This window comes from Heterocephalus glaber, unplaced genomic scaffold, assembly GCF_053883595.1.
Source record: "Heterocephalus glaber isolate CG9 unplaced genomic scaffold, H.glaber_assembly_v1.0 deba00001461, whole genome shotgun sequence".
Taxonomy (NCBI): Eukaryota; Metazoa; Chordata; class Mammalia; order Rodentia; family Bathyergidae; genus Heterocephalus; species Heterocephalus glaber.
In genome coordinates, this window is record NW_028258308.1 from 23,295,989 (window position 1) to 23,368,077 (window position 72,089).

General features: G+C 36.1%; 1 pseudogene; it reads left to right on the top strand.

Annotated features, from left to right (window-relative positions):
- Positions 1-42,773: 42,773 nt before the first annotated feature.
- Positions 42,774-43,653, top strand: LOC101716739 (40S small subunit processome assembly factor 1 pseudogene; annotated as a pseudogene).
- The last annotated feature ends 28,436 nt before the right edge of the window (positions 43,654-72,089 follow it).

A 72,089-nucleotide genomic window follows, 5' to 3' on the forward strand; every position in this document is an offset into this window, starting at 1 on the left:
CTTTCAGTTTCTCACAGTAGAGAAACTATTCGGTATTTACACATGTGTGTCCTGTTTATTTCACTTAAGAGTATCATCTCAATGTGCATCCATTTAACAATGAATGTCTCTAATTTCTCATTCTTGATGACTGAGTAGTACTCCATCTTATTAAAAAAACCACATTTTCTTGATCCAGTCTCCAGTTGATGGGCATTTTAGCTGTTTCCAAGTTTTAGCTATTACAAAGTGTGCTGCTATGAACATGGGTGTACATATATCACTGTGGTATGATTCTTTTAATTTTGGGGGGAAGATACCCAGCAGTGGAATAGCTGGGTCAAATGGGACTTCCAGTCCTAGTTCTTTGAGGTATTTCCATACTGATTTCCACAGTAGTTGCACCAATCTACACTTCCACCAGCAGTGGAGCAGTGTTCCTCATTCCCGACAGCCCCGCCAGCATTTGTTCTTGGTTGATTTCATGATAGCAGCCATTCTTTCTGGAATGAGGTGGAATCTCAGTGCTGTTTTCAATTGCATCTCTTGAATGACCAGTGATGTTGAACATTTTTTCATATGTTTATTTGCCATGTCTACTTCTTTGTGTGAGAAATGTCTGTTCATTTCAGATGCCCATTTTTGGATTGGGTCTTTAAATTTGGGAGGTCTGATTTTTTTAAATTCTTTATAGATTCGAGATAGTAGACCTTTGTCTGAGGAAGAGCAGGTGAAGATTTTTTCCCACATTGTGGGTTGTCTCTTCACACTGCTGATGGTTTCTCTTGCTTTTGCAGAAGCTTTTTAGGAAAAAGAGATCCCACTTGTTGATTGTTTGTTTTAGTTCATGGGCAACTGAGGTTTTGTTCATAAAGTCTTTCCCTACCCCAATGTCTTGAAGAGGTCTACCTAACCTTTGTTCCAGCCGTTTCAGGGTTTCTGTTTTTATATTTAGATCTTTAATCCATTTTGATTTTAGATTAATGCATGGTGAGAGATATCGGTCTGGTTTTAGTCTTTGGCAAGTTGAAACCCAATTTTTCCAGCACCATTTATTAAAGTAACTATCTTTCCTCCAGCAAGGGTGCTTGGCTCCTTTGTGGCTGAGTGTGTCTAGAGTTATTTCTGCATCTTCTAATCTGTTCCACTGGTCTTCAGGTCTGTTTCTTTGCCAGTACCATGCTGTTTTTATCACAATAGCTTTGTAGTATAATTTCAAGTTGGGGGTTGTACTACCACCTGCCATGTCTCTGTTACCTAGAATTGCTTTTGCTATTCTGGGTCTCTTCTTGTTCCATATGAATTTTTGGATTGTTTTCTCAAGGTCTGTGAAGTATGCTGCTGGGATTTCAATTGGGATTGAATTGAATCTATACAGCAATTTTGGAAGTATAGCCATTTTCACTATGTTGATCCTTCCTACCCAGGAGCAAGGGATGTCTTTCCATTTTCTGATATCCCCTTCAATATCTTTTTTCAAAGTGCTATAATTTTCAGAGAAGAGGCCCTTGATATCTTTTATTAGGTTGATTCCTAGGTATTTCAATTCTTTGGATGCTATTGTGAAAGGAATTGTTTGCCCTATTTCTCTCTCAGTGACTCTGTTGTGCATGTAGAGGAAAACTGTTGATTTTTGTGTGTTGACCTTGTATCAAGCTACTTGACTGAATTTGGTTAGTAAGTCTGGAAGACTTTTGGTAGAGTTCTTGGGTCTTTTATAGCGAGTATCATGTCATCTGCAAATAATGACAATTTGACTTCTTCATTTCCTATCTTTATTCCTTTTATTTCTTTCTCTTATCTAATTGCTGTGGCTAATGTTTCCAAAACTATATTGAACAAGAGTGGTGATAGTGGATATCCTTGTCTTGTTCCTGATTTTAGGGTGAAGGATTTCAGTTTTTGACCATTTGGTATGATATTGGCTGTTGGTTTTTCATAGATGGCTTTTATCAGTTTGAGGTAGAGACTGTATTCCGATTTTTGTAGGGTTTTTATCATAAATGCATGTTGCATTTTGTCAAACACTTTTTCTGCATCTATTGAGATGATCATATGGTTTTTGTCCCTGGCTCTATTGATATAGTGTATTACATTTATTGATTTGCATATGTTGAACCATCCCTGCATCCCTGGGATGAATGCCACTTGGTCACGGTGTATGATCTTCTTGGTGATCTTCTGCATTCTGTTTGCCAGTATCTTATTGAGGATTTTTGCATCTATGTTCATTAGTGAGATTGGCCTATAGTTTTCTTTTCCAGTTGGGTCTTTCTCTGCTTTGGGGATCAAGGTGATGTTTGCTTCCAAGAAAAATTTGGGGAGTATTGCTTCCCTTTCAATTTTGTTGAAGAGTTTAAATAGTAGTGGCAGTAGTTCCTCTATAAATGTCTTATAGAATTCAGCAGTGAAGCCATCAGGACCTGGGCTTTTCTTGCTTGGTAAGTTTTTAATTACATTTTCAATTTCATTGGTTGATATTGGGCTGTTCAGAATTTTTAGGTCTTCTTCATTCAACTTTGGTAATTCATACATGTCTAGGAATCTGTTCATTTCTTCTGTATTTTCCATCTTGTTGGCATATAGGTTCTGGAAGTAGGTATTAATGATCCTCTGGATTTCTGCTAGGTCTGTTGTCATTTCACCCTTTTCATTCCTAATTGCATGTATTTGGACCTTTTCTTTCCTTTACCTGATAAAGTTGGCTAAGGTTTTGTCAATTTTGTTGATTCTTTTGAAGAACCAACTCTTGGCTTCATTGATTTTTTTGTATTGTTTTCTTAGTCTCCATTGCATTGATTTCTGCCCTGATCTTTATAATTCCCTCCCTTGTATGAGCTTTAGGTTTTTCCTGCTCTTCTCTTTCTAGAAGCTTGAGGTTCAGCATCAGGTTGTTTAATTGAGCTTGCTCTGTTTTCCTAATATGCGTATTCACTGCTATGAATTTCCCTTGTAAGACTGCTTTCATTGTGTCCCATAGATTCTGATATGTTGTACTGTCATTGTCATTTATTTGCAGGAACTGTCTGATTTCTTCTTTTCCCCTGTTTGGGAAGTTTTCTGCCATCACTTCTGTAAACAGTTTTTTTATGTCATCTGCACTTTCTCCTGTTTCTTCATTGACTCCAATCAGTCTTATGTTATTTTTCTTTGCATTGTCTAGCAAAAAATCTGGATTGATTTCTCATGGTCCCTTACAATTTTAAAGAATTTTTTTCTTTTCCTGGTCACTAATTACAATCTTATCTTCTATATCTGAAATTCTGTCTTCATTCTGCTGTGTAGACTTTCAACAGAGTTTTTAATCTCCTGGAAATCTGTTTGCATCTGTTTTATGGATTCAATTTGTTTCCTATGTTGAGATTCCATCATGTTCCTCAGCTCCTCTATTTTTTTATCTGTATCCTGTCTAAATTTATTAATCATGTCTTGCACTATGGACATGATCTTTGCTGTTATGTGAGAAATTATTTCTGATTTTATTTTTTCCAGATCCTCTTTGATTGCTAGTTCGGGGAGTCCAGGTGGTTGAATATCAGAGTGTTGGATCTCGTTTCCCTTTGGCGTTGCTGTAGGTGATCTGGAAGTCTGGTTCTGTGGCTTGCTTACCTGTCTTCTCATTTTGAAGCACGGGGGTGGGGGTAGTGGGTGGTGTGTCTGTGTTCCTGGCGCCTGCGCGGCTCACCTCCTCTGGGCTCAGAGCCGTGTCACCCCTACCCGGAAGCTTCCTCTACACTGGGAGCCACAGAACGCCTACTCGGAGGCCTCCTGCTTCCTGCGAGCTGTGGTATGCCGGTCTGTATACTGAATTCTTATATGTGCCAAGTACTTACAGGCTCTGACAATACAACAATAAATTAAATTTTTAAAAATTCCTGACAACATGAAGGAAACTAAAATAGTGCAGGCAGTGCAGACGAAGAGTGTTAGCTGGCATTTTAAACTTCAGATGTCAGAGATGGGCTCAGGTAGAAGGCACTTCAGCAAAGAGTAAAGAAGTGAGGGAACAATCCACAAGGATACCTGGAAAGAATGCTCCAGATAGAGGCCCAAAGCAAGGAGCAAAAACTCAACAAATCAGAAGAATACCCAAGAGTCTACAGAGGGCGAGCAAGGGAAGAGTACAGGAAGTGACATAGGAAGAAGCAAGTAGATACAACAGATGGTAGAGCCTCATCTGCTATTGCAGGATCTTTGGGTTTTACTGAGTGAGGTGAGAAACTATTGGAGGCTTAGTACCAGAAGACTGACATTACTAGATCTTCCTTTTAACAGGATCCCTGCATAGGGAATAGATTGTCAAGTAGTATACATGGAAGAGGGAGACTGATTAATATTAAAGTAATTCAAGTTCAAGACCCCTTGGGCCAGGGTATAGCAGGGTAGGTAGGGAAGAATGGTCAGAATATGGACATTTTGGAAGGCGGCAGCACAAAATTTATTGACAGATTGAATATATAGCATATGGGAGAATGAAAAGAGTACAGGATTGTCTCCAAGGTACACAGATGTACCAGTTGGGAGCTCAAGATGGGGTCTGGACTAGACATTGTGAGATATAGTGTATAGAGATTTCTTAAAGCCCCAGCACTGTGCCCTAAGGGAGTAGGTGAAAGTAGAGGAGATATTAGAAGACTGAGCTCCAAGGAGTTGCAGGATTTAGAGAATAAGACAAAGAAAAGAAACCAGTAAAACTGACAGAAAAAGATCAGGGAGAAGGAGGGAAACCAAGAAGTGTGTGTTGTCATAAAACCAAAATAGAAAGTAGCTGTAGCAAGAGGCAAAGACTAGGAAGGTAGCTCAGTGGTAGAGCACATGCCTAGAGTGCCTGAAGTTCTGGGTTCAATTCCTAGTACGGGGGGCGGGGGGGAGGAGACAAACGGAAAGGGGGAAATTATTGTAAAAATGCTATTAATGATAGAATAAAATGAGGACAAAGAATTGACTATTAGATTTAACAAATGGACGTAAAGTAACTAGTGCTCTTAAAATGTGTAGTTTCTAGAAAATGGTGGAAGCAAAAATTAAATTGAAGTAGGTGTGAGAGGGAAAGTAGAGAGAGAAATTGGAGGCATAAATATGGAAATTTTCAAAGAATTTCACTTTCAAGATAGCAGAAATGGGATAGTAGCTATAGCAGAATATAACATCAGGAAACATTGGCTTTAGGAGAAATTCCACTGTGTGTTGGTAGGAGCACGCCACTAGAGAGGTGAAAATTGATGTTACAAGAAACAGAGTGGAGAATTATAAAAAGATGTTAGGATTTAGTGCTCAAGTGTAGCACACAAAGTGAAAGGAAGAGGCAATAGTTGGACATAGTCATGGAGAGGGAGGCTGATGAGCTCATCTTTTTCCTTCTGGTTTTGGCTTGGATTTGTTTTTCTTTCAGTAAAATATATCACAAGGTCATCAACTAAGAGTGAAAATGAGGAGAGGAAATGTTGGAGGCTTCAGGGAAGGGAGAATTATAAAGTAGACTTTCAGAAGCATGAAGAAGCTAGGGAAAAGTAGGGCAATATCAGGATGTAGTAAGAGTCCACTAGGGATTAGTGACAGGGCCAGCTTCACTGGCATGTGACCTTCATATTATTTACCTTTTTTGAAATTTGTAAATTTATGTTATAACTTATGTATCTGTTGCCTGTGCCATGGTTTATAAGTCATAAATTTCCTTGAAAACGAAAAAGGGTTGCATTTTATTGCATTTAATGGTTCTGTTAAACAAAGGGCCCCATGGTATCATTTTGTGCTGAGCCCTATAAACTATGTAGCCAACCCTGATTAGTTGTCATGAACATAGAGGGAGAGTAATCGGCATGGTTGTGGGGTTTTCCCAGTCATGTTCAGGAGTGTAAAGAGGTGGATTTATAAGAGCTACAGTTGTACAGAATAGGAATATTAGGTGAGAAAAGAAATTGACTGAGAATATAGAAAATAGATAATTCTAAAAATCAGATATGAATAGATTCCATCTTTCTCCAACTTAGTATATAGCGAAGTCACCAGTATACATTCTATGTGTCATGTAACAGCTCAAAGATGTCCATGCCCCAGGACTTTTGCACAGGATTCAACATTTTCACAACTGACTTTTCAAATCTTAAAATACTCCTTTGAAGAAAGTATTATTATACATACATTAAACATGAGGCCCAGGGAAGTCATATAACTATCAAGTTCAAACAGTAAAAACAGGGAAAAGAATATGAGCTTTGTAACTAAATTCTTTCTTTTCCATTTTTGTAAGTTACGTATACTTGCATAGATTGAAATTTGTAATCTATGAAATTGGGGAAACAGTGTCTACCACAGGTAATCACTGTAATAATTCATGTCATCATGCATATTCAAATGCCCAATGCAATCCTTAATGCTAGATACTAAAAATATTTTTTGTTTCCTTTTTCTTCTCTCCTTTAAGATCTTACTGCCTAGGGGCCGGGATTTAACTCAGTGGTTTCGCCGCCTGCTGCACAAGTGCAAGGACCCAAGTTCTATCCCCAGTACCAAAAAAAAAAAGATCTTACTACCTAATTTGTGAAAGATGGATCTGAAATGAGATCAATATAATTCTTCAAAATCTAATTTATTTTATTCAAATCTGATCATTTTCACCAAGGATCTTGTTTTGTGAGCATGGTACTTGATTTTTTAATCTCAATTTGAAGATATTTAAAAGCATAGCTTTGGTAGTTACCCGCAGATCCTACTCTTCCCCCATTTCCTATATTTAGTCTGATTTTCATACTCATCTTGCCTTTCCAGTTGCTACAGGTATTGAAAGTTGAGCCTTTTCATGCATTCTATGATTCTGATACATCATTGATCTTATAACATCTTTCTTTGGGCACAAATATCTAATTTAAAAAATTATGGTATGACACAAAGAAGAGTTTTTTCCTACTTTTTATTGGTTATACAGATTAATGAGTTTCATTTTGGCAGGTTTTTACCTATTCATAATGTAATCAATTCTCTCGTCCCTCTGGGCTCTTGTGCTGAAGATGATGAAGTATAAAGTCCAGGACATAGTCATGGGGAATGAACCAAGTACAGTTTATTAGAAAGAACAAGAAGAGCTCTACCTAGCTGAGAGGGGTTTCAAGGGAGGATGCCAAGGAAGCATCCAACTTCAGGGTTTAATTGCACTTTGTTAGGCTGTTTTGGTGGGCATGAGAAAATGAGACAATGAAATAATTCAATTGCTGCTTTTAGCTAGTTTCCTAACATCAAGAGGAGCAGATTCCCCAGCACACCAACTTCCCAGGACTTATCTCAGTATACCCAGCCCCTTGTCCTTTGAAACACTGTGGATGCCATTTTTAGCTAGGCACCTTGATGCTAGGAGACCAGACTTCCCCTGCCTCTCAGTTTCCCACAGCACACTGCAGTGACCCCCTTTCCCTTGTGTTCAGTTTTCCCACAGCTTATCTCAGTTTACTCAGGTCCCTATCCTAGCTACATATTTTTTGTCTATCTCTTGGTCTCAATAACTTACTTTGATCATTTTAGTGCCTCCATCATCCTCCTTGACCCACCCTCTCCCACAGTTTCACATAGTGGGGGTCAATGCTTGCATTTTGTTCACATCCTTCCTCTCAAATCTGACAAAAATCCGTATGATTTGAGCAAATCAAAGTTGTTTTCCCTACTTCACCAGCAAATGAGGCCACATTAGCATGTAAAAGCTAGAGCTCAGCAGTAATTCATAACTGTTTATATGTTACCAACTCTGAAAAAAAAAAAAAGACATGGGAAGGTAGGTTTAAAATTTACAGCAAGGTAACTTAATTTTTAAAGTACAGCTAAATCTGTACCACTAAGTTGTACATGGAATCTTTTTTTTAACCTCTGGAGTGTCTTCAAAATAACAATTGTAATTTGAGATGTGGACCATCTAAAATGGACCAAATGATAAGATAATGGCCAAAAGCATTTCCAAAATGAGACCAGCTGTCGACCTTGTCCTTGGAAGAGAGGTTCTGGCAAACTTCCACTGGCCCCCAGGCTAGTCTTGTTTCAAAGTGATTAGCAAACATTCTAGTCAATCAATCCTGTCCCAAATTAAGTTGTTGGTAAGAAGAAAAGAAAAGTACAATTTGCATTACAAAGCTCTTGGGCATCTGATAGATGAGAAGTGACTTCCCTGAGGCTGCTTCATATTGAATAAAAAATAAGGTTTCTCTTCCTTCCAAATCAAAAGGGAGTGATGTATCAGTCCACCACATTTTACCCACTAAAAAATGAACTAAAATTGAGACCCCAGATGTTTCTGTATTTGTAGGCAGATATGTGAATAGTTTTTACATAAATTGCATTTTCTATCTTCACAGTGTCTTCCCCCATATGCAGAAATGCTAGCAAATCTCTACCTGGTTCTAGAAATAGATTTCCGTTGTTCTAAGACAGAACCATGCTTTTGTTACTAGCTAATCATACTTCTTGAAGCTCTCGTATTTTATGTTTGAGGAATTATGAAGTGATCTAGGACATGTCCCAATCTGCAGGACAACAATGCTGAAATAAAATTCTCCTTTTCTGGTTACCTGGAGATTTTATAAAAATTGAACTTTATTCCAAGTTATTAGCTGAAAGTATATTATTACCAGAGTAATAAACTAAATCATGGCTCAAGAGCATGTGAAAAACTTTGTATTCAAGAGAATTTAAGAAATATCTACTCCAATGTGTTTGTTTGGAGTTCAGGACATTGTAGTTCAGAGTCAGTAATTGATTTGCCTAAGGTCACAATATTATAGAGTGCTAAGTTAGATAGGAATATTATAGGCAACCAGACAAGGCTATGCCCATAAGGGAGTCAGTGCAGAAGATGAGAACACATCAAAAACTGGCTGAAGACATATCTGAAGAACATTAAAGTCACAATGGCCAGATTACATGCTTCCCTACCATACATTTGCAATTTCCTATAGAAATAAACCATTATCTCATTAGGAGTGTGCTATCTTTTCCCACCCACTAAGACTAAGACTTAGTCTACTAAGGCTAAAGACAAGATTAAGACTATAGATTACCAACGAAGGTGACATCCATATGCCCTTCCTACTATTGGATCAGTATCAGCTAAGTGACTATTTTTGTAATTGTATTGGTTGATTATAATTTGACTTGCACTGTACCTACCCCTTGTGACTTTGCTGTATAAAACTTCCTCAGAAAAGTGGGCTTGTTGGCAACCTATCCTGGACCCCTCCTGCCTCTCAGGAGATATCTCCATTCCCCATTCTTATTCCCTATTCCTATTCCCCAATAAATTTTTCTACTCTTAACCTCCATTGTTCCTTAGAATTCATTCTTCAACTTCAGGGACATGAACTCAGCATATCTGACATCTAGTAAGTTGAGAGTTACATTTATTTTTCCTATATCAACAACACAAATTTGTACCAGAGTTTGAATGAACAGGTAGGTTTTTCTGATTCCTGGCCAAATGCTTCTGAACTGTAAGAGTGATAATTTTGTGTCCTCAGGAATCCTAAAGTATTATCACAGGGAACCTTAGATTATGCCTCCATCTGAATCATTTGGTAGCAGAAAAATATGCTTGTTTCTAAGGTATCTAGAATTGACTGTGTATATATACTCATGTATATAAAGTAAGATTCCAGAAGATAGCTGTGATAGCAAAAAGCTGTGCCATATCATATACCCATGATAAGAGACAATATAATTTTTACCTTAGCTACTTTATGAATAGAGCAGCATGAGTAGAATCCTACAGTGCTGGCTGCATTCCAGGGGTGGCAGAGTCCACATATAAGTTCAAGAGCTCATAAAGCTACGACATCCTCAAATTGTAGGAGTGGAGGAGAGAGGATAAAAAGAGTCACACGCATCATTGTTGTCAACCAAAGAAAAATATTCTCAGCCTCCAAGTAGCACAAACAACTTCTCCCTGACCATTTTAGATTTTTTCCTGGAGCCCATGAATTAAACTGATAGAAAGCACATTAACAAGAAAAAAGAAGGTATGTAAGTTTAATTTAATGTTTTAAATTTTACATACATGGGGCTACACAGAAAACAAGTGAAAACCCAAAGCAGAAATTGGACGCAGAAACTTAGCATTTTAACAAAAGGCAATAAATTGTGGAGATGTGACTAGACAAAGAAAGGGGAAGTTGATGTTTCTAAAGTAAGGGAAATACATGGGGAAACTATTGAAAGATGAAGACTGTTTTAGTAAGGTTGATTTGTACAGAATCATTTCATTGCTGACTTCCTGTTTTCATGATGATAAAACACTCCTGGATGGGTGATTTATGACAGTCTTGATTGTGCAGGCATTTCTCTTCTTAGAGAAAGGAAGATCTAAGAGAGTTTCTGAATCTGTTGATTCTCAGTAGCCTTCAGCTCAAAATAATCCATATGCCAAGGTGGCATATTTTGAGGTAGCACGTCTGATTCTTTTAAATTCAATAAGAAATGAGAAATAGGAAAAGCTATCTATAACCAATGCATAGAGAAAATTATCTGGCAATGGAAGAAAGCAAGATTTCATGGATTCCTAGAACTCAATGGCTTAATGTCCATCCTAAGAACTAATTCCTTTTACAGGTAAGCAACCTGTTTTAGATTCCTCCAATGACTTTAGCTAATAAGTATCAGAAAAAGAACTTAAGCCACGTTTCCTAAATTTCAGTCCAACTCAGTACTTCAGTAAAGTCACTTAACCAATCAGAGACTTGCTGGCAGATATGCCTTTTAATGTCACATAAGTGGTCTTCACTTTTCACACAGTCTACATCACTACAAAGAGATTAGTTGCAACACTTTCTTAAAGGCATCTTTATCTCTCATGCCAAGTGGAATATAAAAGGTTGTTTTTATAGTAAGTTTAACCTAATATGCACAGCCAATAAATTTCAGATAAAAATACAATAGATTAAAAGGAAAAATAGATCTTAGTGTTCCTTTTCCATCAATCCCGCAAAAGCAAGCTATAACTAAAACTCTTTCAATATAGAAAATATAGTTCATATTTCCTCATCAATATCCATGGATTATTTTCAATAGTGACTTGAAACACACCTAATTCAAAAAGAAACTCATAGACTGAAAGTTAAATGGTGTAAAACAATGCTCCATGTGACAGGAACCACCCCCAAAAAAGCTGGAGTAGCTATCCTCCTTGCAGATCAAGTGTATTTCAACCCAAAATCTGAAACACTTCTGGTCCCAAGAATTTCAGATAAGGGATAGTCAACTTGTACGTAGAAATCTATTGTGATCATGTATTTTCTTTCATTCCTCTTCAGTAAAAACTTAAGAACAGAACTGTTGGTTCTTAACAGTAATACAAGTAATTTCTATATTGTTTTCCAAAATGGTTTTATCATTTTACATTCACAGTAGCAGTATTAAAAAATTCTAACTGGTTCACACCTAAGCTGACATCTGTTCTTTTAAAACTTTTAACTTCATCTCCCTAATGAGTTTATAATACAATCTTGTTATTGTACTGATTAGTATTTTTCTGATTCCTGTGTTGCACACCTTTCCTTTTGCTGTACTGGCTATTTATCATCTTCTTGTGTCTACCTTTTAATTGGGTTGTCTATTAATGAGCAGTAAGAGTTCTTTATATATTCTGGCCATAGGTTATATGTATTATAAATACAGTCTGTTTAAGGACTACTTTTCATTTTCATAATGATGTCATTTAAAGTTCTAAATTTTGATGGAATCTCATTCATCAATTTTTTTCTTTTATACATCATGTTTTTTGTATCCTAGAAAATTCTTCCCTACCCTAAATTCATGAACATTTTCCCTTATAATTTCTTCTTAAAGTTTTATAATTTTAGTCTTTCATATTTAGGTTCATAGATCCCTTCAAGTTATCTTTATGTATGGAAATAAAGGGCTGAGATTAATTTTTTACATACAGATAACAGGTGTTCTAGTACCATTTGCTGAAAACCCTATCTTTTCCTCTGCTCTTGAGTTGAGTCTATGTTCTATAAAATGTTAATGTTAAATAATCTTTTAATACTCAGTGGACCATATATGTGTGTGGTTCTATTTCCAGATTTTCTGTTGTATTCTAATGATCTATATATCTTTCCTTACTCCAATACTGCCTTCATTACTGTAGCTTTAGAAGAAGTCGTAAAATTAGGTAATAAGGGCTGGGGATTTAGCTCAGTGGTTCCACTGCCTGCCTTGCAAGCGCAAGGTCCTGAGTTCGATCCCTGGTACCAAAAAAAAAAAAAAAAATTAGGTTATAAATGTCCTCCAACACTATTTTTTTTTCTTTTTATTTTTCTAGGTCCTTTGTACTCCTACATAAACTTTTAAATTTCAGTATGCAATTCTTCATTTATAGCAAGTATGCACAGACCTGGATTTTTATATATACCTTATGTTTTCTAATCCTGCTAAATTCAAATACAAGTTCTAGGGGCTCCTAGAGCGTTCTTAGTATTTTACTTAAAGTATTTATTTAAAGTACTTCGTAGTATTTTACTAAAGATTTTATTTATACCTTCCCAATCCTATGCTAATTGTTTCTCTTTATTGCCAGACTATTTTGGTTTGGGCCTATGTTTCAAAGTTTAATAGACAGATGAAGAGTACATATATCTGCCCTTGTTCCCCACCTTGGGGAGAAAGCATTGTATCTTTTCCATTCATATAAGGTGTTTTTGCAGAAATATGGAGTACATGTCTTATCCATTGAGAAGGTTCTGTTCTACTTCTAGGCTCCTAATAGCTTCCACTCTGAACAGCTATAGAATTTAGTCCAATACTTTTTCTACAACTACTGACAGGATCATATGACTTTTTCCTTTCCTCTGTTAAAATGATGACTTAGTGGGGTAGATCTTCCAATGCTGAACCAACACTGCCATCCCTATAATAAAACCACTTTCTACATACTTCCAGATCTGACTTCTAATTGTTTTGTTAAACAAATTTTTATCTATGTTCATACTTTTTTCTTCTATTATCTTTATCCAGTTTTAGTATTAGCACAATGTTGATTTCCTAAAATGAGAGAAGTGTTCCTTCTTTTTTCTGCTTTAAATGCTTGATATAATTCATCAGTTAAAATGTATAGGAGCCTGTTGTTGTCATATGGGTAGGTTTTCAAGCTAGGAATATACTTTCATTACTAGGTGCTATTCAAATTTTATATTTCCTCCAGAGCTAGTTTCATTAATTTGTCTTCCAAGATACTTCTTAGAAGTTGTCAAATTTATTTTAAAAAGATTTTTGTAATATGCTCTCTATATGCTTTTAAATTCTGTAAAATCTGTGGTAATGTCCTCTAAATTTTGATATTGTAATTTTAAAAATGTATAATTGATCTTGTGTAATAGGAAGAAAAGGTCTAAAGGAGTAGGGGAATTGGGAGGGGTAGGGGAAAGGAAAGAAGGGAAAAGAAAATATGAGAAAAGGAAAAAAATGGAAGCAAAGTCTTTGCAAATAGAGAAGGGTGGAGGGGGTGAAGGGAGGGCAGGGGAAGGGGAAAAAAATAAGAACCAAGATACATCATGTAAAGGTACAAGATCCCAATGATGCATGTAACTGTATTCTATATCTAAAAATGTATCAATAAACTTAGTGGAAAAAAATTTTTTAAAAATAAAAACAAAAGAAAAAGAGTATTTGTGGGCTGAAGTTTCTTTTCCATGTGGCATCAAAGGTTTGTTTTGGAGATTCTTTCAAAATATATTCCTACAATCCTTTTTATTTTTCAATGTAAAACTTTAAATTTTAACACTACACTAAACATGGAGAAACGAGGACTAGACTTTACCATTAGTTAATACTTCACAGCACATTTCTATTTTCACAGTGATGGAATAGCTCCTTCTCCTCCCAAAGAAGGAGAGGGATACATAGAAGCACTTGAAGACTCAAAGTTGAATGCGTAGTATGAACACTCATTAAGAGAAAACAATATAAGCAAATGTATAGAAATGGAAAACTAGTAGGTGTGCTCCACCAATAACAAGCAAATTTCACTGTTAGATTTGGTTCTGAGTCCAACAGATTAGAGTCTAATTCACTGCTCTGACATTGCTATGTCTGAATGTTTGCGTCTCTTCAAAATACATATATTGAAACCTAATCCCCCATGTAAAAGTACAAGGACGTGGAGCCTTTGGGGGCTAACAAGGTTATGAGAATGGAGTCTTTCTCAGTGGAATTACTGTCCTTTAAAAAGGCTTCAGAGAGCTTGGTTTCTTCTTCCAACAGATGAAAACACATAAAATGTACCAAGAAATGGGCCTTCATCAGATTATAAATCAGCTAATGGCTGGCCAGTGTGGAGGCACACACTTGTAATCCTGGCACTTGGGAGGCTGAGACAGAAAGATCATTGCAAGCTTGAGGCCAGCCTGGGTTACGTAGTGAGTTCAAGCCCAGTCTGAACTGCAGAGCGAGGCCCTCTCTCAAAAAAAATTTGCTAGTGCCTTAATCTTGAACTTTTAGAATGGTGAACAATACATTTCTGGGGTTCATAAACTACTCAGCCTAGGGTATTTCTGTATAACACCTCACACAGACTAAGACTGCCTTCTATTGGGAAATTTACCTCTCTCTGCCTCAATTTCTCTTTTGTAAAATTTAACAAAATAGAACTAGAAGTGTTGCAACAAAGGTGAAATAAAATAAATGAATATAAAGTTGCAGCACGGTGCTTGACAAATAAAAGATCAATAAATATTAGCATTTATTATTATTGTTGTTGTTCTTAGTTGTTATAGTACAGTTTCTGTAGAGATATGAAGTATTTAGGCTTGGAACTATCATTTATAATGTGAGGTATCAGCTCTAGTGAGATCTCAGGATATATTGAAAAACTGCTCAGAGTCAAGAAAAATCAATAGCAGTTATCGTTAGTTCATCAGCATATGCCCTTCAACACACTCTCTCCTCATTGGGAGATAGACTGTCTGTGAGAAAAGAAGGGGCCTTTTGTAACAGGAAAACATGCTTCAGCTTTGTGCACAGGGGAAGACACTGTACACTGATGAATTTGCATTGTGCTCATTAAAGCAAAAGACTAATAGCATTAGATGATTGGAGCCATTTCTGATGTGGCAGATCACTACCCACACCACAGATATTATTCGAGTATTTCAATGAATGTGTACAACACATCCAGTGGATTGTTCTAAATATCTACTAAATAAAAATGACTTGTCTATTTCATGAGCAAAAATTTCACTCTGAAGGCTTCTTTAGTGTAGAAATTTTTGCTAAGGAACAAGAGAAACCTGTGTCTTGTTTTGTAGTTACATACACTTTTGTTGGTTATGTATGATTGTTGATAATTCTTAGCAAATATGTTTAACTTGTTTGATGTAATACTCAACCTTTTTATGAAACTGAGTTCTATTTGTGTTCTATCCTAGAGCCCAGAATACAAACTCTTCATAGGTAGTACAGATATATTTTGTGTTCTCTACACACCAAAAGTAGTCACAGTGGAATTCAAAGCAATGCAAGTTAAATAAATTGTACCTTTATCAAAAAGAATCAAATGCCCTTCCAACTCATACTGCCACCTCCATAGGGTATTTTGCACATTGAATAGATAAGGATTAATATTTGTTGAGAGACCTTGGAATATCAAATACATTAAAATAACTTCCAGTGACTAGAGTCTTAATAAGTCCATGCAACAAAAGAAAGTTCTGATGAATTCTTCCATTGACAGAGGTTACACAAAATGAACACCTAGGTCCCTAACAACTCTAAAATGCTATGATATTCTACTAATTATATATATACCAAATATATATATATATATATATCTTACTAGATTCTGTTTTGACCACTTTTGAAAGGTTATTTAATTTTTTAAGTGAGCTAATTAGTGATGTAAATAGTTTTGAATGATTGCAGGTGGCAATATTATGCTATTGGCCTACTAAAAGCTAAGGTGAAACTAATTAAATTAAGGGTGACAGATAATTCTCCTTTATTACTACACCTGTATTCATATTTACACACATTTCATTAATGCTCTTAGGGTCAGTTAAAAGATAAAGGGGAGCTAAGATAAGCTCATTAATAAAATTTAAAAGTTGAGTTTCCACGTTCTGTCTGCTAATTTTACTCTCTGCCACCAATAAGGTATTTTAAATCAGCACCAATGAGCACATAAACAATGAAAAGAGAATGAACCTAAAAGGGGAGGCTAGAGGACAAATAAGATAAACAAGATCAGTAGGACAGCAGTTCTGCCAATTCTTCCCTCATCTCAGTGGTACTTTTAACTTGTTAATGTTGGCTGGTTTTGTTCTCAAGTGACCTGCTGCTATGAATGCCTCATTGTCTGGTAACCAAAGGGAACAGCACTCTTACTTCTAGTAACCTGAATAAGAATGTTGAAAACAAAAGACATAACAGGTAATGATCTTTCTGCATGAGGCCTCTGCACTTTGTAAACACTCAAGTTCTCAGAAAATAAAGACATGACCTTTTCAGTCCTTGTGCCTTCTCTACTATAAAATGCTGGCTGGTACAAGGAAGATGCCAACAGAAACTTTCTACGTGGCTTCCAGTGCAAATGGAGATGGAGCAATGACCATGAAAATCATTAATTCAAGTCATTTTATTTATTCTACATAAAGGAATACTAACAAGTCTTGCCTATTTACATTCTCCGTGTGTGTGTGTGTGTGTGTGTGTGTGTGTATTTCTGTGTTGTGTGTGTGTCTGATACTTAAAAGTATGATCAAATTTTACCCAGAAGCCATTTTCCAGTAATATAAAATCTTGTTCATTTTCATATTTTCCTGTCATTGGCATTCCAGTTGAATGATGATTATTAAATCAAATTTTAAGGTAGTAAATTAAAGCATTCTATGATTCCAGTTTTTAAAATGTATGGTACACATGACTATTAACCTTACAATGTTGATAACGTTAAATACTATGTGAGGACCTGGGTTCAATTCCCAGCAAGAAAGAGAAAGAGAGAAAGAAAGAAAGAAAGAAAGAAAGAAAGAAAGAAAGAAAGAAAGAAAGAAAGAAAGAAAGGAAGGAAGGAAGGAAGGAAAGAAAGAAGGTTGGTTCCTTGTTAAGCTTGCAAGACAACTTCATCTCCTCCCCTATCCTCCATAGGACCATCTCACAAGGAAGGAAGGAGAGAAAGAAGGAGAAAAAGAGAAATTAAGCTGATAATTCTCTATGAAACAGTGAACACTAAAATGTTACTGAATCTGTCTAAGGCTGTGTAGAAGGGGATTTTCCTCATAAGACAATTGACTTTTCTCCATACTGAGAGGACCTGGTAACTTTGTTCTCTCTTTAAGCAATTTTTTTTTTTTTGCCATTCTGGGGGGCCACGCTTTCTCACTCACTGAACTGCATCTTCAGCCCTTTTTTATTATTTTATTTTTAAACAGGGTCTTGCTAAGTCACTAAGTTGCCTAGGATAGACTCAAACTTGTGAGCCTCCTGCCTCAGCCTTTTAGTCTTTAAGCAATTTTAAAAAGAAAACTTCACTCATTCTCCTTATGTCAATATACATTTTCAAATAATTTCTCCTTTGGGAGACCTTTCCAATAGCCTGTCAAGTGAAATATTTTTTTTTTCCTTTTTATATAACTTAACACTTTCCACTTTTGTGTTCTCTTTTGTGTATTTGTATTTTATTTTATATCAGTCCATAGCTGTGGTACATAATATTAAAGATATTTGTAAATTCTTGTCAAGCTAAATGAATAAATGGTCTGATACCAGATTTGGTTTGTTTGTTTGGGTTTTTTTCAAAATTACAGTTACTATCAATCTGAGATGACCTTAGTATTCGTCAAACCTTGCTGACACAGGGAAATTCCAGGTTATCCATTAAGACCCATGATTCTGATGGTCTTACCTTTATATTCAAAAGTGGGAATAATATCTAACAATTCTGCTCCCAGAACCCATGTAAGTGCCCACATTAACCTATTGTGTGACCTACTAACCAGGAATGACTACAGAATTCTCAAAAAAATTACCTACTAAATGTTAGTACATTTGAGGAGACAAAGAAAAAAAGAAATACTATACATTTGGAGTTTGACTATTATTTTCCCACACATGCTGTCCAGAATCATCACATATAACACATGTGTAAAAGTAGAAAATGTAGTAAATATTAGCAAATATATTAAATCATTTTAATATAAGCCTTGGGAAACTCCAGGGGTTCTCTCAGTGATATGAGACTAGAATACTAAATGACACATCAATACTATGGTATAACCATAGTTGCATAAACAGCATCTCTCAATATTCTTCCTGAAAGTAACACTAAAAACAGAAATGTTTAAACATAAATTCTATTTTAAGCAAAACTATGAGAAAATAGATATAAACCCCGGACTCCAAAATACATGTAGAGACTTAAAACTGTGGAAATCAACTACAGGTAGAAACTTAAAACAGTGGAAATCAACTAAGTTATGTGAGAGGAAAGGAAAAATAAAGAATGGTGGATGGTTTAAGGGCACAGTAGCAGTTGCTTTCCAAGAGTGCTGTTAAAATTATACTTCTTGAAGACCACAAACTCATGTGAGGAACAAGAGTTGTATCCTTTATTTGCAATAATTGCTTCAGAAACACAGATGAACAAGGATATCACCAGAGGCCCTCTTGGGCCTGGCTTGGTTTGGAGACAGTGGTGTTAGAACAACAATCCTACCACTTAGCTATATTTATAGGAGTAGCCTAATTCTGTGAATCTTTGGCTTGTTAAGCTTGCAAGACAACTTCATCTCCTCCCTTATCCTCCACAGGACCATCTAATAAATTGCTGATTCAAAAAAATTAGTTCAGTAATAAGTTTATATAAAAATACTATGATTAAAAAACTATGGAAAAGAAAAAAAACAAATGTGACAAAGAGCACACAACTAAAATGATTGCCAAAGATGAAAATTTTACCCAAATATTTTGTCATTTAAAAAAACTTAATGAAACTATTACATCAAAAATTGAAGAACATGGAGCAGAAATATCAGGGAAACGTGGTAAAAGAATGTGTGAGTCAGCTTTCTGTTACTCTAATAAAATACCTGAGATAATCAACCTGAAAAGAGGAAAAGTTTATTTTGCCTTACAATTTTGGTTTAAGGATTAAGCCCAAGTCTGCTGTTTTGGGGCCTATGGTGAGGCAGCACATCATGGAAGGAGCTTGTAGAGGAAGCTACTCACTTTATGGCAGTGGCAAAGCAAAAGCATAAGAGGTGGGGCCCCAATATCTCCCTCAAGGGCCTTATCCAATGACATAACCTCTTTCCATTAGGCTCCACCTCTCAAAGATTCCACCACCTGCCAGTAACACCTTAGGCTGGTGATCCAGCTCTTCACACAAGGACCTTTGGAGGACACTTAACCAAACCACAGAAAACAACAAGAAATAAAATGTGTGCTGAAAAAAACTAGTAAAGAAGACTAAAAATCCAAATCACAGAAATTAAAATGAATAAATAAGAAGTGCAGAGATGAAAAGAGACTATAGGAAACACAGTAAGGAACATAGATGATAGAAATGAACAAATGCAAATAAAGAGAAGTTGAAAGAAAAAGTCTGAAAAGGATAAAGAAGAAATGATGACCAGAAAAGACAGTATGATAAGTATCCAAAAAAGGCAGTGTGGTAGCATTGAAAAAGGTGAACTAAAGCCTTGAAACAGCACAATAAGTTTGAGAACTGATTCAGGAAGACTTTTACAAAATAAAATTATATTCCATAGAAAACTAAGACATCCCCAAAAATGTGTAAAACATTAAAGAAAAGAAAAAAGTTTGGACTGTCAAGGAAAAGAATAACTTATAAAAGAGTACATAAAATTGGATGAGGTGACACAGAGCTGTAGTCTCAGCACTTGGGAGGCTGAGACAGGAAAGTCACTTGCACTTAAGCCTAGGAGTTTGAGAACAAATTGGGCAACATAGTGAGACCTCCATCAAGAGGGGAAGAAAATGGGAGGGGGGAATAGTAAGAGAGAAAGAAAAGAGAAAGAGAGAGAGAATATAACTGATTGTACTCATATTTTTCCCTAGCAATATTCAGTACCAAAATACAATGGAACAATATTTAAAAGATGTTCAAAATGAGACTGAAATCTGAAGGTTTTATACCCAGAAAAGCTATGCTGCCAATATAGATGTTAGGCAGTTTTAAATACACAAAATTCATGGAATATTATCTTACTTGGGAAAAGTATTATAGCATAAAATAAACTTTGGTCAATCAAGAGGAGACTAGGGAAACCATGGCAAAAGAACTGTGAAATGGGATTGGCTGAAACTAAAATATACATGAGAATAAGGAGAGAATGAATGTAAACACCACATGCCCTGGAAATAAACAAATATTATAGCAAACAAAAACTGAAAGAGGAAGGATGAAAGAAAATGGACCAGATAAAGACTGTTGCACATGGACCAACAATTCTTAAAATTCACAGTTCTAAGAGGTATCATTCATATTGCCTTTATGAGAATGATAATCCCTACAGCTGTTCAAACAGTGTGCACAACCAGATAGTAATCCTGAGAAACCTCACCTCGTTCCTTTTATCTGGAATAGCCAGAAATCAAGGTGTATCATTTAAAACAATAAATTAAATTTGATAAATTATAAGTACTAAAACATTGATAATGTTATTAACTGAATTCTAATGAGAAAAGGGGAGAAACGAATAGAAAGATAAAACTAATATAACACTACACAAAATATGGAAGTAATAAGTACTGGGTAGATGAATAGATTACAGGGCTGGGGATTTAGCCCAGTGGTTTCGCCGCCTGCCTCATAAGCTCAAAGACCCAAGTTCGATCCCCAATTCCAAAAAAAAAAAAGATTACAAAAGTATTATATAAAGTTATTGAAAAAGTAACCGCTGGGCTGGAGATTAATAGAGGGTTTGCATGACACCCTGGGTTCAATTCCTAGCATCCCAAAAATATATACATTAAATAAGATAAAAATGAAAATTAACCATTGAGTATCTAAACCAGGGTATTAGAAAAGTTGTTCACACAGAAATAAATCACATCATGAAAATCTTCTAAATATTTATAAACACATACAATCTAACATAAGACAAATGAAAGTTCTATTATATCAATACATAACTACTATCTCAATAAATATAAATGTAATATAGATTTAAAATGTTACTAAAGGACAATAAAGAAAAAATTTCATCAGATTTTTAGAATAGAGGATCTCACAATGCTTTTCTCTCCTCAGTGAAACAACTTTTTAATTGATAAGAATTATAAAACAAACATTTTAAAGTTTCTGGAATTTAATCTAAGGGCAAACAGCAAATCAGTAAGCATTTATTCAAGAAAATATCCTAAATGTCTGTCAAAACAGAGTCTGTGATAATTAAGCTAGAACCTGCTTTCAGTCTCTCCCTCAGCAAGATGTTACAGAACTCTACTCCACATCATCTAAGCAAGAAGATGACAGTTCCTCTTCATCCCTGATCCCAGTCAAAAGGATATGATCTCACCCCTAGGAGAAGTAGGTTGCCAGCATATATCATCCCCAGGATGCAGCTCTCTATGTAAAGATTAAGATGGCATCACTTTTCAATGTATATTTTTTATTTTACATTTAGCTATGTGAGATAAATCAATTTCAAAATGCAATATAATAAAGATAAATCAAATAATCCATTTTCCCTGGCCCAGTCATTACCTATGAAACCCTGTAGACAACTATACCTTGAGGAAACAATTGTAAAAGAGCAAGACATAAAGCAGTATTTTTCATCCCCAAACCCCAAATGCTGAAGCACCTAGAGAATCCTTTTAGCCTTGTGTAGAGATAACCAATATCTTCTCTCCTCTTGAAAGCAAACTTGAATCTCAGTTATATCAGTACCACAGCAAGCAGAACGAGGAAGAGAAGAGAAATAACATTTTGTCCAAACCACAGAGTCAATCTAGACCTTCTCAAGCCAGAACAGTAGCACCAGGCTACCATGCAGCTGGAGTGGGTGCAGTCAGTGGCCCCTGAAACCCTCATATCTGCTTCTTCCTGGAAACATCTGAAGGTAGCTCAGCAAGATTCCAATTTTCACCCATTCTCTAGTAAATGTGAACCAGTTGACATCATGTAGTAAAATAAGTAGTGAAGACTACTTATTTTAGGGAAATAAATGATGATGGGATTGAGGTTTTAGGGAAAAAAAATGATGATGGGATGATGGGAAATAAATAGATGATGGGATTCTCAATCTCTAGGTCTATTAGGGAAATAGACCAACTCTGAGCTCTTGAAGAGAAGTTTAAAGAAAAGTTAGTTTCACTGGACTATTCTATATAAAACCCTAGAAAGGGGCCGGGGATTTACCTCAGTGATTTCGCCACCTGCTGCACAAGCGCAAGGACCCAAGTTTGATACCCGGTACCAAAAAAAAAACAAAACCCTACAATGTAAATCAACGGCACAACTCAATGAGAAAAGTTCTATGGGGAAAAGAAATGATTACAGCTCATTGAAAACATGAAATGACTTATTCAAAACAGAACAGTTAAGTATCTGTGATTGTCCTTGGTAGCCCACAAGCAATTTCTGTCAGTGCTGGGTGTGCATATTTGTCACCTCTCAGTCATCAGTATGAGTTTACTTAGTACCTTGAGTCACAGTAGGATACTTGATAGGCCTTCCTAGGTCCTACAATCCTATCCTAGACAATTACTAAATTAGAGAAGCCTTGATTTAAGCCAGCAGAAATATAGTAGGGAGCTTCACTGTTATTCCAAGTATCCCACTTAAAATATGGTTGTTCACTATGGGCTTCAATATAGGAGAAAAGAGACAAATTAGTTAAAAGAAACCAAAAAATGCATTAATGACACTACTGTCAGTGGTTAGTGATCAATGCATGAAGTGAACTGGACAAAGTACCAGCTTATAGCTGAAAGCAAGAGTCCAATATACACAGGGAGAAAGTACAAGAAGATTCAGCATATGAATACAGTTCTATTCCTGTTTTTCTTTCTCTGTGAAAGCAAGCCAAAATGTCAGCACTGAATTCTTTTTACTTTTTATATAAACAAGCAGCATTAGCATTTCCCCAGAGAAGAAGGTAGAAACTTGTTCAAAATGAGGTAAGATTTGGAATTAAAAATACAAAGTGGTATGCTTCAACAAAGCCAGATTATCCAGTGCAAACAATGGATCAATTGTCTGTTCAGTGAAAAGATAACCAAATCTCTATTGCCCAGAGGCCTAGAATGATAGCTATTATACTGAAAGTTTTTCTGCATCAATTTTCCAATGTGTGAGAGAAAGGAACAGTTTAACCTTGACACAATAGCTCTATGCACACAAATGCTTGAAAGTAACAATCAGAGTATGTCTGAACTTCTTGGAAAGATGGGTAACTTTCAACTATTAAAATTAATTTTTAACTATACACTCAGAAAGTGAGTATTAAAGATTCATTGAGCTAAGCTGTTATGGTTCTAGTGAACAAGTGCCAGATGTAAACCTAGAATGTAAACCACCAAAATGCAAAGATGTAAATCATTTTGTTCACCACCAATGCCATATCAATTAGTAAAGAAGTTCTTACAAATACTTTTTTCAGTGAGATGATAAGGAATCAGGACTCTTGATTGAAAAGGGTAGCCAACATAAACCAACTATCTTAAAATAGAAATTGGCAGTTCCCCTAGCCAAATCTCAGAAATTGCATGGGCAAAATTGGGCCTCAAGCTAGGGTCAGCACCTGGAAAAGAGCTGCGATTCCCAATCTCTAGGTCTTTTCATTTCAACTTTTCAGTGTTTGCTTCATCCTCTCCAACCTAAGAACCACATCTTCCCTGCAGCAGTAGACATAAATCCAGTAGCTCTCTCAGATGGTAAGATCCTCTTCTTTTACTTAGTTCTTTGACTGGTCTAACTGGATTACCTATTGACTCTCAAAACAGTCCTATAACTAGGAGTGTGGCTTTCTGTGATTGGCCCAGGTTGTATCACATGCTTATCCTTAAAGCTAGTGGCAGAGATTCATGAGTGAGGGAAGTAAGAGAAACAAGAGGTAGTTCTTGCAAGAGCAAGTAGAATACTCTGAAACACAGAATTAGGCAGAAGTAATGAATAAAAATCACTATACTTGTAATTAAATAACGCTGTGGAAATATTTTCTGCTTTTTAAATTTTTATTTTATTAGTGCATGTTTGTACTACTTAATAATTACATTCATCATGGGAGTTGCTACATGTGCTTTCTACTCTTGTTAAGGAAAATATGAGATAAGACTGCCAAACAATGTAACTATTCAAATACACATATCAAATCTTGTTTATCTCAATGAGATTTTTAAGAAAACATTATCTGCAAAAGTCATCTTCTTTCAGTGATGCTAAAAATAATTCTAAACTCCACTTTTGAGATTGTCCTCATGGATGCTTTAAAAGTGCTTTAAGCAAAACTCATAACATATATGGTTATATGTCAGTGAGAAATCAACCTTATAAACTGTAATTGGATAAGTGTTACTTTGGGGTATTCTAAAAAAAATCACAAGTACTTTTAATAATAAAGAATCACTACCATTGAGACATCATTAGAAAATGTGGCACAGAATCTGAAAATAATTCCAAAGGATTTCAGAATGTTTACTAATTGTTATTTTACACCAGAGGCATAGTTGGAATATGAAAATAGTCACTAATAATTGTTATGTTGAAGGAGAAACATGCTTTTTTATTTAAGACCTTGGTTTCTCTTTTAAAAAGTTGTATGGTGCACATTATGGTAGCTTCTGATAAGTCTCTGAAGGGTCTATTATACAAAGCAAAACTTGAGCTTGGTTCTAATAGGCCAGCTCAGATGATTTTAATATCCACAGATATGCTGGAGGACACCAGAGGCTGGATCCATGTAGACCAATGACCATGTTAACATGAAATATAAATACACCTCTCAGGGCCTGATGTGTTGCTGACACCCCTTTTTTATTTTCCTGATGCTCATAAAATGGAAACATTCCTGTATACTCACTGCCCATCATGACTGCTCTCACGATAATGTTAAAATAAACATAACCAGAATGAAGCACTACTGTGGATTTCATAAATGAAGATAAACACAGAAAGACACACAGAAAGAGGAGAAGGTAGAAGAAAGGGAAGAAAAGCAAGAAGGGAGGGAGGGAAAAAGAGAGAAAGGACAAGGCAAAGAGGCAGAGGGAGAGGTATAAATTTGGATATGTTAACATAACACTTTGTTACAAATGACACAGCAGTTACCAGCCTCTTAAATCCATAAGCTCCTGTTGGTTCATTCATCAGCACTGCTGACCAAATCCAAAGAGGCCCTTTATTTTGATGAAAAGGAAAAAAGCTTTATTCAAAGATAGCCCTGAGGAGATGGAGGGGCCTTATTTTCATCAAAGCGCCATTTCATTGTGTACAGGTGCATACGTCTCTTATAGCAAAAAATAAAATAAAATAAAATAAATAGAAGAGAAGACATCCCCAAGCTTGCTTTATTGCTTCCAGCCATCTTTTGCTCTCTTCCATGGCTATAGATAGGAAACTGGCCCCACCCTCCTCCTTGGGCTAACATCTGCACAGTTAGTCATTTCCTCTGGGCTGAGGAGAGGAAGGGGTGGCATTTATGCCCTAGGCTTGAGAAAGTTTGGAGAAGCAACTTGTTTCTAAAGGAAAAATTCTAACTTTTAAAGTTCCATGTTGCTATGTACAGCTAGTACTATGCTCATGGATTTCACTTAGAGAGCCATTACTATAGTTATGCTGAGAACATTTCCAACTCATCATGAACCAGTTCTCCTTGTCCAAGAATTTATTGGACCTATTTTAGAATACAAGAATTCTTGAATTCTACAAGAATCAAAGAAAAGTATGTGATCTAAATCACAAGACAGACCATATGACTTCCCAAAAAGACACCTGACTGTTGCTTCACAGACTGCTGTGCACAGCCCACTCATGAGTCTGCCTCCCAGAGCAAGGGATGGATGATAGACAATGGCCAGGCACTCAGTAGTCTCCAAACCCACTATAGGAAACTGATCACATTTCATTCTACTGAGCATCTTGGCCATTTCAGGGCATACAGAAGTTGTCTTTTGAATGGAGAACAGTTCTATAACACTAGTTATGGAACTCATTAAGGTCTCAAGTAATCTTTTATAACCTGCCTTAGACTAGTAAATGTCTTAAAGACACTTCGAACATCACATGACAGACAGAAAGAATCACATCGATGTGTACTGATGGTAATAGAAGCCAAAATTACACAAGGAACAATCAAAATTATAAAACTTATTTAAGAAAAGTACAATTACATTAAGAGAATATGGCATACCTGGAATTTCATATGGCTCTATATGTTATTAGACAAAAATGGTTTTTATATAAAATGTTATTCATATGAAATTGGATACTTGTAGGGTACACTTAACAAAGCTCCTCTTTTAGCAATGACTTGAAGTGGATATTCTGAAAAGCCCTTGCTGAAAACGTGTAGAAGTGGCAGATAAAATACAATAAACATGCATTTAAATGCATAGCTGTGCTTCTAAGAGAGTAGGAGAAATACCTGGGGGAAAATGACAATAAGACAAAGCAGACACCCTGAATGGTCAATGAATAAAGAAAGCCATGACTGCTCTGGAAGCATGTTTCAGCCCTAAGAAGGTAGAGACAGGAATCTTATAGCTGAGCAGGAACAGAAGACAGGGCTTTAGCCCCCTATAAGATAGCAGAAGGTAGGCTTCTGCATAAATTCAGGACTCATGGTTCAGGAAATAAAACCTTCCAACAGAAGTTAAGACATGAAAAAAGAACTTGTCCATCTCAGCCTGAGTCCTGAGAAGGGAGAAAAAAGAATCTTTTTGAGAATGTAAAAGCATAGTCCTACACTGAACCAGGTTTGCATTTTGAATTTATGCTTCAGCAAAGTCTAAGAAAATCTAAGCCAAGAAAGAAATGTGAAGAAATCCCAGGTAGCAAATGTTTTGGAACACTGGGCTGAAACTAATAAAAAAACTCTTGAGTGGCTTACTCACAATGGAGGACTTACAGATTTCTCACCAATTACAAATAGCTGAACATACACCCATAAACCAAATTTCAAAACACATAAATTATGTGTTGTTTCTGCCGACTCTGGCTCATGTTATCTTATTTCTTTATGTAAAAGGAGAAGAGAGTCGATACTTTTAAAAACTCAATCTAATAGAAGCCAAGAATGGATGGGAAAAAGGAAGCATAAAAATATTGTGGCCAAAGAAGACATTTAAATAATTATAATAAAAAATTTATAAATGTAGTGTATACTATCCATATGTGGCATAATAATTATAAATAATTATAGTATAATAAGTAAAAATGTCAGTATAATCACTATAAATGTAAATATCTTAAGCTAATCATTTAAACACACAATAAAACTAGGTTCAAAAATTTAATCTCTATATGCAAATTAAAAGAGCCATATATAAAACATGATGAAGATTGAAATTAATATATAGAAAAGGAGATGCCCAACAAATGTTAATATTAATATAAACACTGATACAACAATGTTAACATCTGGTTAAACATTATAAGAGATCAAAATGGTTATTAGTTAAATATAGAAGTTCTGCTTCATCAAAAAGAAATGAAAATATAAACATATATCATGAAGAGTAGCTCCCAAATACAATTCTAAAAAAAAAATTTTAAATACAATTCTAAAATTACAGCAAAACAACTTTGTCCTTTTTTTTTAAGCAAAAGAGAGAGGGACTACCTTACATGTCCCAGTATAGAATTTTCTACACCATTGTGTATGAAGCTGATTTTATTTCAAATATACCATATTTAAATGATCACATTTGCAAAGTTGTATTGGATCAGCACATCTCATCCCAGGACCAATTTGCTACTATCCTTTCCTTTGTGTGTCACACTGGATTAGAACTACAATGTTATTCCAGCACACTTGGAAGTCAGTTTATGTGTATAGCCACCTTTAAAGGTTATTAAGCATGACAGAGTGAATCATGATATACATATTCTTGAACACCCAGGAAGCAGAAATCACAATACTGACTGGAGTTGGCTATCCAGTATTTTAAGGAGACTGTTTGGGTAACCAGTTTATTAGCGTTAAGTTCTTGAGTGATCTGTTTCACAGAACATCACTTATATAACTGAATAAAAACTGATTGGGGCCTTTAGCATGATGGTCCTTAGAGCTGACACCAATCCTATAGGAAAAAAAAAATTGAATCAGTCTGTACAGAGTAAAGTAGTGAATGTGTTTTCAATCATACAATTTCTACAACAAGCCAAGTGTAATTTTCATACAGCTAACTCAGCTCTGAAGTAAATATACAATCACAGCAACTATATCTACACTCGGAACCACCTTAATTCACTGATTTATGTGAATATTCTATCTTTCTATCAAATAAACTCTACGCCTTAATTCCTTGATGTAACTTTCATACTTTGTAGATAAAACTATAAATTTGCAAAATTACTTCATTTGAAATTAAGCTACTAAACATGAAAAATTCATTAAATTGATTTTCACTGAACTCTAATCATTAAGTGAAATAATACCTTTCTCCTCAAAAATGTACCAGTTTCCTAGAAATGTATTTCATGGCTTTATTTCCTTTGGTAATTGATCCTGGTCATTTAATTCAATAACTTTTATAAAGTTAAAATTATAAAATTTGACTTTTGCTTAGCTTCCAATTATGTCTAATTTGTTTCTATTCAGTCTCATTAAATCCCATTATAGTTGGACTACCCGTAATTACTCCCAATAGTTCACTTACTTTAAAATAAGTACCCTGTCCTCTGTTACTTTCAAGTAATTTTTTATGAAGGTTAGGTAGGGTCTCTTAATTATATTAATACAAATAGCTTGCTATGTACATCAGTAAATTTGCCTTTAGAACTTAGTCAATCCCATGTAACACATCAAAGTTAGAAAGACCCTAGGTATGACACAACAGCATATAGATAGCTTCCCAGTAGCCATCATTGATATCAATTGTAAGTGGAAGACAATCACTTGGATTCACGTTTCATTACCCTGGACATAGAAGCTTATTTAAAAATACAGAATTTGAATAAAATGGAATTAAGAGGGTAATATGAGTAATAGTCACAGATAACAACTAGAAAAGGTAACATTTTCTTTAAAATGCTACATTCCAGGAGCAAGTTCATTTTGTGTTTTGGTTTGGATTGCACTACTAGAGATTGAACCTAGTATCTAACACACTAGTCAAGCACTATACCAATGAGCTACATCTATATCCTCAGCCTTGTGTTTATTTTTTAGCTATTTCCCTTTTTTCTCCTATCCAGGGGTGTAGCTACAGTCCTCCGCTCAGCAACCTGAGCTATAGAAAGGACTATATTTCCACTTTTATAAATCATTGTAAAGGCTTGAATTAACAAAGGGATTATCCATGTTAGCAACCACACAAAGGAACGCCTATAACAAACACACATACAAAGTCTGGGCTTTCAGTAAAGATACATTACTAAGCTTTCTTAATAGATAAAAGAACATGTAAAATGAAAAACAGAGAAAAAGAAAATGTAACAATAAATATTTGGAAATAACAGTAAAAAGTAGTGGGAAAAATGAATCATTTTTTTGGTTTGGCACTTATTTTCTACCTTGATATCAAGAAGTATAGGAAAGAGAAGTGTATTTTTCAAGACAAAAAGGACTTGAAGCAAGTGATTGTTAAAAATTATTTTGTAGAGCTAAAAATATCTCTGTGCATTTCTTCTCATAAAATAAGATACTTTATTATTTCTTTTTTAAAATTCTGGAAATAAAATTATAAAGAAAAGGACAGATTAGTGGTTGCCAAATAAAAGTCCTGAAGGGGGTGGATATAATCACAGCTACACAAGGATGGCAGAAGGAAACTTGCAGTAATGTTGCACCTTGGTTGAGGGGGCAACAGTTATCCATATCTACACACATGACAAAACTGCATAGAAATATGCCACACACACATACATACACACACACACACACACACACACACACCCAACTTCAGATTTGAATATGCTCTGTGGATTGTACCTAGGCTGATTTCTGTACTTTGATATTGTAGGATAGTAATGCAAGATGTCAACATTGGGACACAATGAGTAGAGCACAAAAGATATCCCTGTAACTTTTGTAACTTCCGTGAATCTATATTTTAAAATAAAGTTAAAAGTGTAAGTATAGAAAGGTCTAACATTCATCACTTTCATAAAGGAAAAAAGTTAGGATTCATGTATTTGTTTGGTGAGGTCAAATACACAATATGCTGTAGGAAAGATATAATTGTTCTATTCACAACATAGCTCTTACTTAGACTCCTGTTGATGTGAGAGCTGAGCTTGCCTTATGTTCCCAAGACCCACAGCATTTGTCTGTTAATAACTTCAAAACTAAACAAAACAAGGCAAAATGAGGTAATAATTTTGTAGTAACAACTAGTATTTTTAAACATAAAGAGACAATAATTCTAACAAATTTATACATTTAAAGTAAAAGGCAAGACCTTGGTAAGATAGCAGTGTCAAAGTGTAAAGGAAAGAAGAGAATATAAAGGAATTAAAGATACAAGTAGCTCAGCATTATGGAAAACATCCTGCATCTGAGAAGAAGAGCTGAAGGTTTTTTTTCTTTTCTTTTCTTAAATTCTTTTATTGGTACATTTTAGGTATACAACACATTTACATTTCTCATTGGGAACTTGTAACTTTACATGATGCATCTTGGTTCTTATTTTTTCCCCATTCCTAGCCCTCCCTTCACACCCTCCACCCTTCCCTATTTGCAAAGACTTTATTTGCATTTTTCCATTTCTCATCATTTTTCCTTTCCCTTCTTTCCTTTCCCCTGCCCCTCCCACTACCCCTACCCCTTTTCACCTTCTCTTCCTATTTCGCATTATCGATTATTCATTCTAATCATTGGTACATTTTAGGTGTACAGTATAATGACATTCATCGTTGGAAATTTGCACCTTTACATAATCTCTCTTGGTTCTGATGTTTCACCCTTTCCCAGCCCTCCCTTCAACCCTCCAGTCCACCCTAATTACAAAGATTTTGTTCCTATTTTTCCATTTTCTCATATTAATTCCATTCCTTTCTTTCCTTTCCCCTACCCCTCCCACTTCCTTCCCCTTTGCCACTTTTTTTCCTATTTCACATTACCTAATTATACATTTTAGTCCTTATTTACACTTTCAGTTTCTCTTACCAGAGAAACTATTCAGTATTTATACATGTGTGTCCTATTTACTTAACTTTAGAGTATCGCCTCAATGTGCATCCACTTAGCTATAAATGTCTCTAATTGCTCATTTTTTATGGCTGAGTAGTACTCCATTTTATAAAAAAGACACATTTTCTTTATCCAGTCTCCAGTTGATGGGCATTTGGGCTGTTTCCAAGTTTTAGCTATTACAAACTGCACTGATATGGACATGGGTGCACATATATCACTGTGGTATGATTCTTTTAATTCTTTGGGAATGATACCCAGCAGGGGAAGAGTGGGGTCAAATGGAACTTCCAGTCCTAGTTCTTTGAGGTACCTCCATACTGATTTCCACAGTGCTTACACCAGTCTACACTCCCACCAGCAGTGGAGCTACTCTTTCCCCACAGCCCCGCCAGCATTTGTTATTGGTTGATTTCATGATAGCAGCCATTCTTTCTGGAGTGAAGTGGAATCTCAGCATTGTTTTCATTTGCATCTCTCGAATGACCAGTGACGTTGAACATTTTTTCATGTATTTATTTGCTATTTCTACTTCTTTGTGTGAGAAATGTCTGTTCATTTCAGATGCCCATTTTTCGATTGGGTCTTTAAATTTGGGAGGTCTGATCTTTTTAAGTTCTTTATAGATTCGAGATAGTAGACCTTTGTCTGAGGAAGATCAGGTGAAGATTTTTTCCCACATCGTGGGTTGTCTCTCCACACTGCTGGTGGTTTCTCTTGTTGTGCAGTAGCTTTTTAATAAGAAGAGATCCCATTTGTTGATTGTTTGTGCTAGTTCATGGGCAACTGAGGTTTTGTTCATAAAATCTTTTCCTACACTGATGTCTTCAAGGGTTCTACCTAACATCTGTTCCAACTGGTTCAGAGTTTCTATTTTAATATTTAGATCTTTAATCCATTTTGATTTTCTTTTAGTGCATGGTGAGAGATACAGATCTAGTTTTAATCTTTGGCAAGTTGAAGCCCAATTTTTCCAGCACCATTTATTAAAGAGGCTATCTTTCCTCCAGGGAGGGTGTTTGGCTCCTTTGTCGAAGATGAGATGGCTGAGTGTGTCTGACATTGATTTTGCATCTTCTAATCGTTCCACTGGTCCTCAAGTCTGTTTCTTTGCCAGTACCATGCTGTTTTTATCACAGTAGCTTTGTAGTAGAGTTGCAGGTTGGGGATTGTGATACCCCCTGCCATGTCTCTGTTACCTAGAATTGCTTTTGCTATTCTGGGTCTCTTCTTGCTCCAAATGAATTTTTGGATTGTTTTCTCGAGGTCTATGAAGTATGCTGCTGGGATCTCAATTGGAATTGCATTAAATCTATATAGCAGTTTTGGAAGTATGGCCATTTTCACTATATTAATCCTTCCTACCCAGGAGCAGGAGATGTCTGTCCATTTTCTGATATCATCTTCAATCTCTCTTTTCAGAGTGCCATAGTTTTCAGAGAAGAGGTCTTTGATTTCTTTCGTTAGGATGATTCCTAGGTATTTCAGTTTTTTGGATGCTACTGTGAATGGAATTTTTTGCCTTATTTCTCTCTCAGTGAGTCTGTCATTGGTGTAGAGGAAAGCTATTGATTTTTATGTGTTGACCTTGTAACCAGCTACTTGACTGAATTTGGTTATTAAGTCTAGAAGACTTTTGGTGGAGTTCTTGGGGTCTTCTATATAGAGTATCATGTCATCTGCAAATAATGACAATTTGACTTCTTCATTACCTATCTTTATTCCTTTTCTTTCTTTCTCTTGTCTAATTGCAATGGCTAATGTTTCCTGAACTATATTGAACAAGAGTGGTGATAGTGGACATCCTTGTCTTGTTCCTGATTTGAGTGTGAAGGATTTCAGTTTTTGACCATTTAGTATGATATTGGCTGTTGGTTTTCCATAGATGGCTTTTATCAGTTTGAGGTAGAGACCATCTATTCCAATTTTTTGTAGGGTTTTTATCATAAATGCATGTTGGATTTTGTCAAATGCTTTTTCTGCATCTATGGAAATAATCATATGGTTTTTGTCCTTGGCTCTATTGATATAGTGTATTACATTGATTGATTTGCATATGTTGAACCAACCCTGCATCCCTGGGATGAATCCCACTTGATCAGGGTATATGATCTTCTTGATGATCAGCATTCTATTTTCCAGTATCTCATTAAGGATTTTTCCATCTATTTTCTTTAGTGAGACTGGCCTATAGTTCTCCTTTACAGTTGGGTCTTTCTCTGCTTTGAGGATCCAGGTGATGCTTGCTTCCAGGAATGAATTTGGGAGATTTGCTTCCCTTGCAATTTCATTGAAGAGTTTAAACAGTAGCGGCAGCAGTTCCTCTCTAAATGTCTTGTAGAATTCAGCAGTGAAGCCATCAGGGCCCGGGCTTTTCTTAGTTGATAAGTTTTTAATTAGGTTTTCAATTTCATTGGTTGATATTGGGTTGTTTAGAATTTTTAGGTCTTCTTCATTCAACTTTGGTAATTCATATGTATCTAGGAATCTGTCCATTTCTTCTGTGTTGTCCATCTTATTGGCGTATAGGTTCTGGAAGTAGGTATTGATGATCCTCTGGATTTGTGCTGGGTCTGTTGTAGTTTCACCCTTTTCATTGTTCCTTTCATGGATTTAGGCCTTTTCTTTCCTTTTTCTGATAAGGTTGGCTAAGGGTTTGTCAATTTTGTTGATTCTTTCGAAGAATCAACTCTTGGCTTCATTGATTTTTTGTATCATTCTCTTAGTCTCCATTGCATTGATTTCTCCTCTGATCTTTATACTTTCCTCCCTTGTATGAGCTTCGGGGTGGTCCTACTCTTCTTTTTCTAGAAGCTTGAGGTTGAGCATCAGGTTGTTTAATTGGGCTCATTCTGTTTTCCAAATATGCATAGTCACTGCTATGAATTTCCCTCGTAAGACTGCTTTCATTGTGTCCCATAGATTCCAATATGTTGTATTGTCATTGTCATTTAATTGAAGGAACTATCTGATTATTTCTTTAATTTCCTCTGTGACCCATTGGTTATTCAGAAGTGTGTTGTGCAATTTCCATGTGTTTATGAAATTTTTTGAGTTGCTTTTGCTATGGATCTCCAATTTGATCGCACTATGGTCTGATAATATACAGGGGATAACTTCAATTCCTTTGCACTTACTTAAACATGTTCTATGCATGAATATGTGGTCTATTTTGGAGAATGACCCATGTGCAGCTGAGAAGAATGTGTATTCTGATTTTGTGGGGTGGAAGACTCTGTATACATCTGTCAAGTTCATTTGTTCAAGAGTTTGATTGAGTTCTAGTATTTCATTACTTATTTTTTGTCTAGTTGATCTATCTATTTGTGACAGTGGGGTGTTGAGGTCCCCACTACTATTGCATTTGTGCATATATGACTTTTCATGTCTGTTAGTATTTGTTTTATATAGTTGGGTGCACTAGTGTTTGGTGCATAGATATTTATGATTGTCATCTCTTCCTCTTGGATTCTTCTCTTTACAAGGATGTAGTGTCCTTTTTCTCTCTTAATCAGTGTTGGTTTGAAATCTACTTGATCTGCCAAGAGGATAGCTACTCCTGCTTTTTTTTGGGTTCCCATTGCATGGAGTATTGTTTTCCACGCTTTAACTTTCAGTCTGTGAGTTTCCTTTTGAATTAAGTGTGTTTCTTGTATGCAACATATTGTTAGATTTTGCTTCTGGACTCATTCTGCCAGTCTATTTCTTTTGATTGGTGAATTGAGACCATTAACGTTAATGGTTATAACTGATACATGTTGACTTATCATTGCCATGACTTTTTTTTTTTGTTGGGTTCTCCCTCTTTCCATTTAATTTCTTGTCATGCCAGATGGGTTCATTCTACTTTGCTTCCTGGGGCTGTGATCCTCAATGTCTGTTCCTAGGATACTGTGTAAAATTTTTTGGAGTGCTGGTTTGGTATTCATGAAATTCCCAAATACACTCTTTGTCATTAAAGTATCTTAGTCCTCCATCAATTTTGAAAGATAGTTTGGCAGAGTACATCAATCTGGGTTGGAGGTTGTTTTCCTTTAGGGCTTGAAACACATCACTCCAAGCTCTTCTTGCCTTGATGGTTTGTGTTGAGAAGCCTGCTGTGATTCTGATGGGCTTTCCTTTGTATGTGATTTGTTTCTTTTCTCTAACTGCTTGTAGAACTTTGTTCTTCTGTTGAGTTTCTGGAATCTGAACAATTAGATGCCTATGTGTAGATTTTTTTTTGATCAAGGCTATTTGGAGTCCTATATGTCTCACTTATCTGTATGTCAAGCTCTTTTTTCCTGCTTGGGAAGTTTTCTGCCATCACTCCTCTGAACCATTTTTTTTAAGTCATTTGCACTCTCTCCTGTTTCTTCTTTGACTCCCGTCAGTCTTGTATTATTCTTCTTTGCATCATCTAGCAGCTGCTGGATTGATTTCTCATGTTCTCTTATAATTTTGAAGTAATTTTTTTTTCCTGATCATTAATTATAATCTTATCTTCTATATCTGAAATTCTGTCCTCACATTGGTTCATTCTACTGTGTAGACTTTTAATGGAGTTTTTCATCTCCTGGAAATCTATTTGAATCTCTTTTATGGATTCCATTTGTTTCCTATGTTGGGATTCCATCATGTTCCTCAGCTTCTCTCTATATTTATTAATCATGTCTTACACTAAGAGCACAATCTCTCCTGTTATCTGAGAAATTATTTCTGGTTTCATTTTTTCCAGATCCCCTTTTATTGCCAGTTCAATGGGTCCAGGTGGTTGAGTATCAGAGCGTTCCATCTCATTCCCCTTTGGGGTTGCTGTATGTGATCTGGAATTCTGGTTTTGAGACTTATTTATGCGTCTTCTCATTTCAACGAGGGTTGGAGGTGCTGTTGGCACTCACCCAGCTCACCTCCTCTAAGCTGGGAGAGGTTGGCCGGGGGCCAGGAGTGGTGGAAGGGATGATGGCCCTGAAGCCCCTTCCTCTGGTCTGGGAGTGGTGGGCTGGATCGAGCTGAAGTTTTATTTGTGCTTCTGCCTCAGACTTGCTGTATAGACTTAGATGCATGCCCTCTCCATACATCTCAGTTTTCTTTCCTATGAAATAAACAGTGAACTAGATCATCTCCAGAATCCTAAAAATATTGACATTCTTTGACTGTAGATGGAGTCTGACTGGATCTAATTTCAATTTTGATAATGTTTGTATACTGCACTGCAAGCAGTATGTCAAAACACTCATTGGTCCTAATAAATAATTAAATACAGCATTTAGCAGCTGGAGGTTATTGCACTCTGTTGAGCATTCCTGAAGTGCATTCTGTCAGTGTTTCAAGATAAAATGCTAACACCTTAATTGATATAAAGTCTATTAGCAACTATCAGTGGTGTGCTATCTCAGAAGACCTAGTAAGGATGGTGGTAAGTGGATCATGTAAAAATTAACCTGATTTTTCTCCCAACCTGCCCTAAAATGATTAGTCACTCCATTCACTGAAATTTTCCAAACGTCCATTCTGAAATAGCCAAACCACCTCATATAACTTGCCATTGCCTGGCTGACCTTGCTCCAACTATATATGCAAGTATTCATTGCTGCTTCATTTGGTGGAACATCATGAATATAGTGGCCTCACATCTCATCTCAACCTCTCTATAATGTGTTTACACTTCGATCATAATAATGTCAACTTTAATATCCCCATTTAAAAACTACAGAGAAAAAAACATATAGCATGGAGCTCAATATCTAGGATATAAATAAATAATTAAAAGCTATAAGGTAATACCAGTAATCTCTGGCAGCACTGTAAAAAGACATCAAGTTTAGCATCATCAAGTTAATAAAAAAATAGTTCTTAACCAGCTGCTGAACTTTATAGTTATTATGTGCTTGAAACCAAGATAAAAGCCTATTCATGAATATAGATGGTATTCATATGAATATCTCTGCTAAACTCTCCCTGACCTCACCATGAGAGAAGACAGGGAGGAGGGGTAGTAGAGATGATAGCTCTCTCCATATAATGCTTGAATCTCCAGAAGGCAAGGTAACAGGATTATTGCCCCATCACAGCTCTTGCCCATCTTTTTTGATCATCTAGGCGACCTTTATCTAAACAAAATGAAAGCATTGATCTACAATTACTTTGACAGTATTTTTCTTAGTTTCACCCAGAGAAACACCTAAGCACACTGCCACAGACTCCACTCCTCACCCCAGGATTTTGCATTCTCATTGTATTGGTCACAAGATTCAAAAGGCAATGAAAATCTATCAGCTTAACTGAAAATACTGTACAAAAGACACACGCTGCAGATGGCTGGTCAGCCCAGTGAAGTGACTCAGGGCCATCAAAAGCCCTACTTGACTCTAGTGTTTTAATTTCCTTCTTGGCTGCTGCTTGACCCCCATCTCCACCCCTACCCCACTTAAGGCACAATGGAATAGAATGCAGTTAGGTCAGTCCTTCTTAGCAACAGCCCAGGAAATAGCCTGACATGGAAAGTCCTGCAGAAACACAAACAAAAGAAGCCAATAGGATCCTTTTCCTTGGCTATTGGGAATGTGTAGCAATCAGGCAGTTGGCAATAGAAGTAAAAACTGAAAGAATTAAGAGACACAGGGAGGCTATAAAGGACCACAAGTGAGCCAAAGTTAGCACAGGAAAGCAGCATAACTTCTGATCCTTCCCTGAGCACCAGTGTGGAGACTGAGCTGGAAACATAGGGATACTGTGGAGACAGGTTGCACCTCGAGTCAAAAAGGAGTCAAGTTCAAAGGAACAGTATTCCCCATGCCACGCTCTCCCAAACAATACCAGAGCCAGCAAGAACTGGTTGAGAAATTTTTACCCACCAAAGCAGTAGAGAGTAAGGAAGAAAGAGAATACAGAGAGAGAGAATATTAAGAAAGCCTGACAATTACCTTCCTACCCTTTGTTCCAATTTGGTTGACTATGTGACAGGTGGAGAGTGTTAGACCAGCACAAGTCTGTGAATTTGGATTTGCCCAGGTTCCCAAAGAGTAATGGTTGGTGTGTCAGAGATTCTCAGCACATTTTTTGAACTATCTATGGTGCAGATGACTGACTAGCTTCCCTCATCAAAAGACTTCATGCAGGAAAAATGGATGCATATGGAGGACATAGATAAACTGCCATCTGTTAGTGAGAGGAATGGAGAAATACCTATTATAAGGCTGGAACATTAGTGCCTGGCTCTCCACCAAGGACTATTTTTTATTTTCCCAAAGAAGACATAGTCTTAACTGCCCACCTTTGTTTTGATAGATCAGACCAGGTATAGGCAACTGCCCGAGCACCAGAACATGACAGTGAAGTAGCTGCCCAACCTCTCTTTTTGTCAAGATCCCCTTGCCCATCTTAGCTGACTACCCTCTTAGCAAAAAAATATATATTATAGTCATTCATTGGAGCAGTGATAATGAGGGAAATCGTCAAATCAAGAGAAAAAAAAAGAGGCTGGGATTTAGCTCAGTGGCAGCACACCTGCCTCGCATGTGCAAGGTCCTGCATTTGATCCCCCGTACCAAAAAGAGAGAGAGAGAGAAGTATAAAAACAAAAATGACTATAAACACATCATCAGAAACGGTGCAAGCCAAAAACAATGGGCAAATAAATTTAAAGTGCTAAAGGAAAATATTATTGGGTTAGAATTCTAACAACAGTGAAAATAACATTTAAAAATGAAGGTGAAATATTTTTTCAGACAACAAAAGGCTGAGAAATGCAGGGCTATATCATAAGAGTTAAGTGTTAAAGAATATTTTTGGGTGAAAGAAAATTGTAACAATGGAAACTTAGATCTACGCTAGTGTAGAGCCTCAAAATGATAAATATTCAAGTACAAATGACACTTTTTCTAATATTTTTTAATTTATTCAAAAGATAATTGACTGCTTTACACACACACAATAATGCTTATAGAAACAAAATGTAGAAGTAGAATGACAGACAACAAATAGCACAAAATTTGGGAGGGAAGCTGGAAATGATCTTTCTAATCAAGAAGAATAATTACAATTGTACAATTACAAGAATAATTACAGTAATTACTATAAAATATAGTAAAAACATTTAATATCTCTGTTGATTATAATGTATAAAAAATGAAAAATAGTAAAACTAATATTTATTTAGTCCACTATAATTTAAAAAAAGAAACAAAATTAAGGGTTTTATTTTGTAAACTTATCAGGAGTATTATGAACAGTGCTTCTGTAGGTGTAACTTTCCTTATGAAGCAAGCATCTTTTCTATGCATTTGAGAAGTGTCAAACTCCTTTATAAGTGTGTATAGACTTCTAATACTTACTTTTTGTGCTTTCATTATTATAAAATTCCTCCAAGATTTCTTTTAATGTGAAGTTTTTTGCTGATACTACTTCTTTAGGCACCTCTTCCTTCTTATTATTTATCATTGTTTCTCATTGGTCAATAATTTTCCTTTACAAAGTTTCTCTCAAATGATGATAGTCACTTCCATGGGCAATTATTATTTCTATAATTCCATTTACTTTTATCTGAATCCTATGGTTATTTTTACAGTACAATAAAAGTTGACATATTGCATACATAATTTCTCATTTTCCTTCCTGTCATGATGCGTGAATATTTCAATTACATTTTAAAGTAATGCTTCTTCCAAAATGCACCTGAAAAAATTGCATGCCCTCCATTTGTGGCATAAATAGTCTGTCAAAAAGTTCATGTAAGATAGGCTTTAAAAGTTGAAATAATTTGTTGGTTCATTAACTGGATTAATGAAGTTGTATTTATCAGTGAAAAGCTGTCATCAGTGTGTGTGTGTGTGTGTGTGTGTGCACGTGCGTTGGGGATTAAACCCAGGGCCCTTCCCCTGAGCTACATCCCCAGCTCTTTTTTAAAAATTTCAAGACAAGGTCTCACTAAGTTGCTAAATCTTCCACACTGAGCTCAATCTTGCAGTTCTCCTGCCTCGGCCTCCCACAGTGCCAGGATTACTGACATTTGCCACCACACTTACTTTTACAACTTTTTACATTTTTCTGTAAGTACCCAAATGAACAAAGGTGACCTGAACTATAAATTAACAATAATATTCTTTGAAAGTTAAATTATGTGAGCTCATTACTGAAAGAGAAGGAGTCAGCACAACTATATTCTTGGCTTTTTGTATAAACTAAATTCATATAGATGCTCAGATGCATAATGACAAATCACCAGCAGATTTTTTTGGTGGAACTAGAGATTGATCCTAAGGCCTTCTCATTGAGCTATACTCTCATACCTTTTTATTTTTGACAAATGTCATACTACATTACTAAGTTGCTTGGGCTAGGCTCAAACTTTAGATCCTCCTGCTTCAGGCTCCCACAGCACTGGGATTACAGGGATACACTACTACCTATTAAGCCTATAATTTCAATAAAAGGTAACAATGAAAAACTCAATTAATTCAAGACTAGGGAAAAATAACAAAGAACAAAGGGGAAAATATAAAACAAATAGCAAAGTAGTATACTTAAAGCCAACTATACTGATAATTATATTAAATATAAATGACTAAACACTCCAATTGAAAAAGATTAGCAGTTGGATATAAATTCAAGAATATACGAAATGCTGTCTATAAGAAACTCACTCGAGGTGTAAAAAAGAGATAGAATAAAAGCAAAAGAATGAAAATAAATGTACAATGTCATCACAATGTATACCTAAAATGTACCAATAAACTTAATAAATAAAAAATAATAATAAAATTTTACAAATAAAAAGAATAAAGGAAAAGATACCACTAGTGCTATTGACTTTAAAGAGTTAATAAGGAAAATTATCAGCAACTTTATGTCAATGAATTCAATGATTTACATGATATAGACAAACTCTTTAAAAGACACAAACCATGAGCAAATGGCTTGGACAGACCCCATACTAACTGGGATATCCTAATACATAAAAAGATGCTCCACATCATTAATTACCAACTAAGTTCATATACAAACCACAAAGGGGTTCTACTTCACATCTGATAAAATACTTTAAAAGTCAGAAAATAGTAAATGTTGGTGAGGTGTGGAGCAACTGGAAAACTCATAGAGTACAAGGGTTAGAAAGGCTACAATGATGATGAGTGAAAGACAAGGTATAAAATGACACATTTATATCACAAAATTGGTGTCCATGTATTTATTCTTCAATTCCCTACAACCCAAAAGCATGTTGACAGCTCCATCAATTGAGGCAGTATCTAAGAGAAAATATTGCAGTTTACCTAAAAGGACCACTATTCCAAAAAGAAAATGAAATTATAAGACACAATGGAGCTAATAACATTATTAATAAATTGTCTCAGAGTACACTCAAACCTGCCTTTGGAAAATCTATCATGATCTGAGGCAAGGAGAATTCTTTTGCATCTTTTTAGCATGTGAAACAAACACCTATTCCCTCCATACTCTCCCAAGAGGGCCAGAAAGCAAATCACTTACAGATATTAGCTTTATGATTTTCTGCCTGGCTTAGCCTGTGTTCATTCTCAAAAGCAAAGGCTGAGGTAAGAGACTGGATACAGGTAGTTTATTTTATAATGAATCCTGAGAAAAAGAGTGGGAGTCTTAGGAAGGTAAAATAGGAAAATAGGGAAAAACAATACAAAGGTGCATTATCTAAGTGATCACTAGTACAGGTATTGTGGTTAATCCCACCAGGACATTCTGAGGAGTCATATAGAATACATTTGAGAATTTTTCAGCCAACATATGTGTTTATCTATTGGTTGATACTTTTTGTTTGTTTGTTTTTTGTTTTTTTGGTACTGGGGATCGAACTAGGGACCTTGTGCTTGTGAGCAGGTGCCAGAACCACTGAGCTAAATCCCCTGCCCCTATTGGTTGATATTTATCTACCATTGGTCAAGCAATGATTCTCAATCTAAACTGCCCATTAAAATCACCTGGAAGCTTTTACAAACGTTAATTTAGACTGCAAGTCAAACAATTTAGTTTGAATTCTGCAAATGGGACTCAGAACCTACATTTTTAATCACTCCAAGATGATGTCAATAAGTAGTCACTATTGAGAACCACTTCCCTGCGAATAATTTCCTTGTACTTCAAGGTGTGTTTGTATGAGTGCCAGAAAGGTTCCCTCTCACCTGGTCCACTCCAGAGGAGGGAAAAAGTGCCAACATGTGGCTGAGTTATAACTCTAAACAATGGACAGAAAAGCTGGGTGGAGAATAAAGGCAGGGAAGTTTGACCTAGTGACCCTATTTATGACTACCTATCCACTTCTACTTCCAAATATAACATAAGATGGATTGAGAAAAGAGGTAAGATACATTCCTTTCTCCTGAGGATGGCAAATGTGAGCTACTGAGAGCCAACTATCCTTAACTGTCCTGGATAATCCTAAGACACCTATTAGCTATACACCTTCCATATCATTGATACCGCATGAATGTTTGTTCAAGAAAGCTAAAGCAGAGTACCGAGACGTGGGCCAGAGCTGGTGTCAGTACTCTCTCTATGGCACCAGAGAGGGTGCCAGGGCCAGGTTGTGAGGTGCCTGAGGGCACTGAGAAGCTCTTGGACGCCCTGTTGCAGACTCTTTACAACATGGGAGAGAAAGAAGATGAAACAGAACAGAAGAGAATCAGAAAGAAGAGAGACAGTAAGAAGAGAGATGGAATTATAGTGGCTGTGGCAGCAGAGAGAACCCTGGCTGGTTCTCTCACAAGAGGCCAGAAGAAGAGTGCTTCCAGCTTTTTCAGGGAACTCAAAGAAGAGCTGAACTGTGCTCCTGTGGTCACCTCCCACGATTCCCCTTCAGGAGCAGAAGTCTCTGCTGCTACAGGATCACCCTCTCCCCTGCAAAACAACAGGGAGCAAGTGGAAGTGGTAGAATTTCACAGCAGAAATAATAAAAGAAAACTGAAGCCAGATCAAGATGAATACACGAAGACTAAAACTAGTATCCAAGAGAAAGACACAAGTATTCAAGAATTTAACCTAGAAAAGGCTCGGTTGGAAGTGCACCGGTTTGGGATCACAGGCTACAGGAAAGGAAGAGTCATGGAATGGGAACGAGCCATCATGCTGGGTGCTAAGCCTCCCAAAAATAGTTATGTGAATTAAAAGGTTTTGCAGGAGCAAATAAAAGACAAAAAGGCAGCAAAGGAAGAAGAGAAGAGGGTGGCCCAGGATGCAGATATTTTCCAGAAAAAGAAGAGGAGAGGACAGGAAGATAGGAAATCCAAAAAGAAGAAGTCATCTCCCAGTATTTTGTCAAGTGGACAGGTCAGACAGGTTGGAAAATTCAAAAATGGGACCTTGATTCTGAGCCCATTTGATATCAAGAAAATAAATTCTTCCAGAGCGGCTAAATGAAGTACTTTGTCAGATAAAAAGAGGAATGACGCTGGACCTGGCCAGCTCCAGACTCTCACGGCCTCTCCAGTTGAGGAAGACCAAATGAGCCTCGAGGAGCTGCACTGCTAGCCGAGTGAGCAGGCCTCACTCCCAATTCCCATGCACTGGTGCTGGGCAAGTTTGCTTGTCATACCATTTTTCATAATTTTACTGTCTTATAAATGCTAGTAATTAACATTAAATTACTTTTTAATATTTTTAATGACAATGTTATTGGATCATGACAGAACTAAGAACATGATTTGTTATTTTTTTGAAAAGCAGTTTTAATTTTCAGCCTACTATTATAAAATGTACTTTTTCTTAACTTGTATAAAAAAAAACACAGATTTATAGTATATAAAAAAAAGAAAGCTAAAGCATTCTCAAGGACACCTGTAATGTGGCCTAAAGACTGGAAGAACATATCAGTGGAGGGTTCTCTACCTGCCCAACATCAACACATTTGTGTCATTTATATTATATGTAGTATCCCATAATGTATGTCTCTTAATCCCAAACATATCTCAATATTTTGAGCATATCTTGGGTTGAACTACAAGAAACTACATGTTGCAATGATATTTTATGCAAAACTTTTAATATCGTATCTGCAGAGTTGGGCTCCACAAAGGCAGAGGAATTTTCCTATTGCCTTAGGGAGGGGGTAGAGGCCTCACTTCCACCCTAATCCCTATATATTTCTAGAAGAAATACCACTAACCTTCCTGAACACAGAGGGGAGACTAAAAACTCTGCTGGCAGCTGCCATCTCTGAGTTCTGTCTACCTGGTACTCTCCAGAGTTGTTTTAACCTCAAAACCTAAAACAGGCAGGGTCATTCTGAGTCAAGCTCACTCTTGAGCTTTCTTGTCAACCCACTCTTACTCTGTACAGTATACCTTCCCTTTAATAAAACCTCTGCTTTTCTACCTACATACTAAAATTAAAAAAAAAAAACAACTTTGCTTCAATACCTTGATATGCTGTGTGATTTGGGGCTATGAATGTTTTCTGTGCCATAGTCTTTTATCTTCAAATCAAAGCATAGGTCTTGGGACTTCAGCAAGTTATTAGCCTCTGAAAAATTCTGTCCAAGGCCATTTATTTAAAATTTTCTTGAAGTGTATGTATTAGTCATTTTTCCATCCCTGGGACAAAATTCCTGACACCTCCAACTTAAAGGAAAAGAGACATATTTGGCTCATGGTTTTACAGAGTCAGTCCATGGTTGGCTGGCTCCAAGGCAGAAATGGCATGACGTAAGAGCCTAGCAGAGGAAAGCTGGTAAACCCATGGCAGCCAGGCAGCAGAGAGAGAGGGAGGTCCAGAGAGAGGGATATGCCCTCCCAAGGCATGCCTTTTGTGACCCACCTCCTCCAGCCTGGCCCCACCTCCTGACAGCACATTCAGCTATGAACCCATCAGTGCATCAATCCACCAATGAGTATATTTCCCATGATCCTATCACCTTCCAAAAACCCCACCTCTGACACATGAGAATTTGGGATGACATTTTAGATCTAAACCTTAACAGTGTATTTATTGAGGAAATATTTGTTGTTACTGTTAATTATCACCTCAATTTATGACATCTCAAAATACTGGTATGGTGTGAGAGTTAGGAAAATATGCACATATCAATGTTATGGATTTTGAATTTACTACCCACTGAGATTTCATGCACTTTATGATCTGTACCAAGTCTAGTTCATGTTTAATATATATTTCTTCACCATTAGTCTGAAAGCTGCTGAGTCTTGAACATGTTTAATGTTCTCTTTAATGCATAGGAACACTTCTCTGCACCAGAGGACCTCAATATTAACTATTAAATTGAATAAGATTAAAAAGCATTTTCCCAAAACTTAAGGCAAATTAATGGGAAAAAAAGTAAGATTAATAAGTCCACCAACTTTTCTTCTTTTGCCATTCAATTCCACCTCCCATTCAACACTTTCATTGAACAAAGATAGATATTAGACTTCATAAAGGATGTTTACTATACTTGCAGAGTTTGCACTATAAAAGGTGTGAAAGGGGCATGAATGTGGCATTAAAACTATAACCCTCAATGTTCTGAATATGACTCGAGTGAAAAAGAAATCTACATGTTGCACCGATGTGTGACTTTAAAGGAAATAATTATGGTTGCCATAATTACTTTGAGACTTCATATGTTGCAGGGGTCATAGTTCCCAGTGAGATACAAGAGAGAAGATTGAGCCTATTTATATTCTGGTGATATAAGATAACCAACTATGAATATCAACCAGAGAACTCATCTAGGTCTAAAATTGCACATGCTATATTTCTTGCTGATAATAATAAGAGCTCTCCTTTATGTTTTCTTTCATTCAAGAAGAAATTAGTTATGCTTGTGTTACTGTTGTATTACAGTTATTCTGTTTCTCTTTCTTTCTTCTTTTCATTTTGTTGTCATTTGAGGTTATTTTTTTTATTAAATTCTTTTATTGGTACATTGTAGGTATACAACACAAATACATTTCTCATTGGGAATTGTACCTTTACATAATGCATCTTGGTTCTTATTTTTTCCCCATTCCTAGCCCTCCCTTCACACCCTCCACCCTTCCCTATTTACAAAGACTTTATTGCCATTTTTTCCAGTTCTCATCATTTTTCTTTTCCCTTCTTTCCTTTCCCCTACCCCTACCACTAACCCTACCTCTTTTCACCTTTTCTTCCTATTTTGCATTATCAATAATTCCTTCTAGTCATTGGTACATTTTAGGTATACAATATAATGAAATTCATCAATGGAAATTTGCACCTTTACATAGTATCTCTTGGTTCTTATTTTTCACCCTTGCCCAGCCCTCCCTTCAACTCCTCCAGTCCTCCCTATTTACAAAGATTTTGTTCCTATTTTTCCATTTTCTCATATTAATTCCATTTACTTCTATCCTTTCCCCTAGCCCTCCCACTTCCTTCCCCTTTGCCCCTTTTCTTCCTATTTCACATTACCTGTTATACATTTAGTTCTTATTTAAACTTTCAGTTTCTCACACCAGAGAAACTATTTGATATTTACACATATGTGTCCTATTTATTTCACTTAAGAGTATCGCCTCAATGTGCATCCACTTAGCTATAAATGTCTCTAATTTCTCATTTTTTATGGCTAAGTAGTATTCCACTTTATAAAAAAACCACATTTTCTTTATCCAGTCTCCACTTGATGGGCATTTGGACTGTTTCCAAGTTTTAGCTATTACAAACTGCGTTGCTATGAACATGGGTGCACATATATCACTGTGGTATGATTCTTTTAATTCTTTGGGGAAGATCCCCAGCAGTGGACTAGCGGGATCAAATGGGACTTCCAGTCCTAGTTCTTTGAGGTATCTCCATACTGATTTCCACAGTGCTTGCACCAGTCTACACTCCCACCAGCAGTGGAGCAGGGTTACTCTTTCCCCACAGCCCCACCAGCATTTGTTATTGGTTGATTTCATGATAGCAGCCACTCTTTCTGTAGTGAAGTGGAATCTGAGTGCTGTTTTCATTTGCATCTCTTGAATGACCAATGATGTTGAACATTTTTTCATGTATTTATTTGCTATTTCAATTCTTTATCTGCAAAGTATCTGTTCATTTCAGATGCCCATTTTTCGATTGGGTCTTTAAATTTGGGAGGTCTAATCTTTTTAAGTTCTTTATAGATTCGAGATAGTAGACCTTTGTCTGAGGAAGAGCAGGTGAAGATTTTTTCCCACATTGTGGGTTGTCTCTTCACACTGCTGGTGGTTTCTCTTGTTGTGCAGAAGCCTTTTAATAAGAAGAAATCCCATTTGTTGATTGTTTGTGCTAGTTCATGGGCAACTGAGGTTTTGTTCATAAAATCTTTTCCTATACCGATGTCTTCAAGGGTTCTACCTAACCTCTGTTCCAACTGGTTCAGAGTTTCTATTTTAATATTTAGATCTTTAATCCATTTTGATTTTTATTTAGCGCATGGTGCGAGATATAGGTCTAGTTTTAATCTTTGGCAAGTTGAAGCCCAATTTTTCCAGCACCATTTATTAAAGAGGCTATCTTTCCTCCAGGGAGGGTGTTTGGCTCCTTTGTTGAAGATGAGATGGCTGAGTGTGTCTGACATTGATTTTGCATCTTCTAATCTGTTCCACTTGTCCTCAAGTCTGTTTCTTTGCCAGTACCATGCTGTTTTTATCACAGTAGCTTTGTAGTAGAGTTGCAGGTTGGAGATTGTGATACCCCTTGCCATGTCTCTGTTACCGAGAATTGCTTTTGCTATTCTGGGTCTCTTCTTATTCCAAATGAATTTTTGGATTGTTTTCTCGAGGTCTATGAAGTATGCTGCTGGGATCTCAATTGGAATTGCATTAAATCTATATAGCAGTTTTGGAAGTATGGCCATTTTCACTATATTAATCCTTCCTACCCAGGAGCAGGAGATGTCTGTCCATTTTCTGATATCATCTTCAATCTCTCTTTTCAGAGTGCCATAGTTTTCAGAGAAGAGGTCTTTGATTTCTTTCGTTAGGATGATTCCTAGGTATTTCAGTTTTTTGGATGCTACTGTGAATGGAATTTTTTGCCTTATTTCTCTCTCAGTGAGTCTGTCATTGGTGTAGAGGAAAGCTATTGATTTTTATGTGTTGACCTTGTAACCAGCTACTTGACTGAATTTGGTTATTAAGTCTAGAAGACTTTTGGTGGAGTTCTTGGGGTCTTCTATATAGAGTATCATGTCATCTGCAAATAATGACAATTTGACTTCTTCATTACCTATCTTTATTCCTTCTATTTCTTTCTCTTGTCTAATTGCCGTGGCTAATGTTTCCTGAACTATATTGAACAAGAGTGGTGATAGTGGACATCCTTGTCTTGTTCCTGATTTGAGTGTGAAGGATTTCAGTTTTTGACCATTTAGTATGATATTGGCTGTTGGTTTTTCATAGATGGCTTTTATCAGTTTGAGGTAGAGACCATCTATTCCAATTTTTTGTAGGGTTTTTATCATAAATGCATGTTGGATTTTGTCAAATGCTTTTTCTGCATCTATGGAAATAATCATATGGTTTTTGTCCTTGGCTCTATTGATATAGTGTATTACATTGATTGATTTGCATATGTTGAACCAACCCTGCATCCCTGGGATGAATCCCACTTGATCAGGGTATATGATCTTCTTGATGATCAGCATTCTATTTTCCAGTATCTCATTAAGGATTTTTCCATCTATGTTCTTTAGTGAGATTGGCCTATAGTTCTCCTTTACAGTTGGGTCTTTCTCTGCTTTGAGGATCCAGGTGATGTTTGCTTCCAGGAATCATTTTGGGAGTATTGCTTCCCTTTCAATTTCATTGAAGAGTTTAAACAGTAGCGGCAGCAGTTCCTCTCGAAATATCTTGTAGAATTCAGCAGTGAAGCCATGAGGGCCCGGGCTTTTCTTAGTTGATGTGTTTTTCATTACATTTTCAATTTCATTGGTTGATATTGGGTTGTTCAGAATTTTTAAGTCTTCTTCGTTCAACTTTGGTAATTCATATGTGTCTAGGAATCTGTCCATTTCTTCTGTGTTGTCCATCTTACTGGCGTTTAGGTTCTGGAAGGAGGTATTTATGATCCTCTGGATTTCTGCTGGGTCTGTTGTCATTTCACCCATTTCATTCCTCATTGCATGGATTTAGGCCTTTTCTTTCCTTTTTCTGACAAGGTTGGCTAAGGGTTTGTCAATTGTGTTGATTCTTTCGAAGAATCAACTCTTGGCTTCATTGATTTTTTTGTATTGTTCTCTTAGTCTCCATTGCATTGATCTCTCCTCTGATCTTTATACTTTCCTCCCTTGTATGAGCTTTGGGGTTGTTCTGCTCTTCTTTATCTAGAAGCTTGAGGTTGAGCATCAGGTTGTTTAATTGGGCTCATTCTGTTTTCCAAATATGCATAGTCACTGCTATGAATTTCCCTCATAAGACTGCTTTCACTGTGTCCCATAGATTCCAATATGTTGTATTGTCATTGTCATTTAATTGGAGGAACTATCTGATTATTTCTTTAATTTCCTCTGTGACCCATTGGTTTTTCAGAAGTGTGTTGTGCAATTTCCATGTGTTTATGAAATTTTTTGAGTTGCTTTTGCTATGGATCTCCAATTTGATCGCACTATGGTCTGATAATATACAGGGGATAACTTCAATTCCTTTGCACTTACTTAAACATGTTCTATGCATGAATATGTGGTCTATTTTGGAGAATGACCCATGTGCAGCTGAGAAGAATGTGTATTCTGATTTTGTGGGGTGGAAGACTCTGTATACATCTGTCAAGTTCATTTGTTCAAGAGTTTGATTGAGTTCTAGTATTTCATTACTTATTTTTTGTCTAGTTGATCTATCTATTTGTGACAGTGGGGTGTTGAGGTCCCCCACTACTATTGCATTTGTGCATATATGACTTTTCATGTCTGTTAGTATTTGTTTTATATAGTTGGGTGCACTAGTGTTTGGTGCAGAGATATTTATGATTGTCATCTCTTCCTCTTGGATTGTTCCCTTTACAAGGATGTAGTGTCCTTTTTCTCTCTTAATCAGTGTTGGTTTGAAATCTACTTGATCTGCCAAGAGGATAGCTACTCCTGCTTTTTTTGGGGTTCCCATTGCATGGAGTATTGTTTTCCACGCTTTAACTTTCAGTCTGTGAGTTTCCTTTTGAATTAAGTGTGTTTCTTGTATGCAACATATTGTTAGATTTTGCTTCTGGACTCATTCTGCCAGTCTATTTCTTTTGATTGGTGAATTGAGACCATTAACATTGATGATTATAACTGAAACATATTGACTGGTCATTGCCATGACTTTTTCTTTTTGTTGGGTTCTCCCCCTTTCCATTTAATTTCTTGTCATGCCAGATGAGTTCATTCTGCTTTGCTTCCTGTGGTTGTGATCCTCAATGTCTGTTCCTAGGATATTGTGTAAAATTCTTTGGAGTGCTGGTTTGGTATTCACGAAGTTCCTAAGGTGCTCTTTGTCATGAAAGTGTCTTATTTCTCCATCCATTTTGAAAGATAGTTTTGCAGGGTACATCAATCTGGGTTGGAGGCTGTTTTCTTTTAGGGCTTGGAATATGTCACTCCAAGCTCTTCTTGCCTTGATGGTTTGTGTTGAGAAGTCTGCTGTGATTCTGATGGGCTTTCCTTTGTATGTGATTTGTTTCTTTTCTCTGACTGCTTGTAGAACTTTGTTCTTCTGTGGTGTTTCTGGAATCTGAACAATTATATGCCTATGTGTAGATTTTTTTTTTGATCAAGGCTATTTGGAGTCCTATATGCCTCACTTATCTGTATGTCAAGCTCTTTTTTCCTGCTTGGGAAGTTTTCTGCCATTATTTCTGTGAAGAGTTTTTTTATGTCATCTCTACTCTCTCCTGTTTCTTCATTGAGCCCAATCAGTCTTATGTTATTCTTCTTTGCATCATCTAGCAGCTGCTGGATTGATTTCTCATGTTCCCTTATAATTTTGAAGTAATTTTTCTTTTCCTGGTCACTAATTGCAATCTTATCTTCTAGATCTGAAATTCTGTTCTCACATTGGCTCATTCTGCTGTGTAGACTTTCAATGGAGTTTTTCATGTCCTGGAAATCTATTTGCATCTGTTTTATGGATTCCATTTGTTTCCTATGCTGGGATTCCATCATGTTCCTCAGCTCCTCTCTAGATTTATTAATCATGTCTTGCCCTAGGGGCACAATTTCTCCTGTTATCTGAGAAATTATTTCTGATTTCCTTTTTTCCAGATCCCCTTTTGTTGCCAGTTCAGTGGGTCCAGGTGGTTGAGTATCAGAGTGTTCCATCTCATTTCCCTTTGGGGTTGCTGTAGGTGATCTGGAAGTCTGGTTTTGAGACTTCTTTATGTGTTTTCTCATTTTGTCTGGGGCTGTTAGCACCTGCACAGATTACCTCCTCTGAGCTGAAAGAGGTGGGACAGGGGCCAGGAGCAGCGGTAGGGATGGTGACCCAAAAGCCCTTTCCTGTGGGCTGGGAGCAGTGGGAAGGATGGTGGCCAGGAAGCCCCTTCCTCTGGGCCAGGAGCAGTGGGATGGTGGCTCAGAAGCCCCTCTCTCTGGGCCGGGAGCAGTGGGAGGGATGGTGGCCTGGAAGTCCCTTCCTCTGGGCCAGGAGCGGGGGGACAGAAGGTGGCCCAAAAGCCCTTTCCTCTGGGCTGGGAGCAGGGGGAGAGATGGTGACTGGGAAGCCCCTTCCTCTGAACCAGGAGCAGTGGTACAATGGCTCAGAAGCCCCTACCTCTGGGCCGGGAACAGTGGGACTCGGTACCTTGGTCTGGTGGTCTGGTGTCCTCTGTGTCTTTGTAATGTGGAACCAGGTGGCTGCCTGTCTGCAGCGGGGTGATTCGGTGTCTTCTGTGTGACCTTGAGTTTATGTTTTAATCTCCCAGGCAAGCAGGCAAGTAATGTATTGTTTAACCATGAGCTCAGGTCCATGTGATATGGCTCCATGTTAACCATAAAGTTTAGAGGAGATATTTATCAAAAGAAATAGTATTTGTTCATTGAGCTATAGAATATATGTTTAATAAGTAATTGCATTTTCTCACTTAAGCTGTAAATCAATTTGTCAACTTCCTTGTGTCTCACTCTGTAAACAATCTCATCAACTTTGTGCTAATTAATTCACCCCAATCTCTTTACATGAGAAATTTAGCTGTTGAGTTTTATTCCTGCAAAACTGTTTGAAATAAAAGTTATCTACAAAAGACTTGATTCAAACAAAACACAAAGCTTTTTCTTCTATAAAAAAAGAGATCCTTAAGTTTTATGATGGAATCCATATTAATAACTGCAGCATTCTTATAAGGCAAATAAAGATATCCAAAGCCATTTACTTGGCATGGTTTTATTAATAATTATTTTTCTATCCTGAAGTCTCAAAGTGCTTTCAAATTTACCATTTCATTTCATAATCACACTGTGAGCTAAATATTAATAACCCAAATTTATAGATATGGAAAGTGGGGCAAGAAGTCAGTAATATGCTGAGGTCTGTTCAACTTGCAAGTTAGGGGTTACCAACCAAGTCTTTGTAATCAGAATCTCAGTCTGAAACCATCTCCAAGGAGACTCAGTGTTGGATATTAAAAGCTAATAATACCATCAGTGCTGCTCCCCAAATCACCATGTCCATCTTTAACCATGGATCTTCTTTTTTGTCCCCTTTACCTGATTCTTTCCTCAGGCCACCAAGAAAAATGGAAGAAAATTATAAAAAGAAACAAAATCACTGCCCCTTTTTTGGCTTACATACACTCAACAAATACTGAGCATCTCCTATATCTGACCCATTTCGAGGTGCTGCTGATACAGCTTTTGACAACATAAATAAAATTCTCCTAACTCTGCCAGCGTATTTGATTTTTATTTCTCTACCATTTGTAAATCTTTATTTCTCTATTTCATTTTAAGCCCCACAATCCTTTTTGAAGTAGACACACTTGAAATAAAGATATAAATTGATATCGTTCCTATATTGACTTATTTCTCTTGGGGATTCAGAGTAATCATAGTGCATATTTATCTTGTTTTTGTTTTTGTTTGGTGCCAAGGTGTAATTCTTGTTTCTACTCTTCTTCCTTCCTAACAGTTGCCTGATTTAAATTCCCTCATTCATTGTCTTAGGTCCTGGAAGACAAATTCAGAAAACTTCTTCCTACTAGAATGAAAAAGGTATCCTCTCTCCTTCCAGGCCAGGTGCCACCCTCAACAGGTATTTGGCCAGATTGTGTTACCAGTTGCTCTTCCTCCAGACTTCATACAATGACAGGAGGATGCAGAGGCACAAGCTATTTATCACAGTAACAAGATGGAATCAGACTCTTCCTTTCAGAGATAAATCCAAGGGTTTCTCCTTCCTGGTAATTGAATTTTTTTTGGTGGTTTTGAATTTTTCTAATTTTCCAGCTTCCAGTTAATTCTTTGAGGCTTGCTCCCATCATAACCAATCTTTCTAATAAATCCCTCTTTCCTCTCATGTTGTTTTCAAACACTTACAATACAAGAGCACTAAGGGGCACACTAGCCAAACTAAACTGGGCCCTATTGCTAATTTATGCTCCCTTCCCTGGAAAGAAAGCTTCAAGCTCCACAAAAGGAGAGGTTGGGTGTCCCTGAATCATTGTCAGACAACCAGAATATAGTTTGTAGTAAGTGTTCGATAAATGTTTGTGAAAGGAGAAAGGAGAGGGGATAAAGGGAGAAATGAATAAATGAAAGGGAAAGAGAAAGGAAAAGAAGAAGGAAGAAGGAAGGAAGGAGGGAGGGAGGAAAGGAGAGGGGAAGGAGAAAGATGGAGGGATTAAAAGAAAGGGAAGGGAGAAGTAGGAATAAATACAGGGGCTTGAGAATTAATCCTATGTCAACATTTTTTCTCAAAAAGTCTAAGCTTTAAAAAAAGATCACTGGAAAATCATTTCTGTTCTCAAATTCATGTTATTTCTTAAAAGAACAGAGAAAGTATAAATGTTATATGTGAGGATGGAGGAAAATTAGGATCTAAAGGAAATTCAGAGAAATATATGAAAATACAAAATTAGATACCTAACTTCAGAAAGGCTTGTATATATTAATGAAGTAAAACATTGGGCAAAGAGATCAGGAAAGAGTGTGCAACTTAGAGAGCAGATCTGAATAAAATAATTTAAAGTTATTTTAAATTTAATTGAGGACACTGGTGGAGTGGAAATCTACAGAATTCTATCTTTCTAAATACACCACATTGACTGGCAGTATGGTGTGTAAGAGTGGCAAGGAGAATTGAGAAAAATTATAAATTATCTTTCTGCTTAAATTTTAACACAAAACAAAACAAAACAAATTTTGTGTAGGCCTCCTCTGATGGAAACCTGTCTCTATACTCACTTTATGTGTCCTTTGATTATTTGGTTGATTAGCTCTCCATTACTTAAAACAATTTTTCCTGTATTTTTGCTATTTGTTAACTGAAGTCTCCACCGCACGCATCCTCCACCTTCCCATTAACAATACCCAGTTAATAGAAGGATTTCATCTCTCAGTATTGTAACCTCCAGTTTTTATTGATGCTGCACTCAGCATGCATCAGTTATGTAACCCAGGACCCCTGGTTTGCTCATCTGTTTTCATTTTATGGCATAGAAACTTTATATGTCCAGCCTCTGCCAAGCAGAAACATGGATAAGCAAATATCTGTTAAATAGATATTTCCCAGATGCAAGATGTTTAATGTTTTTAACGAATGGCAGCATGAGTCAATCTCCACGCCAAGTGACTGTTCAGTAGTGAATGCAACTGCTAAATACACACAATCATCATTTCAAATTAAGGGGAAAATTAAAATGTCTCTTCAGTCAAACAAGCCCTTTTTACCATTTCTATGTGTTATGAAATGCAAAGATAAAATAATTTTAAGTCATTTACAAGGAAAAAATTAATCTAAAATCTGGCGCATAAAAAATGATTACAGGTAAAGCTAAACAAAATGAAATGCTATAGAAATTATATATGATTAGTGTCTAAATAAAATCCTTACCTTACTTTATCTAGGAAAAGAATATAAATATTAGATGCAAAAAAAGTAATCTTTCTCTGATTTCTTTTAAAGAGCACATTTAAACTCTATCTTTCTTATCATTTCAAGCACAAATCAAAATGCACACAAAAATTTTGTTAAACTTTGATCCCTGGTACCAAAAAAAAAAAGTTTGCTAATGATAAGGATAAGAGTGAATGTTAAATCTCACTTCCACCTATTCTGTTTGAAGAAAAAAGTCATCTTCTATATTTTGCCACTATACATTTAAGCTGCTATTATTAAAGGGTGACACCTGCTCCTAGCACAACCTGGGGTACTAGAAAGCACTAGAACAATATTTGTCAAGCAAATTATTCCATCCCAAACTCATGCCCCAAAAAATTCTATGAGAGGCCGGTTTCCTTCTAGCAACTTCCTTGTTTTGTACAATCTTATTCTTCATTTTATTTCTCCTTCCTCTTCCCTTGACTCTGCCCCCCAGTAATCTTACTACTCAATGAGCATTTCTCAGCCTGCAGCCATGATTCCCAGTCCAATATGAGCCTCACCCTGCTAGGAGTCAGAGCCTTGGCAGCCTGAAGCAGAAGGCAGCATGAGCAGGTACAGGCCCAGGTCATAGGAATAACCAAATCTGCTGGCAAGGTCTAAAGTTTAAATACTTTTAAAATTAGACATTTGACCACATAGAGAAAAAACTTAGCACCTTCCTATGCCCTATGCATAGAGACCTAAGAAGACCCAGCAAAGTATATACATCATCTGTTACCTATTCATTGGATCCTGTCATCAACCACTTCTACCCCGCTCATCATGTCATCTCATGTCTTTCTTCACCATTTTCCATCTCTTTCCTTTTTCTGCATCCTATCCCACCATTACTTCTATTTAGTTCTTAAGAATGATTATGCCTGTCCAAACTAAATAAGAAAAAATTATTTGTCAACTAGATTTTTCCCTCTTTATCTGTGATTCTCCAACAAAGATGATATTGATGCCCCTCTGGCCCCACCATAGGACATTTCGCAATGTCTGGAGACATTTTTGTTTGAAACAACTCGATAAGGGATTGCTACTGGCATTCAGTGCATAGAGAGCAAAGATGACACTAAACCTTACAGGACAGCCGTCTGCAAAGAAAAAATCATATGATCCAAAGCATCAATTTTGCTGGCCCTGAGAAAGATTGCTTCCAGCATCACTCTGAATTGATAGCTAAACTGCATGTTGTCTACATTCAATGGTTTCTACCTTCTCCCTTCCAGCTGACTGCTGGACTCACAAGAATTTTTTTGGCTGCCTACTTTGATACTGCTCCTACAAAACTCAGACACAATTCCCACACAGAAAATTCAGTGGATGCTTTTGTTCTATCCTCTCTTCACTTTTGGACAAAGATAAACCTCTTGTCCAGACTGTGTTCTTCGAGTGATGTCAGCAAGACGGCAGAATGGGGGTTCTCTGCCCTCACTCTCCACAAGAAGACCTCAGCTAGCAGCTATCCAGAAGTAAGAATACCATTGTAGGGCCAGGGATTTAGCTCAGTGGTGACACCACCTGCCTCACAAGTGAAAGGTCCTGACTTTGATCCCTGGTACCAAAAAAAAAAAAAAAAAAAAAAGGAATACCTACCACTGTAAACACTCTGGATCTCTAGACTTCAGCTGAGATACTTTTGAGACCACAGAATTGAGAAAAAACACCTTCAAATGGTAAAAGAAGTGATGTCTTCACCCTACCACCCTTCTCCAAGCTGGTAAGGCACCATATACAGAGAATTCCCCTGAACTTGTGATTACTACAATGGGAAAAGTGAATTGGAGTGGGGATTCAGCTTCCCTAACATTCTAGGGCTCTTTACCAGAGCCTGTTTTCTGCCTTTTCCCACAGGAAACACTGGGAATGTTAACAGGGATGGGAAACCAAGGGTCAGTTAAAAACAAAGAATAGGAAGGGGTTGGCAGCAGTTACTGTGAATGAATCCTGGTTGATTTTCAGCATTCTGGCCAATGGAGGTGCCATTCCAGAGAAGCTAGCCAATTCCATCATGCTGCAGGTAATGTGCTCCATCTTCCAGAAACAATCACTAGTCACCTTCCTGACATATCCAGAGGCCTCTTGTTAAGTCTTGCATGGGCTAACAGGCAGCTGCAAACCAGCAGTTACTCACAAAGAGAATACCTGACCCTGCCCAATTTCAGCTGCTAAGCAGTGACTACATCAACCCTCAGTGCTCTGCTTAAGCCTACCTTACATTGAGAGTTGATCTTGAGTCCACACATATATGTAAAGCATAGCCTCTGGCTCTAGTCTCCCACATGGCTAAGCAGCAATCTAGGTACCTTGCCCAACTGGGAGCACAGAACACAGTCCTAACCAACTGCAGATACCAAACAATGGGACAGCCCAGCTGGGAAGGTAACTTATACATCTGCCCAATCTGAGATAAATGCAGAGCCTAGTCCATAGCTCTGTTCAATTAGCAGAGTCTATCCAATGGTATCTCCATTGTTCAGCACATTCAGACCTCAGAACACAGGAAGCAACCCAGCCCAACTAGACAAGACAGAACCCAGCTATCTGCCAATCTGAGGTCACTACCACCCAGACTATTCTATTTACTCTAGAATCTCAGCCTAGAGTTAAAGTCTATCACCGACAAAGAACACCTGCAAAGGTATAAAAAGGAATTCATCTCTTCAAATCTACAGGCATCAATGTAAGGACACAAGCATTACAAAACATCAGGGAAACATGACAACACCAAAAAAAATTAATAAAGCCCAAAAAATGTACAAAGAAGAAATAGAAATTTATAAAATTACTGACAAAGAATTTAGTATAATTTTGTTAAGGAGATCACTGAACCCACAGAAAAATGAGTAGAAAATTAAATGAGATTTTGAAAAAATTTGTGAACAATCAGGAAGTTTGACCCAAAAAAGAGAAATGATTAAAAAACACAAATAGAAATCTTACAGATAAAATACAATAACTGAAATGAACAATCTAATAGAAAGGTTCAATAATAGATTTCATCATACAGAAGAAAGAATATGTAAGCATGAACACAGGGCATGTTAAATTTTCTAATCAGTGAAAGAAAAAATAAAAGAGAGTAAAGAAGGACTATGAGAATTATAAGACATATCAAGAAAACCCCTCTGTATAATAGAAATTCTTTAGGGAGGAAAAAGAAAATTCTAGCATATTTAAGGGAATACTGGCTAAAAAATTTCCAAATCTGAGGAAAGAGAACAATATCCAGGTACAGAAAGTTTAGAGCTTACCATTCAATGTAACCCAAAGAAATCACCAGTACATGTCAAAATCAAATTATAAAAATTTCAAACCAAAAGCAATAAGAGATAAGAAACATATCAAATTCAAAGGAATGTTAATACAGCCCTCAGTGGATTTCTCAGCAGAAACTCTGTAGACCAAGAAAGAGTGGTGATGTATTCCAAGTACTGAAGGACAAAAACTGGCCACCAATATATACTGTACTTTATTGGTGTCTTCTGAACTGAAGGAGAAATAAAAACTTTCCTGGAAGAACAAAAGCTAAGGGGGGTTATCACAATTAAGTCTGTTTTATAGAAATTGATTAAGGGAATTCTCTAAGATAAAATGAAAGGCTACTAATTAATTAAAAAATATGAAAGATTTTACTTAAGACAAATGAAAACACATGTTCACAATAGATTTGTACATACAAGTTGACTATCCCTTATCTGCAGTTCTTGAAGTGTTTCAGATTTTGGTTTGAAATCCACTTGCTCTGCAAAGAGGGTAGAATCTACATATAAAGATTTTACTTCTACTTTGCCAGTCCTATGCTAATTGTTTCTTTTTATTGCCAGACTATTTTGGTTTGGGCCTATGTTTCAAAGTTTAATAGACAGATGAAGAGTAGGCATATCTGCCCTTGTTCCCCACCTAGGGGAGAAACCATTCTAGTTTTTCCATTCATATAAGGCATTTTTGCTGGAAGTATGGAGACATGTCTTGTCCATTGAGAAAGTTCTGTTCTACTTCTAGGCTCCTGATGGCTTGTACCATGAACAGCTGTAGAATTTAGTCCAATGCTTTTTCTGCAACTACTGACAGGATCATATGGCTTTCTCCTTTCTTCTGTTAAAATGATGACTTTTGGGGGTGGATCTTCCAATGCTGAACCAACACTGCCATCCCTATAATAAAACCACTTTCTACATACTGCCAGATCTGACTTCTAATAGTTTGTTTTGTTAAACAAATTTTATCTATGTTCATACGTTTTTCTTCTATTATCTTTATCCAGTTTTAGTATTAGCACAATGTTGATTTCCTAAAATGAGGGGAGAAGTGTTCCTTCATTTTTCTGCTTTAAATGTTTGATATAATTCATCAGTTAAAATGTATATGAGCTTGTTGTTGTCATATGGGTAGGTTTTCAAGCTAGGAATATATTTTCATTAATAGGTGCTATTCAAATTTTATATTTCCTTCAGAGTCAGTTTCATTAATTTGTCTTCCAAAATACTTCCTAGAAGTTGTCAAATTTATTTTAAAAAGGATTTTTGTAATATGCTTTCTATATCCTTTTAAATTCTGAAAACTCTGTGGTAATATCCTCTAAATTTTGATATTGTAATTTTAAAATGTATAATTGATATTGTGTAATAGGAAGAAAAGGTCTAAAGGAGAAGGGGTAGTGGGAAGGGTAGGGGAAAGGAAAGAAGGGAAAAGAAAAAATGAGAAAAGGAAAAAAAATGGAAACAAAATCTTTGCAAATCAGGAAGGGTGAAGGGGGTGAAGGGAGGGCAAAGGAAGGGGGAAAAAATAAGAACCAAGATACATTACGTAAAGGTACAAGATCCCAATGATGAATGTAACTGTATTTTATACCTAAAATGTACTAATAAACTTAATGGAAAAAAATATATATGAAAGAACAAATCTCAAGTGTATATAGTATATAGTCATACTCAGAATTTTCTAATACTGCAAAGATGACGTGTAAACAAATTCAATTCCTACTAGGAGGGTTAAAAGAAAAAACTACTAAAAAATAACTGTAGCTATGAAAAAGTGTAAAGAAATGCAAATCAAAATAATAAATGTAAATTTTGAAATCAAAATAATAAAAATAGGAGAGAAAGAGAATAAAAGTGTAGGTTTTGTACATGATTAAAGTTAAATTACTAGTTTTAAGTAGCCTGCTATAATATTAATATATTTTTGTAAACTTCATGGTAACACAAATCAAAAACCTATAATAATTGCACAAAATATAAAAAGAAAGGATTCAAAACATATCAGCAGAGATAATCATCAAAAAACAAAGGAACACAGCAACAGAGGAATAAAGAATACAGGACCCACAAAACAATAAAAAAAAAGTCACAAAATGACAGTAGCAAGTCTTTACTTCTCCATTATTTCTATCTTGAATAGAAATGGATTAAATTCTCTAATAAAAAGATGGAGTGGTTGAGTGAATTTAAAAAAAAAAAAAACAAGATCCACCTATATGCTGCATATATGAGACTTACTTTGCTAATAAGAATATGTAGAGACTAAAGGTAAAGGTGTGGGAAATGATAATTCCATGGAAAATGAGAGAACAGAGGTATATATACTTATAATGGAAAAATAGACTTTAAGTGAAAAACTATAAAAAGTGACAAAGAAGGTCACTACATAATAATAAATTCATTGAAAAGATATAACAACAGTAAATAAATATATAGCCTACATGGGAACACCTAAATACATAAAGAATTTAGCAATTGATCTGAAAGGCAAGATAAAACTGCACCACTACAAGAGTAGGGTACCTCAATATCTCCAATTTCCCCAATGGACAGATTATTTAGGCAGAAAATCAATAAGGAAGACTTGGACTTGAATTACATTTTAGATCAAATGGACCTAACCAATGCAGTGCCTTCTTTCTAACAACAACAGAATACACATTCTTCTTAAGTGCACATGGAATATTTTCCAAGATAGAGAATATGTTAGACCACAAAATAAATATTAAAAAATTTAAGGGGACTGAAATCATATTGATATAGGGGGAAGAGATGTAACTCCCAACTGCTAGGTACCCGCAATGTGAATTCTTGTTCTCTAAAATCAAAGACTGTATTCTAGGAACAACAGAGGTTATTTATTGAATGAAAGAAAACTGTCTAAGAGAGACAGGAGGGGGACCAGAAAGTGGGTTGCCCTCTCACCCAACTTTTCAAAGATGTTTTATACAGCAAAGACATATGGTGAGGCAGGTACAAAGTGGGAACAAAACTGTAAGACTCAATGGAAATTTACAAGGTGGGCATGAGGTGGGACAAAACAATGATCAACCAATAAGATTACAAGTACAGTCACCCAGGTAATATTGATTAAATGGGGATGAAATGGGAAAACAAGTCTCATACAAGGAATTTCCCATTTAGAATATCAATCACTGCTATCTATCTCTAGGGGAAGTAGTGCCTCTTTTATTTATAATGCTAACCAGTGAATGTGCCTCAATTGTTCTCCATGTTGGCTCCTTGCTGTGTTGGCTGGCCCCTTGAGGACTGGGCCCTTGAAGGTGAGTACCTTAAGGGAGGCCCTGTCTAACTGCTTACAAAATATCTAATTAACTTACCTATCTACAATAATATTGTGTTTTTTGGATAACAACAGCATGAAACTAAAATGACAGAAATTTTAGAAAATACATGTTGTGGAATTATGCAATATACTCCTAAAAATTAGATTGCCAAAAAAGTCAAAATTGAAAATAATACTATTATAGATAGATGAGCTAGGTAAAAATACTATAGGCAGTCAGGTCGAAGTCATCGAGAGGGCCAGGACAAAAGTGAAACACACCACAGTTGCACATTGGCTGAAAACCAGGCCTCAAGATGACCAGACCCACATACTTCAAAGAACTGGGCTTAGTGAAATATAGATAGGCATCAACCACCCTGCGGGTAACCAAAGATCTCTGGACCCATCACCTCCTAGGAGAATCCTTGTTCTTTCCATCCATGCTTGCTTCGTGACTTGATTCCCAATTGGACCACCATTACCTAAGTGACTATACTTGTAACCTTATTGAATATTCATGGCTGTGGCCCATGTTGTGCCCATGTGGGTTTCACCCTATAAAACTTCTCTGTAAAGTGGAGTCCTTGGGCTACCCACTGAGGACCCCTCCTGCCCCTCAGGAGCTTTCCTATCAATAAATATCTTCCTACTTTTAACCTCTGTCATTCCTAGGACTCATTCTTCAATTTCTAGAGAACAAGAACTCTGCATCTCATACAGTTAACAGGCTGGGAGATATATATTTCATATTTCCTGTGATATTATCTTGATATAAACAAAAAGAAAGTCAACATACCAAAATGTATGAGATGTAGCAAAAGCAGCCTTAAGAGGCAAATTTATAGCAATAAATCTTGTATCAAATAGAGATCATAAAAAACAGAAAAAAATCAACAAAACTGAGGGTTTTTTAAAAAAAAAAAAAAAAAAGATAAACAAAATTGACAGACCCTTAGTTAGGCTAAGCAGGAAAAATAGAAGAATCAAACAAAAGCAGAACTGTAAAAGGACACATGACAACTGATATTACCAAAAATAAAAAAAAATAAGAACCTACAATGAACAATTATATGCCAGTAAATTGGATAATCCAGAAGAAATGGATAAATTCTAGACATATACAAGTTACTAAGACCATCATGAAGAAATAGAAAAATCTACATATCCCAATAATGAATGAGGAAATTTAATCAATAATGAAAAATTTCCCACCCCACCCCCTCCCAAAAAAGCCTAGGAGTAGAAGACCGCTATGGTTTTCTACCAAATATTTAAAGATGAACTAAAACCAATCCTTCTCAAAATCTTTCAAAACATCGAAAGAGAGAGAATACTTACAAATTTATTTTACAGGGCTGGCATTACCTTAATACCAAAGCCAGACAAAGACTTCATAAGAAAAGAAAATTAGAGACCAATATCCCTGATGAACATAGATTCAAATATTTTCAACAAAACATTATAAACTAATTTAAAAGAATTCCCCACAATCAAGTGAAATTTATCCCTGGGGTGTAAGAAAGACACAACAATATACAAATTAATAAGTTTGATATACTATGTTAACAAAAATGAAGAATAAAAATCATATAATCATGTCCATGATGTAGAAAAAGCAAAATTTAATACCCTTTCATGATAAAATTCTTAATGGATTAGGAAAGAAAGAATTTACTTCAACACAATAAAGAATATCACAACAAAGCCAAAGCCAAATCAGAAAGAGGACAAAAGAACGGTGTCTGTCTTCACCACTTCTAATCAACAGTATCAGAAGCCTTTGCCAGGGCACTTAGGCAAGAGGGAAATATAAACGGTCTCCAAATTAGAAGGGAAAAAGTGAAATTGTCACAGTCTATGACATGATCTTATATGTAGAATAACCTAAATAAAATATTTTTTAAAACTCTTAAATTCAGTAATGTTGCAAAATATAAAAATCAACTTATAAAAGCAGTAGCATTCTAAATACTAATAATGAACTATGAGAAAATAATCTCATTGACAATAACAACAAAAAATGAATACTTAATTGTAAATTTAACCAAAGAGGTAAAAGTATACTGAAAAATATAAAACACTGGTGAATGGATATCAATGTACATATAAATACTGTACTTACGTAAATATAAATGGAAGGTTTTCTCATGTTCATAGATTGAAATAATTAATATTACAGAAATGTGCATACTATTCAAGGTTATCTATAAATTCAATATAGTCCTTAATCAAAATTCCAATGTCCTGGGCCCAGGATTTAGCTCAGTGGTTCTGCCACCTGCCTCACAAGTGCAAGGTCCTGAGTTCGATCCCTGGTACAAAAAAAAAAAAAATTCCAATGTCCTTTTCCCAGATACAGGAGAAAAAACACAATTTGCAAAGAAACACAAAAGAGCTTAAATAGGCAAAGCAATCAAGCAAAAAAAAGCTGTAGGTATTATACTATCTGACTTCAAAACATAGAATAAATTGATTATAATTAAAATAGCATAGGGCAATGCATTTGGGACCCCTCCTGTCTCTTAGGAGCCATTCTTATTTCCCATTTCTATTCCCCAATAAATTTTCCCACTTTTAACTTCAAAGAAAAAAAAAAAGCATAGTACTATCATAAAACAGACACATCAACTAATGGAATAGGACAGAAAACTTAAAAGTAAATTCAGATATTTATAATCAATTGCCTTTTGACAGAGATGCCACAAGCACACAATGGTGATAGGACCATCTCTTCAATAAATGAATTGAAAAACTGTATCACATGGAGAGAATGAAAGTAGATCCTTACCTTACAACCTATACAAAAATCAATGCAAAAAATGGATTAAATTCTTAATGTAAGACCTGAAACTGTGACAGTACTAGAAAAAATACAGAGTGGGAAAGATCCACAATATTGCTCTGGGCAATGTTCTGTCTGAAAGCAGAAGCAGCAAAATTAAAAATAGACAAATGGGACCACATCAAAAGAAAAAGCTTCTGCACAGCAAAGGAAACAAAGGGAAGAGACAATTGACGGAGTGGGAGAACATATTTGCCAATCATACATCTGATAAAGGATTAATATTCTAAATACATAAGGAACTCAATAGCAAGAAAACAAATGATCCAATTAAAATGGGCAAATCTTGGCGGAGGTGTGGGGAGAAAGTAACCCTTCTCCATTTGTTGGTGGGAGTGCAGACTGGTGCAACCATTGTGGAAATCAGTATGGAGATACCTCAAAGAACTAGGACTAGAGGTCCCATTTGACCCAGCTATTCCACTGCTGGGTATCTTCCCAAAAGAATTAAAAGAATCATACCACAGTGATATATGTGCACCCATGTTCATAGTGGCACCATTTGTAATAGCGAAAGCTTGGAAACAGCCCAAGTGCCCATCAAGTGGAGACTGAATGAAGATGTGGATTTTTTTATAAAATGGAGTACTACTCAGCCATAAAGAATGAGAAATTGGAGACATTTATAGGTAAATGGTTGCATATTGAGGCCATCCTCTTAAGTGAAATAAATAGGACACACGTGTAAATACCGAATAGTTTCTCTAGTGTGAGAAACTGATAGTGTAATTAAGGATACACACAGATGAAATGGCCTAATAACATATTTCTCAGATTGTGTTTCCATCACGTGTCATATGACTGTATTGAAATTTAAATTAGGGAGAAGCTTGGCTTATGTGGAGTCTGCTAGCTAACTAGAGCTTTTTTCCAGACCACCATTTGTTCAATGTTGGTTTGGGGAATCTTTCTGAAACAAATCATATCCTCTGGCCTCTTGTTGGTGCTTGAGATGCTTTTTTAAGTTATATGGAAAAATGTTTAAGTGCTTTGTTTTGGTTGAATTCTACTGTATTTGAATATTATTGTAGGTTTTTTCCCTTGCATTGTTCTTCTTTGAATGGTTTTAATTGTTGTATGTGTGTGTTTGATAATAAAGTCATTTAAAAAAATTTTTTTTAAATGGACTAAAGAAATTAATGTACATTTCTCAAAAGAAAGCCTACAAATGGACCATAGATACATGAAAAAAATAGATCATTACCACTTATCATCAGAGAAATGCAAATTAAAACCAAATAAGATAGCACCTCACACTCATTAGAAACATTTTTATCAAAAGAAGATAATAAGTGGGCCAGGGATTTAGCTCAGTGGCACCAAGCCTGCCTCACAAGCATAAGGTCCTGAGTTCGATCCCAGGTACAAAAAAAAGAAAGGTAATAAGTGTTGGAGAAGAAGCAGAAAATTAGAATCTTATATGAGGAGTGATCAAAAATATGATGAATGTTTACATTAAAATTTTTATTACAGTAAAAAAGCATATTGCTATAAGTCTCAATTAGAATACACCCCCTTACTTTGAATACACTTATCCTATTGTTCTTGGCAATGTGTCTTTTACTACAAAGAGGCCTTTTTATTTCAACAGTCAACTATTCATCAGATCTTAGGGCCAGGTCTTAGGGCCAGGGATTTAGTGCAGTGGCACCACACCTGCCTTGTCAGATCTTTCAATCACCTGTGTACACCATTGATATAATGAAAATTAGTACAGCCCCAATGAAAACTTATATAGAAGTTCCTCCAAAAATTAAAACCAGAAGTAGCATATGATCCAATAATCTTATTGTTGGGTATATATCCAAGGGAACTGAAATCAATAAAGTCAAAGGGGTATAATCTGTATTCTCATGTTAGTTAGCTTGATTTAATTATTCCACCATATATATATATATATATATGTCAAAACATCACATTATGTCCAATAAATGTGAATAATTATGTTCTGTCAATAAAAACAATAGTAACAATTTTTAAAATACTGTTTTCTTCTGGTTTCTATAACCATCAGATCTTTGTAATGACCACTAACACTTACAAGGTAAAATCTGAACATCTCTGCCAGGCTCCTAAGACCTCTGTTTACATGCCCACCAGTGAATCTCAAAGGACCTCCCCTCACACTTTCCTGTCCGTACAAACAACTTGCTGATTCTTAAAGAGTCCAGGCACACTCTCTTGGTGCTTCCTTTCTGCACATAGTATTTATACTGCCCAGAAGTCCTTCCCACTAGCCCTCCTAATAAGCCTTTATTCAACTTTCAAAATTCAGAGCAAATGTCTCCTCCTCTGCAATAACTATAACTAAAATAGAATTCTAAGCCACATCCAGTGCTTTACCTGACATATAACTCATAACAGCTTAGTTTATAACATTGCTATACTTACTTGTTCATATATCTGTTGTGACCCATGAACATAGTTTTGGGATCCAGTTTCTCCATTTTTGTATACCCTAAGTCCAGTACAGTGCCTTGTTAATAGCTAGTGCTAAATAATAAAAGTTTGAAATATAAAACACATTATTTCAAAGCAAACAACTTAAATAATTGTCATCCAAACAAGTCCTCTAGCTTTATTTCATTGCCTTTAATTATCTGGTTTTTGCTTTTTCTCCCATCCTTTGTTATGGAAAACACCTAGTTTGGTAACTTTTTGTTATGGTTCAGATATGAAGTATCCCCAAAAGACTCAAATATTGAGGGCTTGATTACCAATACAGCAATGGTCAGAGTTTGGGCCTAGAGAAGTGATTGAATCATGAAGGAATTGACTTTATTGGTGGGTTAATTCATTGATTCATTCATTGGCTGAATTGGATGTTAGAGGCTGGGGCCTAGTTGGATGAAGTATGTTACTGGGGTCATGCCTTTGAAGGTATCTCTTCTCTCAAACTCTTTCTCTTTCTCTCTGCTTCCCAGCTACCATAAGTTAGGCAGCTCTTCTCCTCCACAACTTTCTGCTATGTTTGTGCCTTGGAACCAGCTGACCATGGACTGAACCTCTGAAACTGTAATCCAAAACCTTTTCTCCTTTCTCCTTTAAACTGCATATGTCAGGTATTATGTCACACCAGCAAAAAGCTAATATATCTTCCTATCAAGGTTTGGGAATTTTAATGTACCACTATAATAAATAAACCTGCTTTAGGGGTGAAAGAATTAACATACAAAGGGGCTAAGTAACTTACTAAAGTAGAAGTTGTGACCTAATGTCTGCATTTTGAAGGCTATCCTAACACTAATCCAGATACTGAAAAGTGCAGGGAAGTAGAACAGGAAACATTGAATCAGATAAGCAATTGGGAAAGCCATTCAGGGAAGACCTTGGAGGAAGATCCTGGTATCTAGGGAGGGCTTCCAGCAGATCCTCGCAAGTGTGCAGGCCAGCACCATGAAAGCAGAAGTGGAAAAGACATCATGATATGTATCTGTAACAGACCTAACAGAAATACCAGCATGTTCTAGGCAAGAACTTGTCAGGAAAATGTAGCAGATAATTTGCAGGACTCTAATGTACTGCTTCTATTTTTTTTTTTTTTTTTAAAAGACAGGGTCTCACTTCGTAGTTTAGGCTGTCTTTGAACTCACTTTGTAAACCAGGCTGGCCTCAAAGTCACAGCAATCCTCCTGCCTCAGCCTCCCTAGTGCTAGGATTACAGGCATGTGCCACCATGCTAAGCTGCTTCTATTTTTTTTTCTGTCTATGTTTTTCTATTTTTATCTATAGTTGTTGACTCTTAGATATTAGTAGATATGACCCTAGCTCTGGTCTACTACAGTTGTACTGGTCAAACATTCCCTAGAGAACAATGACACAGTGTGTTGCTTTTTCTTGCAATTATATTTGCTTCTTTTTCAATTAGATTAGGACTTAAGTATCTCCTCCAAAGTAAAGAGCAGAACCACTCCCCTTTTTAAAAAAAATAGCTTAGTTGAAATCAAAACTTATTCCAGAATATCTATGTTAATTTTTTACAAAACCACCTGAATGCTTTCAACTAAGTCAACCCAATGGGGGAAAAAAAGGGGAATTCTGTTTGTCCAATTTGTTTATCCAAAGGCCTATATCATTTCTTAGAAGTAAATTATAGTCAATTGTTATGGTTTGGGTCTAGATGTCCCCTCAAAGCCTCATGTGGTCATAGCTTGATCTAGAGTATGTGAAGCCAGAATTGATTCATGATGCAATGCTAGGATCAAGGGCACTAGGATTAAGGGTGTGAGTGCTACCTGCCCTACTTAGTCTGAATAAGATAAAAGGAGCAGGGAGACACTGTTAAACTCTCTTTTGTTGCTTTTGCTATCTTCCACCACCCACGAATTGAAGCTTCCTTTGTTGCCTTTGCTGCCTTATATGCGCCATGTTTTTTCCCCTCTGTGATGCTTGTTTGCCATCCCAGGCTCAGAGCCAGCCGATTATGAACTGAAACCTCTATGAATTGTAAGCCAAATAAACCCCTTCCCCTCCAACTTTGGGTGTTGAGCATTTTGTCCCAGCAATGAGAGAAAAGTAACTAACACATCAATGAGTATAGTTTACCTAAAATTTCAAACAAAAAGTGATATTCTGCTAGATAAAAAGGCCCTATAAAATTTTTTTGTGTATTTATATATAAAATACTACATAATGTATGTCATACATACCACAGCTTATATTATATACTATATGTGTGTAAATATTTCATAAGCAGGTATATTAACATCATATAATTGTGTTACAATTTTAAAAATCACAAGTGGGACCTATTGGTGTCACAAATGTTGGGCTAAACAGCAATTGATGCATTAATGCCATTTTTAGCTTTTCAAAATAAACATCCAGTATTTCTATTTCAGTACATGAACTTTCTTATTTTGTGACAAAATTTGTTGGAAAAATAAACTTAAAAGAAACAACTGTTGTTTAAAAATGTTTCATAAACTCCAGACAACTTATCTAATGTAGAAAAAGTTCCACAAGTTATAAAGGTAAATTGTATGTGGATGTTAAATTCCATTTTATTTTAATGACTATAAAAAATGAAAAACTTCCTTAACCTGAAAAGCAATTAATATGCAATGGTTAATAATGTGACTATATCTCAGTTGTACTCAGGTGACTATCTGAATTCTCTTTAGCTGGGTTGTGAAAGCAAACTAAGAAGCTGCTCTAAGAAATAATTAGGATTTTGAAACTGAGATGATTATTATATTAGGTCAGAAAGAGCCATTGCTAAATTTATCATTTTCATATGTCTCTTTTCATCTGCCTAATATAATTGCCTTATTTGCCTTTTTTAACCATAAAATAAAGTTCAGTGCACAAATAAAAATTCAATGCAGCTCAATACACAAAAGTTGTTTTTACAGTGGTTCAAAATCAAAGTCACCATGTCCCATTCTGGTCTCGTTTATAATGGTTTCCAATGGAGCAGAAAAGTAGTAATGGATAATAGGCAATCTGCAGTGAAATAAATGCATGACTGTGAACTAGAAGGCACCAACATTCACAGTCCTAATTACCCAGATGTCAGAAGTACATAATTACATACTTTCATAATGTCAAGATAATTAAGATAGTTCACAAATTTTTCCTGATGAGTTTCAGGTCCAGTTGATCCCAAAGGTATCTTTTTTAAAATGCAGAGACCCTCACTAGCCTCCTGTATCTCAGTAATATTTTCACTGCTGTCTGTTCATAATAATGCACACTGGGACTCCATATCACTACCAAAGCACAGAGATGGACAAGTCTGCACACTAGCATGTGGGGTTTGGGGAAAGGAAAAAAAAATAGGACCCTACTCTGTCCACTACCATATTAGATACATTCTGAAACACTGAATTCATGCCAATCTATTTTGTTGCATATGAAAATATGGAGACTCAGAGACTGAATAAATTTGCCCAATTGAATGGCAGAGATGAAATTTGTACCATCATCTATTAGTCTAGACAACTGTTTCTAAAAGCTTTCACTGGCACAGGCAAGATTTTAAAATATGGACACAGAATTGACATGAACTAAGCATTAATATTCCCTCTTAACTAGGTGTTTAAAAGTAATTCAAATGAAAAAGAACAGTATTATATTAATAACTATTACACTATAATAGTTGTCTTGGAAGAAGTTCTTTTTTCTGATATCATATGGTTTCAGGCATTTATTTAATATGTACAACAAGCCACTATTAAAAGCATGTGATGAAATCATAATGATAACCCTCATGTCCACCCCCATCCATATGGGCCAGTCTATCCTACAAGATACATTTTCACCAGCTATAAATAAAACAGTCATTAGTGCTGACAGGAAATTGTAATAGCAAAGTGTCAATCATTCCTTGTCATGATTTGAAGCTTAATTTTTCAAAGTGACTGAACATAACAGTAAAGAAGTGCTTCACTGGGTTCCTTTATGTCTTTCAAATTCAAAAGACTCAAGTGCAGGTTGAACTTAGCTCTTAACATTCTCAAACATCAGGTCCCACAATCTCTCTGACTGAATCTAATCAAGTAGATCTGGTCGTGAGGTGGGAGGCTTTGCTACTAGCTTTTGTATATAAGGTGTTTCTTAAGAAATGAAACAGAGAGGGAGAAAACAACCTGAGTTTTGGGAACAGGTTCCATTGTATAGTCCCTTCTTTCCGAGTGCCAGAGACTTCAGTGATCAGAGATGTGCTTTCCACCACAGCAGTCACCAGTCACATATGGATACCAACCACCTAACATGGGCTGGTTCAAACTGGGATGATCCATAAAGGTAGAATACATCCTGGATTTCAAAGACTTAGTAAAGAAAATGTAAAATTTCTCATTAAATTGTCTACTTTATTATACAGTACATTGAAATGATATTTTGGATATACAAAGCTAAATAAGACATAATTAATTCCACCTATTTCTATTTTAATTAATTTTATTGGTACATTTTAGGTATACAATATAATGACATTCATCATTAGAAATTTGCACCTTTAAGTAATCTTTCTTAGTTCTTATTTTTTCCCCATTCCCCTGCAGTCCCTGTTTACAAAGACTTTGTTTCCATTTTTTCATTTTCTCATATTAATTCCATACTCTTCTTTCCTTTCCCCTACCCCTCCCACTTCCCCTTCCACTTTGCCCCTTTTCTTCCTATTTCACATTATCTATTATAACTTTTAGTCCTTATTTACACTTTCAGTTTCTCACACTAGAGAAATTATTTGGTATTTACACATGTGTGTCCTATTAATTTCACTTAAGTGTATCACCTCAATGTACATCCATTTAGCTATAAATGTCTCTAATTTCTCATTTTATATGGGGGAGTAATACTTCATATGATGTTTAAAAACACATTTTCTTCAGTCTCCAGTTGATGGGCAATTGGACTGCTTTCAAGTTTTAGCTATTACAAATTGTGCTGCTGTGAACATGGGCATACATATATCACTATGGTATGATTCTTTTA